Source organism: Dendrobates tinctorius, unplaced genomic scaffold (genome assembly GCF_039654945.1).
Source record: "Dendrobates tinctorius isolate UK_male_01 unplaced genomic scaffold, ASM3965494v1 ptg000084l, whole genome shotgun sequence".
Classification (NCBI taxonomy): Eukaryota; Metazoa; Chordata; class Amphibia; order Anura; family Dendrobatidae; genus Dendrobates; species Dendrobates tinctorius.
In genome coordinates, this window is record NW_027361752.1 from 42,349,168 (window position 1) to 42,421,256 (window position 72,089).

Genomic DNA, 72,089 nt, shown 5'->3' on the forward strand with positions numbered 1-72,089 from the left:
TGGTACCGCAGTCCACCCATTCCCTTAATAACCTTGGTCACTCTTCTCTGCACCCGCTTTAGGTCAACTATGTCCTTCTTATAAACTAGAGCCAAAAACTGTACACAGTATTCTTAGTATGGCCTCACTAATGACTTGAGATGAGCAATTCGTTTCCCACTGCCCCTGTCCGGTGTCCAGTCTGCACCTCAATGGAAGATGGTCCTCACTTCCGTGTCAGGTATCTTTTGAGTCACTAGGTACGATGTTGCAAAGTGGGTCAGGACATCGCATGACTTAGGGTGCTTGGAGGAGGATGCTGGGGGCAGAAGAGAAGACCAGCCGCCACAGATGGCCAGACCAGACGCCGGACAGGGACAGCAGAAGTTGAATTGCTCATCTCCACCACCCATACTTCCCAATGGCTTTTTAGAAATCCTAACGAGCTGAGAAAACATATATGAATGGAGACGTTTGTGACTCTCTGTTGATGTTCGACCACTTTGAGTATTGTGTACAATTTTTGGTGGACTGCAGTAACAAGACAGGTTCTCAAACTTGGAGTTATTCACTTTGGAGTCTTAGGGGCAAGCTTATTAAATTGTACAAATATAAGAGGGGACAATACAGAGATCTTTATAATTATCTATTGTGAGGTAGCGCAGTCATCTAAGTAGGGGATCACTCGCTTGGCAGCCACAAAACCAGATCCGGCATGGATTTCCCATCAAATCATTACAGTCCTTGTGGTTTATTCACCATCATAAACCATCACAGCAACAGACAGTTCACTTAACAGCATAGTCAGCATAGCGTCCATTACAGGGTTTCCCTCTGTTAGCAATGCCCTATAGTCACATAGGCTATGCAGTGTTCCATGTGCAGGCTTCCTAGCCCCAAGTTATCTCACCCACATCCGGGTAACCTCACGGTTCCTTTATCATGCAGCCGACATTCATTCCCTCCAGGGAACTAACAGGTGCTGGCAGCCATTACACACAGCCGCTCCACAGGCTGTTAGCCAGGAGGTGCTTCTCCTAGCGGGACCAACCGGATCCCAGCATTCACCACCTGTGACCTACCCTGGCCACATTATATGGTCTATAGCCACGCCCACCGGGTCACATGACTATGACCTCATCACAGGTCCTTCACACACTCACATAGCCTTTTAATACAGGCGTTTTCAGACCCACCCCTGGGTGGGTTTATAGGTAACCAGACCCTCCCATCTCTCTAGTTACCTGGAGACTTCTCCCTCACATATTAACTCAGCACCTCAGCAATGTCCTTGCTGATCACACATACACAAGTCTCCATCTCAAAGCCACCCACTTTGAGATACACAACGGCCACTCATTACTCTGCCATTCATCCTTTCCCCTGGGACCTCCACACAGCTCCCCCTAGCAGAAACAGTGGATACTACACCACACTATTTATACCTAGGCCTGCGACGGGGACATGGAGAGGTTTAATCATAACCACAGACGTTGATTCTTTACTGTAAGAGCCGTGAGACTATAGATTCTCTACTGTACGAGCAGTGAGATTATAGAACTCTGTGCCACCTGATATTGTAATGGTTGATCCACTACAAATGTTCAAGGAGGACCTGGATGCCATTATTGAACAATATACAGGTTAGGTTATGAGTACTAAATTTTGTGATGAGATATTGGTCCAGGGAACTAGTCTGACTGCCGCATGTGGATTTGGGAAGGAATTTTCCCACTAATATGGACTTACTGTAAGTCTACCGTCAACCTTAAACTTTATCAAACTATGTCAAGGATGGTCACTAGCTTTTGCTTTCTCTGTAGAGGTGGTCACAGGCATGTACAGCTTCCTTCCCTACAGTACACGTGACTGCCATAGGGGGTCAGGTGGGATCAGAGTCGCAGAGGTATCATGGAAGCCTCAGTCACTCCTAATCCGGCTGTGACAGGCTGTGACTTCCTCCTACCAGCAGGGGATGGCATTGTAAACATGACTAACAAATTTTATATTAATGACTTCCACATATGAGATTACTCTCGAATCGGGGATTGGTGCCAAGTTTCATCTTAGCGTAGCGTTGCCAACTGCCTAGGTAGGGCACGTGGCTTAAAATTATAGGAGTTCTTCAGATGCATGATGTGATAGAATTTGCTTTCCTTGAGGTAAGAGACATAAATATTCCATAATCCCTTAATTAAGCATAATAAACAGTAAAGCATGCCCTAGACTGCATGCTATGCCAACACGGTTATATCACAGCACGGAGAAATATGAGCAACCAGTGCAGCTGCGTGGGGGCAAACAGATCCGCTTCAGTGAGGACAGGTTCAGCGGAGCCCTCTGTGACATTGATAGGATAAATAGACAGGGGATCTCAAATATTAGCCATTAAACAATTCTCCTGCTATGTTCATTGACAGCAGTGTAGTCACCGGGAAGGGCAGAGTAAGGCCCTTGGCAACTGTCATGGAGGAGCCTGTCCTGAGCAATCACCACCCTTAACTCTGCAGTAGAGCTTTAGGCCTGCAGCCTACAAAAACACCAGGTCCCAGGTAGAGCGACAAGATAACAGCATCATGTCGGGACTTTGATGTCCTCCTTGTGTCTTGGTGTGATGACATCATTGTGTCGGTCGCTCTGGGACCTGCCGATGTCTGCCAATGGACTCACCGGGGTTCAGTGATTATGTTTATTTTTCATTTTAATATTGCTTGAGGGTCATGATACAGTGTGGGGGCCACTACAGGGGCTGTCATACATAGTGGGCCCTTGTGAGCAGGTTGCAGGATGCAGTAACAGACAGGAGGCAGAGCAATTGTTAACATTAATTTAACTTGAACAGGGGGATACTGCAGGCAGGGAGGAGAAGGAAGAGACAGGGGTATGGCAGATGATATTATTATTATTATTATTATTATTATTATTTATTTCTATAGTACCAATGATTCCATGGTGCTGTGCATGAGAAGGGGTAACATACAAAGTACAGATATCACTTACAGTAAACAAACTAACAATTACAGACTGATATAGAGGGGAGAGAGGACCCTGCCCTTTCGGGCTTACATGCTACAGGATGGTGGGGAAGGAGACAGTAGGTTGGGGGGTTGCAGCAGTTCCAGTGATGGTGAGGAGGTAGCTCCAGTAGTGGTGAGGAGGCAGCGGGGATCATTGCAGGCTGTAAGCTTTCTTGAATAGGTCGGTTTTCAGGTTCCGTCTGAAGGATCTGATTGTGGTTGATAGTAGGACGTATTGGGGCAAAGAATTCCAGAGGATGGGGGCTATTCGGGAGAAGTCTTGGAAGCGGTTGGGTGAGGAGCGAATAAGTGTGGAGGAGAGAAGGAGGTCTTGAGAGGACCGGAGATTACGTGAGGGAAGGTGTCGGGAGATTAGTTCAGAGACATATGGGGGAGACAGGTTATAGATGGCCTTGTAGGTCAGCATTAGTAATTTGAATTGGATACGCTGAGGGAATGGGAGCCAGTGAAGAGATTTGCAGAGGGGAGAAGCGGAGGAGTAGCGAGAAGAGAGATGAATTAGTCGGGCGGCAGAGGTAAGGATGGACTGGAGAGGTGTTAGCAGGGAGGCCACAGAAAATGATGTTGCAATAGTGGAGGCGGGAGATGATGAGGGCATGTACAAGCATTTTAGTAGAATGAGGGTTGAGGAAGGGATGGATTCTGGAAATATTTTTGAGCTGGAGGCGACAGGAGGTGGAGAGAGCTTGGATGTGCGGTTTGAAGGACAGGGCAGAGTCAAGGGTTACTCCGAGGCAGCGGACCTCTGGTACGGGGGAAAGTGTGATGTCGTCAATTGTTATAGATAAGTCGGATCTGTAAGATGGGGGAAAGATGATCAGTTCAGATTTGTCTACATTCAGTTTGAGGAAGCGAGAGGAGAAGGAGGATATGGCTGATAGACACTCCGGGATTCTGGACAGCAGAGAGGTGACGTCTGGGCCAGTGAGGTAGATCTGAATATCATCGGCATAAAGGTGATACTGGAATCCATGGGATTTTATAAGTTGACCCAGGCCAAGTGTATAGATTAAGAAGAGTAGGGGTCCTAGAACAGAGCCTTGGGGGACTCCAACAGAGAGGGTGGGATGAGGAGGTAGTGTGGGAGTGGGAGATGCTGAATGTGCGGTTGGAAAGGTAAGAGGAGATCCAGGATAGGGCGAGGTCTTTGATGCCAAAGGAGGATAGGATCTGTAGTAGTCAACTGTGTCAAAAGCAGAGGACAGGTCTAGAAGGAGGAGTATAGAGTATTGTCCGTTAGCTTTGGCTGCAAGCAGGTCGTTGGTAATTTTGGTCAGGGCTGATGGGGACGGAAACCAGATTGTACATTGTCAAACAGCAAGTTAGATGAGAGGTGGGAGGAAAGGTCAGCTTGGACATGCTGTTCCAGGAGTTTAGAAGCGAATGGGAGCAGCGATATTGGGCGATAGCTGGACATGGCTGTTGGGTCGAGAGTTGGCTTTTTAAGGATAGGCGTGAATGTGGCATGTTTGAAAGCAGAAGGGAAGGTACCGGACGTTAGTGATAGGTTGAAGATGTGGGTTAGGGATGGGATAAGAGTGGTGGCAAGGTTGGGGAGGAGGTGGGATGGGATGGGGTCGAGTGCACAAGTGGTGAGGTGTGATTTGGAGAGAAGATTAGCAAGCTCCCCTTCAGTGATTTTGGATAAAGAGGTTATGGGGTTTGGGTATTGGTCTGGTATACAAAGGGGTTGTGGTGGTTGAATAATAATGACTTGCTGTGTTTGGTCGATCTTGTTTTTGAAGTGTATGGTGAAGTCCTCAGCAGAGATTATGGAAGTTGGAGGGGGCAGTGGTGGGCGGAGGAGGGAGTTAAAAGTATTGAACAACTGTTTGGGGTTGTGGGATAAGGAAGATACAAGGGATGTAAAGTAGGCCTGTTTAGCAGAGGCTGATTTGAATGCAAGTGCTGCTTGTTTGAGTGCAGTGAAGTTGTCTTGGGAATGCGTTTTCTTCCAGCACCGTTCAGCAATTCTGGATGCTTGCCGAAGCTTTTTAGTGGTGTTATTGTGCCAGGGTTGTCTATTGATTCGTCGCACTCTGTTATGCATGACAGGGGCGACCGAGTCGATGGCTGATGCAAGAGTGGCATTGTAGAAACTAGTGGCAGTGTCTGTGTCATGGAGTGAAGATATGGAGGACAGTGGTAGGATAGTGTCAGAGAGTATGTGAGTGTCTAGATGTGCAAGGTTTCTGCGGGGGTGCGCATGTTGCTAACATGGGTGACAGGTGAGGAGGACAGTGATGAGAAAGTGAGTGGATGGTGGTCAGATAGAGGGAGAGGGGAGGTTGTGAAGTTATATAGGGAGCAGAGACGGGTGAAGACCAGGTCTAGTGTATGTCCGTCTGTGTGGGTGGCTGAGGAGTACCACTGAGTAAGTCCAAAAGATGAAGTGAGTGACAGAAGTTTTGAGGCTGCTGACTGGTGGGTGTCAATGGGGATGTTGAAGTCACCCATGATGAGCATAATAGATGTGCAGAGTGAGGTAACACAGATAATAAGTATAGCAACTGCTCATGAAGGGTTAACTTATCAGTCCGATGGCTTCCTGGCTGCAGAGTGCTAAGTTTCAACAGTGGCGCCAACGCTATAAGCGCGTGATGCAACATGTGTTCGGTGCAGCATCAAAACGACGCATGCGGATGCGTCAGCATACATCCACATGGCCTGCATACCCAATGTAAAAAATAGGTATGCAGGACGCATGCAGACGTAGGCAGAGCTGAAAGAAGAGGTGCTGCAGTGGACGGGGCTTAACGGAGGAAGAAAGAAGGAAGTAGGCTGCCATCTGCAGCCTTGCCGAACGCTAGTGTGAAGCTAGCCTTAGGCAGCACGTGCGCAGTATCTAATCTACTGACCCGGAGCGTTGGGTACCTTCTGCTGCGGGAGCCAATGGGCATATGGCAGTCCTCTGGTCACAGTCTCAGTAAGTAACAGCAGGGAATCTATAGCGTGGGCCTACGCTGTCATGGTGCTCAGAGAACGGAGCACCAAACTTCCCCTGCTGCACGCTGCATGTTCCCGCCAAGTCACCTAGCTTTTTTGCGCGCTCTGGCCTTTTTAGCTTAGTTACGCCCCCTGCTGTTGAGTGCAAAGGTCGGTCCGGATTTCTAAGCTTTCCCCCGGACAACAAAGGTCACAGCCCCAACAGTTCCGGACTGAGAGCAAGAGGGGTACCCCAGTCCGGTCCTTTTTCTTACACCCTCATACATAGTGGAGGCTACTAAGGGGGCCCTCAAACATAGTGAAGGCTACTACTGGGCCATCATAAAAAATGGTGGCTACTAAGGGGGCCCTCATACTGAGTAGGGCTATTTAGAGGACCGATATACATAGTAGGGGCTACTAAGAGTGCCCTCATACATAGTGGCTGCTACTATGGACACGGAGGACCCCATATAAAGTGGGGTCTGCTAAAATGGCCATCATACAGCATGGGAGTTACTAAGTGGGCCAATCCACAGTGGGGGGAGCAGCTAAGTGGGCACTCATACAGAGTGGGTGCTACTAAAGAGGCCATTGTATAGCATGGGAACTACTAAGGGGGCCCTCATGAATAGCAGGTGCTACTAAAGAAGCCATCATATAGTGTGGGGGCTACTAAGGGGGTCGTAATACAGCATGGGGGATACTAAAGGGGTCCTCATACAGAGTGAGGGCTACAAAGGAGGCCCTCATTCATAGTGTGGAATACTAAAGGGGCCATCATAGAGTGGAGGCTACTAAGTGGGTCCTCATACAGAGTAGGGGCTACTTAGAGGGCCCTAGTATATAGTGTAACCTACTAAGGAAGCCCGCGTGCAAAGTGGGGGCTACTATGGGGGCCCTCATATATAGTGGGGTCTACTAAGATGACAATCATACATCGTGGGGGCTACTAAAGAGGCCATGATACAGTGTGGGGGCTACTAAGTGGGCCCTCATACACAGTGGGGACTATTAAGGGGCCCTCATACAGTGTGGGTTTGCTAAGGGGGCCCTCTTATAGAGTAAGGACTATTAAGTGGGCCCTTATACAGAGTGCCTACTATTAAGAGATCCTCATACACATTGGAGGCTACTATGGGGTCCTTCATTCATAGTGGGGGATACTAACGGGGCACTTATACAAAGTGGCGGCTAATAAGGGGCCCTGTTATGATTGAGTCACCGTAGGAGGCAAAAACAGAAATGCTAGCTAAGTCCAGAAAACCAGAGAAGTTGGCAGCTATCGGATTGCAGACCCCTGAACCTATCAACACAACTAGCAGTAGTTGTGGGGGGTCCCTACAATGCCCTAGACCCCTCGATCACAGCCGGAGAATTAAATAGGCCTAAAGAAAGAAAGGGGAAATCTAAACTGCCCCAGAGCAGACCCCAAAGCAAAGGCAGCCCCCAACATATAATGACGGTGAAGCAAGATGAAAACACTAACACAGACAGAAAGATAGACTGAGCAAAGACGGGGCCCAAGCTAACTAGATAGAAAAGGACAGGAAGGCTGCTGTCTGCAATCCGTGAAAAACCCTATGAAAATAAGAGCCAACAGACTGACAGTGAAAAAGGCCCTGAAGACGCTAGGCTTCAAAAAAAGCTATGTCAGTACTCAGGAATATTCTGAAGACAAAGCAACAGGCAAAAGGAGATTCAGCTCACCCCAGCAGGGAATGGCAGAATCCAGAAAAGCAAGGGAAACAAAAACAAAACACAAATGCTAACAGGTAAAGCAAAAAACTTAGCTTTAGAGGAGCAGGAATCAGACTGGTGTCCTAGAAGTCCACAGAGAAATCACCCGCAGGGCAGAAGGGCGTCGGCAGCCTTATATCCAGTCCGTGACTCCACTCAGCCAGTCATCCTCATTAGGCTCAGGTGCCTGATAATCAGGCTCATTACCTTCCTTTACCAGAATAGGGAGTTCACCAGACCTCACTGACGAAGGGGAAAATGAACTCACAACAGGGCCCCTCATATATAGTGAGTACTACTAGGGGGGGCTCATACATAGTGGCGGCTACCAAGGGGGCCATCAGGGCCCTCATATATAGCAGAGTCTTATAAGGGGGCCATCATACAGCATGAGGGATACTAAGAGGGCCATGTTACAGTGTAGGGGCTACTAAGGTGGTCATCATTCCACATGGAGGCTCCTACAGGGGGACTTCATACATAGTGAGGCTACTAAGGGGGCCCTCATACAGAGAAGGGACTATTAAGGGATCTTCATACCTAGTGGAAGTTACTAAGGGGGCCATCATACTCTGTGTGCGTTACTAAGGGAGCTATGATACAGTGTTGGGGTGTCATCATATAGTGTGGAAGCTACTATGAGGCCATCATACCATGTTAGTAAAATCATACCGTGTGCTACTGTGGGACCATTATACAGTCTGGGGGCTACTTAGGAGCCATTATACAGTGTGAGGGCCATTAAGAGACCATCATAGAGTGTGGGGGGTTACAGTGAGGCTATCATAGAGTGTGGGGCTACTATGGGGCCTATCATACAGTGTGCGTAGTACTAGGGGGGCATCATACAGTTTGGGTTGCATAATACTTTTTTTTAGCAAAGCTGTGGGGTCATCATACTTTGTAGAGGAGAGTTGTGGGGACATCATACAGTCACCCATGCAGTTGGTGTACGTGGTTCGTGGACCCACTGTGCAACAGGACCTATCTTACCTAGGAGGGACGTAGCTAAGCACCTACCTGGTTTTCACTGGAGCTTCTGATGGTGGAGTCTGGCTTTAGCTGGAGGTAGCTGCCAGCTACCAGCCCTAGACAGTCCCTGATACTGCAGCTGCTGACCCCAATGGTCAGGTTTGCTGAACAGACTGGGCTCAGAGTCACAGACAGGGCTGGATTCTGATATTGGAACAAGCTCACACAGTACGGACTCTGGAACAATAACCAAAGGAGACAATGGTGTGAGTTAACGTACTGCCGAACGTTTTCAGGTTACAGGTAGCACCGCTGCAGCTTAAGGCTCAGGTACAGCAGGAAGCGCTATAAGGGTTCACGTGTTGTGCCGCCGATGTGGCTTCACAAGCAGGTACCGCAGGGAGCTGTGTCAGGGTTCACGTGCCGCCCGTACGACTTCAGGTTCAGGTTCCGCAGGGAGCGGTGTCAGGGTTCATGTTCCGGTGGTGTGGCTTCATAGATCTCAGGGACAGGCTACAGACAATATCACATGGGAAGCTACAAAAGGTCTGGGTTCAGGCCCTTATCACACAATGACCAGCGGACGGGTTCAGGACTTGGCGACACAAGGACCAGGGGTTCATGATCAGGGACTAGGAACTGGTAACTCACTAGCTGCATCAATACTAACAAGGTAGAATGTTTTTCAGGCAACTCCCTACTGGGGAGGGTTCCATTTATACAAGATGCCTCCCAGCTATTCGCTGGGGGGCAATTTCACAGTATGCTGGCTACCACTTTAAGAACAGGGGAGCGTACTAAGCACACCACTGGGAAGCCTGTGCAACATGCATGGGACTGGAAGCAGGAGACTGAGAGCTCACTGAGCATCCAGAGCAATTAGTATGTTGGCGTCCCTGCATGGAGGAGGAAGAGTAGTGTCATAACAACCGTGGTTTCAGCGGTTGCTGATGTGACCGTGCCCAGTGGGTGAGGGGCCTGCTGACGCCAACCCCTAATTCAGCTGAATGTGTGTCCTGAGATGCACATTGAGCTGAAGTGTATTACAGAGCACGGACAAGCGCCCCGCAATACATGCTGCTGTCCCATCAGAGGCCAGCAGCTGACATCAGCATGCACATAACTGGGGGGGGCACATGACAGTGACGTAATGTGCTCCGGTCGCTTGCACGCTGAAGTCCGCTGCCAGCTTCAGAAGATGGTTCCACGTGGCAGAAGAGTAGAGAGAAGGTGAGTAGGAGCGTTTATTGTTTTTTTGGCTATTTTTTCTCTGCATTTAACAAAAGCGGCACTGGCAAAATGAGGCGCATATACCAGGATGGGGGAAATATTCTAGGATGGAGAGACATATAGCAAGAGGGGGGCCATATACTAGGATGAGGCCGAATACTAGTGGGTCGCCCCTCACACCCAGGGCAGCGGGGTACTCGGTACCGGGCCAGTGTGAGGGGGATGTGTAACAGCAGCGGTGACACGGTCCGTGGCCCTGGGCGCCCAATATCAATGGCGGTGATGTTAATGGTGTTAAGGTTTAATTGAATGGTTCGTGACGCCACCCGTGGTGTTTGGCAAGGTAGATGGTAAGCCAGCGCTGCATGCTGATCGGCTGGAACTGATGGTATGGTGCAGCAAAGATGGTATAGCTCCCCACAGGTGGAGCTGTAATCCCAGGGCAGTGTAGGTGCAATGGATGAGGAGAGACGCAGAATGGTATAGATGCTGGTACCCAGATGTAGCGGTGCTGAAGGTGTTAACGGCGAATGAATGGAGGACACCAGGGCTTGCAGTTTCAAAGCTTTACTCACAGTTCGTGGTACCCACTGGTGCCCGCCTCCGTGCCGTGTCCTCCGGGGTAGAGACTCAATCAACCTCCCGGGCAAGTCAGGGTTCTCCTCTCCAACACTCCGCCAACATGTGCCTTTCCTGAACGACTCCTCTATTGCGCCTTTTAATGTGAAGAGCTCCAGTACCGTAGTTCTCTGGAAATCCACCTGTCAGTTGTTCCTAGAACCTTACTTGTATGACAGACAGCTGTAGCCTCTATCGGGGACTCCTCTCAGAGTCCTGGCTCGCAAATCGGCTGCTGTTGTGTCCCAAGTCTTAGATGCGAGTAGTGCATTTACAGCCAACTACTCCACCGGTGTCTGCTGCAGAACCATAAGTGTCCATACAACCCACAACTCCTCTCTGTTCTCCGACTCCTTCGTTCGGCACTGTTCCTTCTCTCTCTTATGGAAGCTGAGGTTGCAGGTCTACATCCTTCTCTTTCTCTTCTCTTTCCCGTGCCAGCTGGCTCAGATCACTGAGGCAGCTGCAGCACTCTCTTTCTAAACTGAACTCAAACTGAACTCAAAACTAAACTTCAGAACTGAACTCCTTCTCACCTGACCTCCTGCCAGACTGACCTCCTATTCTCTACTTTCCTCTTCTTTTATACTAACTCCACCCACCTCCCAGCACATCTCGTGTTACGAAGCAGGGTTCCACGATGGGTGATCTGCTATCCCCAGCCTGAAGCTGCTAGGCGAACCTACTGAACTATCCTGTGTGTGGGATGCAGGTGTTGGAGTGTGGAAAGGAGTTCCCGACTTACCTAGTTGGTGGGGCACTACACCTTAGGAGAAGGTGCAGTACCTCTGTGGCGACTGAGCCTCAGAGGCGCCACACTAGCATAGAGAGACATATACAAGGATGGGGGCCATATACAAGGATGGGTGTAATATACCAGGATAGAGTCATATACCAGATTGGGACACATATGCCAGAATGGAGCCATATACTTTGATGGGGGTTATTTACCAGGATGGGAGCCATATACTAGGATGGGCCCAGTATGAGGAACATATACCAGGATGGGGCATATACCAGGATGAGGCTGTATACCAGATTGGGGCACATATACCAGATTGAGGCACATATACCAGATTGAGGACATATACGAAGATGGGGGATATATACTAGAAGGGGGGGCATATACCAGGATGGGCCCAGGATTGAGAACATATACCAGGATGGGGAACATATAACAGGATGGAGGAACATATACCAGATGGTGGACATACAGTATATACCAGGAAGAGGACTATTATGGGGGCATATAAACCTAGAAATGGCGCAGGATGACTTTACTTCATAATGGGGAAGGGGGGAAATTCATATGTCCTTATAGAAATTAGAAAACTACAGGGGCCCATACATCTGACCAACATGTGGAGGAGGGACCAGGTCCAAATTTTGCACAGGGGCCCATTAGACTATAATTACACCACTGGGGAAGAGGGATCATGCAGAGGCGTTGACACTAATATAACATATACTGTGGGTAGGCAAGCTGTAGGGACATCATACTGTGTATAGGGATCTGTGGGACATCATACTATGTACAGGGATCTGTGGGGACATCATACTGTATACAAAGGAGCTGTGGACCCACCATACTATGTATAGTGGACCTGTGTGGACATCGTGCAATGTAGAGGGAAATATTTAATCATAAATGGAAATAAAGAATCTTCTCCCAATTAATATTAGAGAGAACAAATGGCCACCATACACAACACAATCCACTGTTCCAAAATCAATTATACCACATGCAAGGGAGAAATACTGCCACATAATGACTGGACAACATATTACCACCACCTAGAGACTGAATAATACCACATACTATACAAGTATATACCAATACCATACTATACACCACATAATGACCGAATAACACCACATACTATACAAGGGAGAATTATCACCACACTGTGCTCAGACCACATATTACCAGCATAAAGCAACCAAATAATTCCTCTTACAAGGGAGAACTACCGCCACACTGTGATCAAACCACATATTACCGACATAAACTGATCAAATAATTCCACATATAAGGCAGAACTACCGCCACACCAACACCAGACCACATATTATCACATACTATACAAGGGTGAAATACCACCATACCTTGACCAGACCAGATATTACCAGCATATAGTGACCAAATAATTCCACATACAAGGGCGAAATGCCTCCACACCATGACTGGACTACATAGTACCACCACATAGTGGCAGAATAATACCACCTACTGTAGAAGGAAAAAATAATGCCCCACCGAGACCAGAACATATATTACCAGCATACAGAGACCAAATAAATCCACATACAAGGGAGAAATACCGCAATACCGTGACCAGACCACATAGTGACCAAATAATACCACAAACAGAAATAAATACTAACAAACTAGGACCAGACCACATATTAGGACATAGTGTCTGAAAATTACAACACTGATCATTAATATAAACCACAATATTAACAAGACTGCTATTACAACTGGTTACATTATACACAGGAGCTCTGTGTATAGTATATAGTGTATAATGTAAGTGTACAGGTAACACACTGATTTACCAGTGACGTCTCTAGGTGAAGTCCTTCAACTTTGCTTTTCTTCTTCATATGGCACAGACCGCCATTACTTCTTCCAGCTATTGGACTCATCGCTGCAGAAAAAAAACACAGTTATCAATACCTGATCACTTCTAGAGCACATTCCCCACTTATTCCCTTTCTTGTACACTACGCCCTTTGAAGAAAAAAGTCGACATAGTGCTGTCCTTCACAGTAACAGGACCTCCCTTTTGTTCCTCCCATGAAAAACAGTATTCTAAAATGTAAATTATATTACAGCAGTAATGTTCCCAAATTGTCTCCTACAGTAATTATGTCCATTCACTTGCCACCATAAACTAGTAATGTAGGTTCCTCATTTTGGTCTCCATACAGTAATTAAGTCCCTCAACCCTGCCCCTTCAATTAAAAATGGCCCCATCTTGCATCCTTATGTCCCTGGTCCCTAGCGCCCATGTACCTGATCCCTGGCCCCCATGTCCTTGGTCCCTGGCAGCATATCCCTTGCCCCCATGTCCTTGGTGCCCATGTCCCTGGCCCCCATGTCCCTGATCCCACGTATCCCATGTATCCCATGTCCCAGGACCTTATGTCCCAGACCACCATATACCAGGTCCCTAACCCCTATGTCCCTGGCCCCCATGTCAATGGTCTGTGGCCTCCATGTCACTGACCCCCATGTCCCTGTTAAGTGGCCCCCATGTACCGCTGTCAAGTCTTAAAGCTACATTTAAGTGGCCTCATCTTAGTGGCTCTCCGATTCGGGTGATGCGATGTTCGATGTCACGGCAGATCAGAGCGTACTGGAGGCCCCCATCATTGTCATCTTTGAGCTCTTATACAACCCAATAACAAATCGTAAATTTCACTATATACAACAATACTGATGTTTTGCTTTATTGAGTACAAGTGATCAAAAGATCACAGATTCACGTCACTTTGGAGCACTTAAAATATAAAAAAGTGAAAAAAAGTTTAAAAAAATATAAAAAAAGAAAAGAAAACATAAGTTTAAATTTCCCAACACAAAAATAAAAATGTGTACAACATATATATTTTAAGCAAATATCCAAACTATCAAAATATAAAATCATTTAATAAACTGAGTAAAAAGATTTACTGCTGCTGCATCATCACAAAAAGTGCAATAAAATGTCATCAAAACATTGTACGAACCCCAAAACCTTCACAATAAAAACGACAGCTCACCACATAATAAACAACCCCTCTCACAGGTCCATCGACAGAAAAATTAAAAGTTCTGGGTCTCAGAAAATAGTGGCCCAAAAAATTTCAGCTATTTATAGCCATAGGGAAAAAAGTAAAAAATATCTGGCATTGACATAATTGTACTGACCTGAAGAATAATGCTGCCAGGTCATTTTCTTTGTACAATAAAAACAAAACCCCAAAAAACATGGCGCGATTGGGGTAGGTTTACTAGTTCTTTACTGGTAATCTGCTGCTAATACCGTGATTTTATCAAAACTACAGCAAGCAGCCCAGTAAGTGACAAATCACTGGTATCAGGGTCTCTGTCCCTCTAAAAACCTGGTGACAGATCCATTGAAAGTAATAATAAGTCCACACACCCTGGGCCTTATTGACATGGACAGATTATTACATTCAGGTGATCGTGCATGCACACGGGCTGTGCACGCGCGATCACTGCCTGGTGTCAGGTAATTCTGACAGCTGACACCTGGCACTAAGTGCCAGGAGTGGTCCCGCATCGCTACCGACTGGCACATTAACCCACTAAATGCTGCGATCAAACTCAATCGCAGCATTCCGGGAGTCGGCAAAGGGTCTGCCCTTTGATCAGAGAACCCACGGCAGAAAGCGGGGTTCCGATTGTTGACATGGTGACCCGATGTTATCATGACATCCGGGTCACCAGAGCTAGGAAATTTGCTTGATCATGCGCAGTGCATGATCGGCAACTTTCTCTGTCATTGCAGATTTAGCAAGCTATAAAAAAATCAAAAGATATTGCACCCCTAGAATAAATATTCGTATGAAAAAAATATAAACAATAAAAGTACACATATTAGGTATCCCGCGTCTGTAGCGACCCAACCTATATAACTGTTCCACTAGTTATCCCCTTTAGTGAATACCATAAAAAAAAAACAAGGCAAAAAACAATGCTTTATCATCATACCGCAGAACAAAAAGTGGAATAAAACGCGATCAAAAAGACGGATATAAATATACATGGTACCGCTGAAAATGTAATCTTATCTCGCAAAAAACAAGCCACCATACAGCTCCATCAGCAGAAAAGTAAAAAAGTTATAGCTCTCAGAATAAATCAATGCAATTTTTCAATGTATTTTTAGGACTATAAGACGCACCGAACTATAAGACGCACCCAGGTTTTAGAGGTGGAAATTAGGGAAAAAAATGCTTGAAGCAAAAAATGTGTTAAAATATTTAATAGCATAAATAACATACTATTATATGTGGTGTTATATATAATAGTATGTTATTATGTTGTAAGCTACGGGTAGAAGATGGTGCTGCGGGAACAGTATGGTGTCTGTAAAGTACTAAATGAAGACGCTGGAGGGTGAGTATAAGAATGTGGGCAGCTCGCCCTCTTCATTACCACACCACAGGTCCTCTAGGGAGCACTCAGAATCAGCACAGCCCGCTCTGTGCTGTCAGATATGCAACTGTGATCCCTCCCATGGCACCCTGCTCCTGCCGCCTCCTACTCCACTGGACACATGATCTCCCCAGCCGCTGCAGGAATCCGGTGGTGGGCAAGCCATGTGCGTCCGCTGTTTATGTGAAGGAATATTCATTTGCTGCTCCCCACCCACTGCTCAGCACTGACAGGTGGGCAGGGAAACAGCTAATGAATATTCCTTCACTTTAAGGTTTCCCCAGCACTGGATTCCTGCAGCGGCGACATTTTCCTGCCTCCTGGGAGTGCGATCCCACGCCGCCGCTGCCCCCTCCCCACATGTTACATTCGGACCATAAGACGCATCCAACAATTTCCTCCCAAATTTGAAGGAAAAACAGTGCATCTTACGGTGCAAAAAATACTGTAATTATTTCTTCTATAAAGTAGTTTTTATTGTGTAAGTGTCAAAACATAAAAAAAGATATAAATGAGGAATCGCTGTAATCATACTGACCTGAATAATAAAACTGTTTTATCAATTTTACCACACACGGAACGGCATAACCCCCTCCAAAAGAAATTCCTGAATTGCTGGTTTTTGTTCATACTGACCCCCAAAAATCAGAATAGAAAGCGATCAAGAAATGTCATGTCTTTGAAAATGGTACCAATAAAAACAACGACTCATCCTGCAAAAAACAAGACCTCACCTGACTCTATAGGACAAATATGGAAAAATTATGCCTCTCAAAATATGGTGATGCAAAAATCATTTTTTGCAATTAAAAGCGTCTTTTAGTGTGTGACAGCTGCCAAACATAAAAACGCGATATAAATCTGGTATTGCTGTAATCGCACTGACCAGAAGAATAAATTTGTCTAATCACTTATACTGCATGAGGAACCTCGTAAAAAATAAATAAAACCAATTCTTCACCAGTTGTTGATTTTTTCATTCTGCCTCCCAAAGATCGCAGTAAGGCTTGGAGTACATTTATCCTGCACTCTACACTGAGCGCTAACACCGGGGTTTCCGTGTAAATCTCTGAAATCTGTGATTAAGACAGAACCTCTGGTGGAAGATTCCCTATAATGAGGCAGATGGAGGCACTGTGGATGCCATGTGACCTGTGATCCGGCGGTGTCCGTCTTTTTAGGATTGCATAAAAGTGCCGTCAGCCACAGTTTGGTGCACTTCTGAAAAGAAGGACACCGCTGAACAGAGGCCAGATGGAGTCCAGAGTAGCTCTGCTGCCTCATTAGAGTGAATAGATCCCTCGGGAGTTTTATCTGAATCACGTCACTCAGAGATTTAGATAGAAATCTCAAAGTAAGTGCTCAACGTAGAGCACCGGATAAATGTGATCCCAAACATGATGTAAAATGTTCCCAATAAAAGCTTCAACTCAATCCACAAAAAAATCAAGTCCCCACTCAGGTCCGTCATTTTTTAGGCTATGTGCCCACATATGCCGAAAATTTCTACTGCAAAACCGGACTCCTTCCCAAAAAACTGGCGTTTTATTTCCCCTCGTTTTTTGTGCGTTTTCCGCGCAAAAAAACGCTCGTTTTTTATGCATTTTTTCCGCGCGTTTTCTGACTCATAGAAAATAGCAAAAATGCGGACTTTTCCGCAAAATTAATGAGCATCCTGCATTTTTTTACCGCAAAGCGTTTTTTTCTCGGAAAAGAACGCATCAATGTGCACAAAAAGTGCGGAATTCATTTAAAATGAATGGAATGCTTCTTGTATGCGTTTTTGAAGCATTTTGACCGGGACAAACGCTTCAAAAACGCTTACGTGGGCACACAGCCTTAATGGAAATATACAGGGCTTCCACATTACTGGTAACACAAAGGCTCTGGAAAAGCAAAATGGCTCCTCACCCATCAAAAGAAATTCAGCAAATTCTGCGCTCCCAAATCTAAATGCCCTCTCCCTTCTGATCCCCACAGGGTACCTAAACCACATATAGCGTCCATGTGTTTGGCATTTCTGAAGAGTTGAGAGCCTGCCTAACTTACCGGTGCATGTCTCCAGCATGTCAATATAGGGGTGCATGTCAATATGATCATTGCACCCCTAGATGAATTCATTGAGAGGTGTAGTTTGTAAAATGGGGTCACTTATGGGGGTTCTGCTGTTCTGGCACCTCATGGGCTCTCCCAGTGGGTTATGGTACCTGCAAACTATAACAGTAAAATCTGGCGCTCCTTGCCTTCTGAGCTTTGCACTGTGCCTGAAAAATATTTCCCAATTACATGTAGGATGCTTGCACGCTCAGGAAAAAAATGAACCTCGGTTTGTTATTAAAAAAGTCCAATCAGCTCTTAGAAAAATGTAAAACTTGGGGCTAAAACAACATTTTAGTGATAAAAATGTAATTTATTCTTTCTTCACCGCATGGTGGTATAAAACTCTGTGAGGCAAATGTGGTGTTAATATGATCACTGCACCCCTAGATGAATTCATTGGGGAGTTTAGATTGTAAAATGAGTTCACATATAGGGGGTTTCTGTTGTGCTGGCACTTCAGGGGCTCTGCCAATGTGACATGGCATCCTCAAACCATTCCAGCAAAATGTGAACTCCAATATAGCAGCTCTTCACTTCTGAGCTTAATCTGTGCCTCAAAAGTAGTATTCCCCTACATAAATGCAAAATTTGGGGACAAAATAACATTTTTGTGGAGAAAATGCGATTTTATTATTTTCACGGCTCAACGTTATAATCTTCTGTGAGCCCCCATTGGATTCAAGGTGCTCAACACATCTAAATACATTCCTTAAGGGGTCTAGTTTCCAAAATGGGGTCACTTGTGGGGGGTTTCCACTGTTTAGGCACATCAGGGGCTCTCCAAATGCGACATGATGTCCGCTAATGATTCCAGGAAATTTTATATTCAAAAAGTCAATTGACGCTCCTTCCATTCCGAGCTCTGCCGTGCACCCAAACAGTGGTTATCTCCCTCATTTGGGGTATCGGCATGCTCAGGATTAATTACACAAGAACTTTTGGGGTCCAATTTCTCCTGTTATCTTTGTGAAAATAAAAAAATTTGGATCTGAAGTAAATTTTTTGTGGAAAAACATTAAATGTTTATTTATTTCCACATTTCAAAAATTCCTGTGAAGCACCCGAAGCGTTATTAAACTTTGTAAATGTGGCTTTGAGCACCTTGAGGGGTGCAGTTTTAGAATGGTGTCACTTTTGGGTATTTTCTGTCATGTACACCCCTCAAATGACTTCAAATATGATGTGGTCCCTAAAAAAATGGTTTCGTACATTTTGCTGGAAAAATGAAAAATCGTTGGTCAACTTTTAACCCTTAAGACTTCCTAACAAAAAAAAATGTTGGTTCCAAAATTGTGCTGATGTGAAGTAAACATGTGGGAAATGTTATTTATTTACTATTTTGTGTGACATGTCTCAATGATTTAAGGGCATGAAAATTCAAAGTTTGAAAATTGCAAATTTTCAAAATTTTTGCCATGTTGCCAAATTTCCATTTTTCTACACAAATAGACGCAAGTCATATTGAAGAAATTTTACCACTAACGAGAAGTACGATATGTCACGAGAAAACAATGTCAGAATCACCGGAATCCATGGAAGCGTTCCAGAGTTATTACCTGATAAAGGGACAATAGTTAGAATTGTAAAAATTGTCCCGGTCATTAACGTGCAAACCACCTTCGGGAGTAAAAAAATAAAATGAAATGAAAATAACCACGCATGTAAATGTGGACAGAAAGGGTCAATTGATTATCAATGCAACAATGAAATGTCAGATATGGCATTAAACTACTAATTACCTTGCTGTCTATGAAAATGCATATCAAGCTTGTCACTGTGAAAGCTGTCACCTGGCGGGACCAGAATACGAGTTCAACAGGTTATTTAGGATTCTAAATTCAAGTGTCAAAAGCAAATCATAATAATGACTTACTACAGACACGATGTACTGGAGATGCACCACACATGTGTAACATATACTGTATACATGGAACGTATAATATATACAATACAACATACAGTATATAACATAATATATACACCTTACATAGGTAATATATACATTATAAATATGAGCATACATAAAATATCTGATATTAAAATCAAACTTGTCATCTATATTATTAACACTGATATCAAGAGAACCTAAACATGAACAAACTCCCAAAAGATAGAACATATACTGTATAACATATACAATAAATACTTCAAAAATAAGTAAATTATAGGACTCTGTGGGAAACAAATAATGCTAAATAGAGATGAGAGAATCGGTTTGAGGGCTCAACCTCACTTGCAAGAGACTCGCACGATTCTCGTGCGAGTCTCTCGCATGCAAACCCGGCACTGCCGCCGGTACTCGGACGGGAGCATGCGGCTGCATAGAAATACATATAGCCGCATACTCCGGTCTCAATTTTCAAAGATTACGGAGAGCGGTTCAAAAATTTCTTCTGCTGTCTCCTTCAGTACTCTGGGGTGTAATTCATCTGGACCTGGAGACTTGAATTCATTTAGTTTAGCTAAGTGTTTCCTCACTATCTTTCTGTCTATAGATATCCTGGATTCTTCTATTCCCTTAATAGGACAGTGAAGAACAGTTGATGCTACATTTCCTTTCTGAGAGAAAACAGATGCAAAATAGGAATTTAAACGTTCGGCCTTCTCAAAATCCTGTCTTACCATTTCATCATTTTCATCCTGTAAAAATCCTATAGCATCTTTGACTTTTCTATTACTTTTGACATATCCCCAAAATCCTTTATTATTGCTTTTGACGTCTCTTGCAAGCCTCAATTCATTGTCAGCTTTACATAATCTGATTTGTGCCCTGAAAGTTCTGCAGACAGCGCTATATTCTTCTTTAGATATGCCTCCCTCTTTCCATTTTATAAACATTTCTTTCTTCCTTTTTAGCATGTGCTTAAGTTCTGTGTTCATCCATCCTGGCTTCCTTAAATGCTTCCAATTCTTCCCTCTTTTCGGAATTGTTAACAATTGTGTTTTGAGAATTTCATTTTTCAAGATTTCCCATCCTTCCTGGACATTATTGTCCTTAAGGATGTCCAGCCATTGGATCCCTCCAATTCTCTTTCTGAGTCCCTTAAAATCTGCCTTTCAGAAATCTAACCTTGACGTCTGAGTCTTCACAGGTCTTCCTCCTCTAGGTATCCAAAATTCTAAAATAGCATGGTCGCTACCTCCTAGGGTCCCAGCCACTTTTTCCTCCTCAACCATTTCCTCCCTGTTTATGAGGATTAGATCCAAGGTAGCAGATCCCCTTGTTTTCTCCCCTAGTTTCTTCTTAACCATGACTCACTTCCTCCATCTTCACTCTGCTCCAGGGCTTCGGGCACCAAGTAGGTCTCTAATGTCATAATGCACATGGTGACATAATAACATACCCTGAGTAAGCTTTGGGGCGAAACACATCATGACGTCTGCTCAGAGCAGATTGAAAATGAAGGAGAAAGATAAGATAAGGTCCCATGGAGAAATAGAGAAGAGGCCAAAGGAATTGGTAAGGAGGATAGGATGGGGGCGGGAAGCTGTGGTGATGGGAAAGGGGAGTGGTGAGAGGAGTATATATTTTTTTTTTAATTGTTTCACCCTAGGTTTATCAGGCTCTGGGGTCTGATCAGGTGGGACCCTTTCTTGTCCAAATTCTGCTTCAACAATGGCGCTAATTATTTTTGCAGGATACTTTGGTCTCCCGAGTCCTAGTGCAAGCTCGCAAGGACCTGGATGTGACTGTTACCTCCACACTGTAATGGCTGCATTAACAGGTCTTTATCATTCAGTCTGTGTGTGCACTGCAATGCCAGGACTGGCTACAGGCCTCCTGATCCAAACTAGCAGCCCCATATTAAATCAGGTCACCCACTTCGTGCCCATTTGTTATTTATTAATGAAGATGAAGATGAAGAAGACAAAGAAGAACCTCTCCACAGTGCCTCATAATATATCTAAAGTGGAAAAAAAAATAAACCAATAAAAATAACCCATAGAGGTGGCAGATACTGCACTACACCATCAACATCAGGATTTATCCAGTTGTCCTCTATTCTGGCCATTTGGTTGATCCTGCAGCAGGAGGAAACAGGACCGATCAGGAATCCTCAGTATGGCATCGATCAGCCGATCACGTAACTCATTGGCATTCTGTTTCGTTGCATGGCATCTTTATAATTCAGGAAGTATGATGATGGATCTATTATTTTCAGGGAGCACAGCAGATGGCACTATTATTTTAAGAGGTAATACATACATGACTGTATATACAGTATCGTGCAAAAGTTTTAGGTGTGGAAAAAATGCTGCAAAGTAACAATACTTTAAAAAAACAGAAGTGTTCATTATTTTTATCAATTAACAAAATACAAAATACGAATGAACAAGAGTGATATTTAAACCAAATCAATAGTTGTTGTGGCCGCCCTTTGCTTTTAAAACAGCATTCATTCTTCTCTGTACACTTGTATTTACTCAGTTTTTGAAGGAACTCGGCAGGGAGTTTTTTTTCCAAATATCTTGGAGACCTAACCTCAGATGCTCTGTGGATGTCGACTTGTGCAAATCCTTCTATATGTAATCCCAGACAGACTGGATGGTGAAGGTGTAAGGGGATGAAGGAATGTGCTTCCCTTTGTTGCTCCCTCTTAACGGGTTCTGATATTGTTTGCTGTAATGTAACGTATAATTAATATTATTGTTATGGTACTGCTACACTTCTAGTGTATTACTACTCATATGGAAGGGTATTGCTACGACTGGTGTATTACCTTAGAAGTTATATCTATAATGTGTATATATGTTCTGCTATTTATTTATGTATACTGTCTTATATTTTGTTGATGCTATGTGCATAGGTTGTGCACTGTGGTTTATAGGGAGCGTGTAGTACCTTCATTTGGCCACAAGATGGGGGGGCATTTCAGTACACACAGATCTTAGATTAATAGACAAGTCAGGACATGTTTAGCGTCGGAGGGGCTTGCTGTACGTTAAGGTGCAGGATTTCCTGTATTGGATCAGTTGGGCTAGGGAGCTGGAGCAGCTCAGTCTAGGCCAGCGAGCCCCTCACCATCCAGGGGGCTAATGCCCTGGGGACAGCGCAGTGGCCCTGTAACATTTGAAGCTTAGGACCAGCCATCCAGGGCCAGTGGGAAGAAGACTGCAGCAGTGACATCAGTGAGAGCAGTGTGAAGGGTGGTCTGTGCCTCTACTCCGTGCCCAAGATGCCCGTCCTGTCATCCGGTCTCCCATTCCAGGTAGTGAGCCCCTGCATAGCAGTCCCGCGCCTCACTGTCAGTCCCCAGCCCACCAGATTCAGGAGGCGCAGTTGGCTCCCTGTCCCCCAGTCCTTGAATGGCCGGGTTTTGCCCCTCTCCTGTCATTGTGGCGACAGGAGGACACGACACCTGCGGCTGCACTGGTCACGTGCCGTTGAACTGTAAAAACAAAAAAAAAGGAGTTGTGTTTGTTGCACCATTGGAAAATGTATCGGGACTGTTCAGCGTCCCTGTGGGTAAAGGAGCCCTGAGCCACCAAAAAGTCTGGTGCAGCATGGCCAGTAAGGGCCACAGTTGATATGTGTTTTCCCCCATTAAACTGTTTATCCTTTCTGCTGGAAGGCAAGCGCTGCCTCTCAACTTTGGACTGTATCCGGATGGAGAAGAGGCTTGGTCTCAGTGCAAGGAGAGGCCGGTGCTCTAATTGTGGACACAGCAGAAAGGACGGGCAGGTCATTCACCATGTGGCAGAACTCATTTATTGGGCGCATTTTCTCACAGCCGGGGCAAGACGGCTAAGGGAACCACCAGTGAAAGTGAGTCTGGACAGGGAGGATGCTGACAGGCCGTGTGTCACGGTCTGACCCGGGTATGTGCTGTGCCACAGTAAGAGGAGTACAGGGAAAGTGGAAGATAGTTACTGCTTGAAACGTGATGTTAATGCTGTAACAGAACTGGATGTGCTGTATCCTGAAGTCAGTAAAGTTGTTCATTTGACATGGACTGTGTCTCAATTCTTGCAAATCTGCCTGGAGAGGGTCTCCTGCAGCAGAGGGAAGATCTTGAAGGAGCTGGACCTGAAGACACAGGTATACTGACATTATTTTCATGTAAGAGGAGGTCAGGGCACAGAGATGAATGAGTGTGCGGCCATGACTACAGCCCTGGCCCTGCCTTACAATGGATCAGGGCTCTGTGGGGGCCATATCATCACTTGACCAATTCTGGGAGGAATGGGAGTTGATTATGTGGCCACACTGACACTGCCGGGCGAAGCGCGCATACTAAGTGTCAATGCATGTGAGCACTCATTCCTTCTCCTTCTCTTCCCTCAGCATTGGTCATTCACTTCTGAGTAATCGTTTGTGCAGCAAGCTGCCACTGCGAACAGGAAAGTTTGGTAAGTGCACACCTGCACTGACACTGTTTGTGCTCTCTGTTCCTGCACTGTAGGGCTGGGGAGATTTATTTTTTTAAATGAAATGAAATTAGTGAATTCTTTACAGCAATCAAATCTCCAATATGTATGTACAAGTGGTTTCATTTTGATAGAGAATATGTGAGTATAATTCCTACCCCATCACAGTCTATGCACCACGGAGTTTTCTGCTACCTCCGCTCAAAATTGGTTATTGAATAGTCGTTTTTTTTGCTTGATGCTAATAATACACCTAACCGAAAAAGACATAAAATTAAAAAAACATCACAAAACAAAGACAGCTATATTTTCCAATACCGGATCATAATGCTAATGCACTACAAGATGCAGCAAATCTGTCATGTCCCATGATTTGGGAATCATACAGACAGTAATGCATTATTGTTGTGTTAATAGTTTGTGCTGTTTCTTTGCTATGCAATGTTTGCCCTCTTTAGAAGTTTGTCCTTCCTCTCTCTGTCTCTGATGTAGCTCTGTTGTTAGTAACCCCTTCCTTCTTCCTCATTCTTCTTCCTCATTCACCATCTATCAGCCATCTTAGAAGCTCATGTGTATGCAGTCCTTTTTCTGTAAAGTCTTCTCTACCTGCTGTGTGGATGCACATCTTCAAGAAATAAGCTGGAAAATAAACCTTCTTCTGGAATCTTCATACGTGCCTCCTACAGTCGAGTGAAAACACACTCGGACAGGACATCACACCGACAATTCAAGGAGAGGGCGGGTTCTAAGTAAAATGTAAGGATAAAGTATAGGGCGCCATTCACACAGATAAGTATAGAGAACAGTGTCTGGTTTACAGCCTATTGGTCACATCCATACTATTAGACCAGACCGGCTTCCCACAGGAAGAGGCACCCCAAGTACGCCCAGCCAAAACTAAAGGGCCTGGCTGCATTGAGAGCAAAAATTAAAAAATGTGCAACGAAAAAGATGTATGAAAAGTATGAGGAATTGTACAATATTTGGCCAACATATGCAATCTCACAACCCACATAAAGGCTCCTCATTGTATTGAAGATCCCTACATTAAAGCAGACAGTTAACAACAGGTCACAATGCTAATAATACACCTGTCATCCCATAAGTAGTAAAGGATGCTGCTTTCCATGTTCACCAGCACAATTAAGGCTGGTTTCACATTTGCATTTCATGCAGCAGCGTCGGCCTGCGCACGGCTGCCGCTAAGCCCTGCCCCCTTCCGCGCCTCCTCCGGTAGCTCCGCCTATGGGCGCATGACGCTGCATGCGACCTGCGTCCCCTATCTTTAGCATTGGGGATGCAGGCCGTGCGCAGATATGCGTTTGCCGGTGCATGCGCCCTTTTGACAGCGCGCCGAGCGCACCAAAATGCAAACACAGTGCGTTTGGCGAAGGTCGGCGCATCGTCAAAAGGGCGCATACGCCAGCAAACGCATATCTGCACACGGCCTGCGTCCCCAAGGCTAAAGATAGGGGACGCAGGTCGCATGCAACGTCATGCGCCCATAGGCGGAGCTACCAGAGGAGGTGCGGCAGGGGGCGGGGCTTAGCGGCGGCCGTGCGCAGGCCAACGCTGCTGCATGAAACGCAAATGTGAAACCAGCCTAACAGTCTTGCTTCATTTTCTGCACCCTACTTTGACAGTTGGTCATCATGACCACTGTCATTAACAATTTCACTGTGTCTGTGAACCTTATCATCTACCTGTGCCTAGGAAAGCTCAATGTCCTCATCCACATCCACCTTATGCTATTCCTTCTCCATTCCACATCCTTCTGCATGTAACATCAACCTTGAAGGTCTTCAAAAGGCCCAGTGTGGCCGTGATCATGCAAAATTTGCTCACCTCTCTCCATCCTTTGTTGCATTCTTATGAGTGTTTTGCTCAAGATAAATATGAAAAATTTGCTGACACATTCTTTAAAGGGCTTCAGTAGGTAACAAGTGTATTCCTCAGCTGCCAATCATGGTTATCAAAATGACCCAAGCTACAGGATGACTGCTGTACGCTGCTTGTACAGACGCTCCAACACACCGCACTTTTCAAAAAGGTTTAGGCAAGTGTGGAAAAAATTCTGCAAAGTAAGAATACTTCCAAAAATGGAAGTGTTAATAGTTTTATTTATTTAAATATATTATTTTTTTTCACAATATAAGAAGCACATTAACACAATACAACATTAATAAAGTTAGTAATAACAGTCAAACCAGAATTGGGTGGAAGGGGCTTCTGGAGTCAGATGCTTCTGACTAATTAAGGTTTCCACGCCTATTAATGAATCATGACTATCAGACAAGTTGCGCCCCTTCACTAATCTTACTCCAGTTGGGGACTAGAGTAATATTTGTGGCATAGGAATGCCACCGCTTGTCATGAATTTGATTATGGGGGGGGGGGGTGCTGTGACCTTATCCTGCCCCTGCTCTACCCACTTTGCTGGAGTTGGAAGAAAATGGAGTGAGAGCACACAAGTCACAAAATTTTAATGCAGCCTCCTTTTTGCATTGAAAATTTTGTTACTTTTCAAAACTTTTCACTCCAGAATTCTGGCCTAAAAGATATGATGAATCGGGATCGCTGAGTTAGACTATTGCTTTCTTTCATATTATGTCTATGGTAAGGATATTTTCTATTGTGTGCTATGAGCTTTATCGCAGATATTTTGCACACAGTTTGGGAAGGACTTTGTTAAAAATTTTAACTCAATCCCTTATTAGCGACCAATTGGGGTAGAGTTTATGCAGAATTACATAGATGAGATGTGAAGGGGAATTGCACAAATTAATACCTACCCCATAGCGATTAATTAGTGGCTGCAGCAGTATGGCTTTATACACATGGCACAATTTATCCCTAGACCCCTGAGGATGTATCATGTGTACCCACTTGTTTTATCAGTGCCACTATTGCTTTCTCCACAGAGACGTACAGTATCGGGCGTGACATCAGACTGTCAGGCTGGTATGTGCTAATACCTGGCAGGCCATAGGTATCATGCATCATGGTGAGACATGCAGATGGCAGCCACGGGGCACACTTTACAGGGCTGCAAGGCATGTGTGATCGGACGAGACTGCATGTGACTCCAACGAGACAGATAGCGGAGGGCGACAATCTGTACAGGAGATGCCGAATACAGAACATTTACACCAAGATAAACATCAGTTATTTCCAAATACCAGGAGACACTAGATATACACCTATGGGCAGATAGATAATACACATCTACACAGAGAATAATCTGATAAGTGAGATAATATATGATAGATGATAGATGATAGATAGATAGCTAAATAGATAATAGATATACAGTATAGATAGATAGATAGATAGAAGGATAGATAGATAGATAGATAGATAGATAGATAGATAGATAAAAGATATACAGGATAGATAGATAGATAGATAGATAATAGATATACAGTATAGATAGATAGATAGATAGAAGGATAGATAGATAGATAGATAGATAATAGATATACAGGATAGATAGATAGATAGATAGATAGAAGGATAGATAGAAGGATAGATAGATAGATAATAGATATACAGTATAGATAGATAGATAGATAGAAGGATAGATAGATAATAGATATACAGCATAGATAGATAGATAGATAGATATACAGTATAGATAGATAGATAGATAGAAGGATAGATAGATAATAGATATACAGCATAGATAAATAGATAGATAATAGATATACAGCATAGATAAATATATAGATAATAGATATACAGTATAGATAGATAGATAGATAGATATACAGTATAGATAGATATACAGTATAGATAAATAGATAGATAATAGATATACAGTATAGATAGATAGATATACAGTATAGATAGATAGAAGGATAGATAGATAGATATATAGATAGATAATAGATATACAGTATAGATAGATAGATAGATAGATAGATAGATAGATAGATAATAGATATACAGTATAGATAGATAGATAATAGATAGATAGATATACAGGATAGATAGATAGATAGATGATAGATAAATAAATAGATGATAGATAGATAATAGATAGATGATAGATAAATAAATAGATAGATGATAGATAGATAGATAATAGATAGATGATAGATAGATAGCTAGATAGATAATAGATAGATAAATAGATGATAGATAGAAAGATAATAGATATACAGTATAGATAGATAGAAGGATAGATAGATAGATAGATAGATAGATAATAGATATACAGTATAGATAGATAGATAGAAGGATAGATAGAAGAATAGATAGCTAGATAATAGATATGCAGTATAGATAGATAGATAGATAGATAGAAGGATAGATAGATAGATAGATAATAGATATACAGCATAGATAATAGATATACAGTATAGATAGATAGATAATAGATATACAGTATAGATAGAAGGATAGATAGATAGATAGATAGATAGATAGATAATGGATATACAGTATAGATAGATGGATAGATAGAAGGATAGATAGATAGATAGATAGATAGATAGATAGATAGACTAGATAGATAGATAGATAGATAGATAGATAGATAGATAGATAATGGATGGATAGGTAATAGATATACAGTATACAGTAGATAGAGAGAGAGATAACAGATAGCTAGACATGAGATAGATATATAGAACAGATGTCCTGTAGATATTTAATGTCACAATCCCCCTGCATATAATAAACTGGCACTCTTTAGTGCTGCTGCTCCAGTATCTGGAGCTTAGTTCTCTTAACGGGGCTCCATACACTGGACTGTGGAGAAATAGATCATCATGGTTTTTTAAGTTTTTTTTCTTTAAATGAGTGAAAGAGGGAAATTGTTCAAATAAAACTCTTCTGCGTGTGTTCTTTTGTGTTTATTTTTTTAACTTTTAACTTACTGGTTTAGCAATGGGGCTGTCTGACAGATGCCTCCCCATTATTAACCACTGGACTTGATGTCAGCGCCAGTTGCTGACATCAACCTCGAAACCATTACCCCAATTGCCACCTCACCAGGGCAATTGGGAAGAGCAGTGGGTAATCACCAGAATTAGCACATCTAATGGATGTGCCATTTCTGGGGTGGCTGAGGGCTGGTCTTATTAGGTTGGGAAGTGGCCGATATCCATGGACCTTCCCAGCCTATTAATATCAGCATGCAGCTGTCTGCTTTGCCTTTGCCAGCTATGAAAAATAGGGGGTCCCCTTGTCAGTTTTTTGGGATTCCCTCATTTTTAATAACTATTAAACGCTAAGCATAGCAATCCACACTGATATCAATAGGCTGGTACGGTCTTTAGATATTGGCCCCTTCCCAGCACAATAAGAGCAGGTCACAGCTATTTGCTTTCCCTTGGCTGGTTCTAAAAAATAGGAGAGATCCCATGTCATTTTTTTTAAACTATTTATTTATTTCTTTAACACAGTTATACAGACCAGGTCACATAATGCACCAGCCAATCGCAGACATGCTAATATTTGACATGCCAGTGATGGAGCCGGTAGTGCTCACAGCCTGAAAGGTTGTTGATTTCAACAACCTTTATTCAGCTTCCATTTAGGAGTTTGTAGTAAGGGTTCAGCACCAGATGGATGCTAGTGGTCCGGTATGAACCCCAAACTTTACCATTCAGGTTCACTCTCCCTATACATAACGCATATTTATCTATCTATTCCACATCTATCTCTAGTTAGATAGACAGATGATAGATATATAGATAAAACTAGATATATAGAAAAAAACTTCAAGTGAAAGGTGGATTTATTCAAACCTTTCACTTGAAGTTATTGGAGTGCTGCCTTCCTTTTTTCATGTGATAGATAGATATATAGATAATAAATAGATAGATAACAGCTAGATAGCTAGATAGATAATAGATTTATAGATAATAGATAGATAATAGATAATAGATAGATAGATGATAGATAGATAATAGATAGATGATAGGTAATAGATTTATAGATATATAGATATATAGATAATAGATAGATAATGGATAGATAATAGATAGATAGATGATAAGTAGATAATAGATAGATAGATATGAGATAGATATAGTAGATAGATCATTCTTGCATATATAACAATGTTTGTGGCGCGCTCGGTCTATTAGAGGTGGCGGTATGTCTTGTGTGTTCGGAGATGATTATCGCAGCCTTGATGATAATATGCGGCTGACATTATCACGCCCCGTGCAGTATCTGGAACATCACTGATTAGGAATGGTGTGACTGAAAATCTGCTAAATTTACCACAATTTCTGCATAATGACAGAATACATTAAAGCGAGATCTTTTCCTGATTTTTTTCCAGTCTATCTTTTAACCCCTTCATGACCCAGCCTATTTTGACCTTAATGACCTGGCCATTTTTTGCAATTCTGACCAGTGTCCCTTTATGAGGTAATAACTCAGGAACGCTTCAACGCATCCTAGCGATAATGAGAATGTTTTTTCGTGACATATTGGGCTTCATGTTAGTGGTAAATTTAAGTCGATAATTTTTGCGTTTATTTGTGAAAAAAACGGAAATTTGGCAAAAAATTTTAAAATTTCTCAATTTTCAAATTTTGAATTTTTATTCTGTTAAACCAGAGTGTTATGAGACACAAACTAGTTGCTAAATAACTTTTCCCACATGTCTACTTTACATCAGCACAATTTTGGAAACAACATTTTTTTTTGTTAGGAATTTACAAGGGTTAAAAGTTGACCAGCGATTTCTCATTTTTACCACAAAATTTACAAAACCATTTTTTTAGGGACCACCTCACATTTGAAGTTACTTTGAGGGGTCTGTATGGCAGAAAATACCCAAAAGTGACACCATTCTAAAAACTGCACCCCTCAAGCTACTCAAAACTACATTGAAGATTATTAACCCTTTAGGTGCTTCACAGGGACTAAACCAACATGGAAGGAAAAAATGGACATTTTAATTTTTCCAACTAAAATTTTGTTTTAGCATCAATTTCTTTCATTTTCACATGGGCAACAGGATAAAATGGATCCTAAAATTTGTTGGCCAATTTCTCCTGAGTACATTGATACCTCATATGTGGTCATAAACCACTGTTTGGGTGCACGGCAGGGCTCAGAAGGGAAGGAGCACCATTTGACTTTTTGAATGGAAAATATGCTGGAATATTTAGCGGTTGCCATGTCGCGTTTGGAGAGTCGCTGTGTGCCTAAACATTGGAGCTCCCCCACAAGTGACCCCATTTTGGAAACTAGACCCTCCAAGGAACTTATCTAGATGCATAGTGAGCACTTTGAACCCCCAGGTGCTTCACAAATTGATCCGTAAAAAAAAGTACTTTTTTTCACAAAAATTTTCTTTTAGCCTCAGTTTTTTCATTTTCACGTGGGTAACAGGATAAAATGGATGCTAAAATTTGTTGGGCAATTTCTCCTGAGTGCACCGATACCTCATATGTTGTGGTCATAAACCTCTTTTTGGGCGCATGGCAGGGCTCAGAATGGAAGGAGCGCCATTTGACTTTTTGAATGGAAAATGTGCTGGAATATTTAACGGTTGCCATGTCGCATTTGGAGAGTCCCTGTGTGCCTAAACATTGGAGCTCCCCCACAAGTGACCCCATTTTGGAAACTAGACCCCCTAAGGAACTTATCTAGATGCATAGTGAGCACTTCGACCCTCCAGGTGCTTCACAGAAGCTTATAACGCAGAGCCATGAAAATAAAAATTATTTTTTTTCCTCAAAAAAAGATTTTTTAGCCCGCTAAATTTTATTTTCACAATGGTAACAGGAGAAATTGGACCCCAAAAGTTGTTGTCCAGTTTGTCTTGAGTACGCTGGTACCCCCATATGTGGGGCTGAACCACTGTTTGGGCACACATCGGGGCTTGGAAGGGAAGTAGTGACGTTTTGAAATGCCGACTTGATGGAATGGTCTGCTACTGCAGCATCGGCCATGGCTGGATTGTAATATTTCATCAAATTTCATTGATGAAATATTACTATCGTTCTGATTGGCTGTTTCACTTTTAACAGCCAATCAGAGCGATCGTAGCCACGTGGGGGCTAAGCCACCCCCCCTGTGGTGAAGCACAAAGCCTCCTGTGTGTGCGGGTCGGGTGACCTTTCAGTGACCCCGGTCACTCGACCCGCAGGAGGGTGATTTATACCATGACGCCTACGGGGCGTCATGGGTCGTTTAGGCACGACTTTTCATGACACCTACGTAGGCGTCATGGGTTTGGAAGGGGTTAAAGGGGTACTCCTTAATATAATTGGTATTATAAAAATCACTCCTAGGGTTCGAGCACACGACCGATTATGTAGGAAAAGCGTCTTCTGTGGTTTTCACGGATAGCGCTCGCACCCGTTATTCTATGTCGCTGTGAACGTCGGATTTCCTCGTACGACCTCTATCTGTTGTTTTCAGACCTTTTTCCTAAGATGGAGAGAGAGCGGTCATGTGACCCTCCCCTGCTAATCATGAACCCTTTCTCTACAGACCACTGTTTTTCCACAACTGGGGGGTAAAGGTCCTAAGTCTGCAGCGCGCGTCGTGTTTACAGCTGTCAGACGCAGTGGAGGACCCTAAGGAAAAGGTGGAAGTGGTTTATGATAAATTATCACTGCTTCTGTAGTCTCACTTGCCATGTAAATGTAGTGAATAGAAGTGTCTGTAAAACCGATACATCTGTTGGGTCCAGCCATTACACCTGATGACTGCCCAAGAATGGCTTCCTGCAGCTACTCTGCGACTTGCTATTGCCATTAGTGGAGATTGTGGGGTGCTGATGGGTTGTCATGACAGCCGGACGTCTGTTGATGACCCCCATGTCGGTCGCTACGATCCCCCTGTGAACAGTGTTCGTCGTTCATAGGCGATTGCTATTTTAGCCTTGCATAGCACAAGCGATTGGACGATCCAAGCTTCAAGTCCCTTAAGGGGACTAACAAATACAGAAGAAAGTGAAAAAAAGAGATTTTAAAAATGTGAAAAAATAAATTAAAAAAACCCTACAAAGTTTAAATCACCCCAATTTTTGCCCCATGGGAAATAATGCAATAAAAAATACTCATATTTGGTATCGCTGTGTTCTAAAAAGTCTGATCTATCAAAACATAAAATAATCTAATGTGATTGGTAAACGGCGCAACGAGAAAAAAAATCAAATCGCCAGAATTAAGTTTTTTTGTGGCTGCAGCAACATTGCAATAAAATGCAATAATAGGAGATCAAAACATTGTAGCGACCCCAAAATGGTATCAGTAAAAACATCAGCTCAGGGAGCAAAGAATAAGCCCTCACCCAGCCCCAGATACCGAAAAATTAGAACGTTACAGGTCTCGGAATATGGGGACACAAGCAAATTTTTTTTTACAAATTTCTGAATTTTTTTTCACCACTTAAAAAAAAAACAACAACTATACATGTTTGTTATCTGCGCACTCGTACTGACCTGGAGAATCGTATTGTCAGGTCAGATTTACCATATAGTGAATATATTAAATAACAAACCCAAGCAACAATTATGGAATTGCACATTTTTGCAATTTTGCTGAACTTGGAATTTTTCAAAATTGATGGTGTCATTCAAAAGTACAACTCATGCAAAAATACAAGCCATTATTTGGCTATGTAGACTTAAAAATAGAGAAGTTATAACTCTCCGAAAAATGGGAGAAAAAAATGAAAATTAAAAAATGGAAATTGTCCATGGCGGAAAGGGGATAAAAGCTATATTATAAGCTTTACACATAATTTTTTCTATTGTTCACGTACGTAGCCCGAGATGAAACTAGTGCATGCTGCAATTTTTTCGGTCTGTTAAGCCATCTGAACATCCTTCTAAATAAAACTGCACCAAGTGCGGTCAGTTTTGTACAAAACTTGGACCGAAAATATGGATGTGTGAATGGGTGTCTAGCGTCTTCCAAGAGTTTTCATAGTGACCTTGGAACAAGTGCAGGAGTTTCCAATGACTCCCCTATATGCAGCCGGTTATATGTTTGATATTGTGCTGTGACTTCCCGCTGCGCTAGAAGCAGAGAGAGCTTCTGCATTCATATTCTAGAGTAAGAGAGTTCTATAACTTGGAGATGCCTTTCACAAAGATGATATCTATCCAGGGATGACTGAACAGAAACTATAAGGAGCACAGGATGAAAAGAAAACTCTGCGGAATGACAAATGTTTATCTTAGGACAAAATATGACAAATATTGTGCAGCTGATGACATGTCCATTAATTACAGCTAAGTCGTGTGGAACATGACTTAGCTGTAATTAGTGATTAGTTCTATCTTATCTCTAACACGTGTGGTTTCCTGGAAGAGTCTGGATTCTTACTTATTCTATTTATGTATGTATGAAGAATATTAGAGATATAATTTCATGTCAATCATTTGTATCCTATTTGGCATGGGATTATGAAAACCCCTTAAGAGCAGCTGTAAATGAACACCTACAGTAGGTGCAGCAGGGGGATCGAGTGTCCAAAGGTTCTCAGTGACAAATCTCACACCTTGAGCAGCTCAGCTCAGAACAAAAGGCTTGCTTGCCATGTAGATATCATGAGGTCTAAACTACTTTTTTGCGTCAGCTATGATTTCATAAGGAGAATAAGGATTTATCGTACGTCCTGGTCACACACTGGTTACATTTTCAGCTACTAGAAACCAGATAACCAGAATTTCCACCCTACGACCATCCAGAAAGGATTTATGATCTTTCTTAGGTTTTGGGAAATTTGGCTTCAAAGGGGAGAGGATTTAGATTCAACCCTGAGGATAGGAGGGGATGGACCCAAAGGGGATTAAAGCTAGTATAAAGCCATGTGGTCTCTCTCTCTGATGCATGTGGTCCACTTCGAAAGGGGGGTCATGTCAAGTAACCTGTTGTGAAGGACCTAGGACCCAGCTGATAGTCCATGCCCCCTGCGGTCCTGTGCACGCATGATCAAATATTACACTTGTAATTGAATTGATCCATGTGCTTACATCTGTTGTACTTCATCTGTATAGTGTGCCCTTAAGATGATTAAATATAATTTAACCTTGGGCTGCTCTTTTATCTCGATCAATGAATTCATAAGTTAATTTCTTGGTTTAATTTTCCATGCTACCGGGTCTGGTTTCTGGCCCAATATAGCCATGTTAATGGAACAGGCATGTATTGAAGAAGGTACTGGTGACAGTCCTACCGGGCTGACCAGGCGTTGTTCCACTGGCGCTAGTGAAAGGGGCCTCTCTGCCTGTCAGGGTTGTGGGCGAGTGTCGTGCCATTTCAGAGACTGTGTGGGCCACATCCTCTCACTCCCGGTGCCACCCTGGGCCCATGTGAACAGTGGGGTGTCTCTGTAAAACTGTACCAATCTGACCTTACATGTACCCAGGGGGTGCGGAACATCACGTTGGTGAAAGTGGGTAAACTGCATTACGTGATCCGTCTAATGTAATATTGACATCAGGCAGCGTGGCGAGGTGTGGACCCTTTACATGTATAGATGAATGTATTTGTGTATGTACGATGTATATGTTTGCATGTAATTCTAGACAGTATATATTTATGTATAGCACATTATTTGTAGGTATATATTTATGCACAGAATATATGAAGAATATGTATTTATATGAGTTGAAATAAATAGCATCAGTTTTTATACAGGATGGGCCATGTATATGGATACACCTAAATAAAATGGGAATGGTTGGTGATATCAACTTCCTGTTTGTGGCACATTAGTATATGGGAGGGGGGAAGCTTTTCAAGATGGGTAGTGACCATGGCGGCCATTTTGGATCCAAGTTTATTTTTTCCAATGGGAAGAGGGTCATGTGACACATCCAACTTATTGACAATTTCACAAGAAAAGCAATGGTGTGCTTGGGTTTAACGTTACTTTATTCTCTCATGAGTTATTTACAAGTTTATGACCACTTTTAAAATGTCTTCAAAGTGCTGCCCATTGTGTTGGATTGTCAATGCAACTCTTTTCTCTCACTCTTGACACATTGATAGCAACACAGTTTGATTTCACAGAAGTTTGATTTAGTTGGAGTTATATTCTGTTGTTTAAGTGTTCCCTTTATTTTTTTGAGCAGTGTATATGTTACACCGCTCCGTCATACTCACCCGGCCTCCGCTCCCACGCCGCAGCTGGCCTCCGCTCCCATGCCTCAGCCTCTCTCCACCCGACGGCCACGGCAATCACCTCTGACGGGCCCGCGGCCGACGTCATTTCTGCATGCAATGCGCATGCGCCATAGGCCGCGGCCACGCCTCCCTGATGCTTCTTGTGCTCCGGCTGTGCCCTGACCCGGAAGCACCTTTGGACCAATGGCAGACCAGACGGGGCTATATCAGGCCGCTTCGCCTGATCGTTGTGTTACCTTGCACTCTGGGCCCTGCTTCCTCCTGTGCTCTCTGCAGCCTCTCGGTTCCTTCTGCGGTGTTTCTTGCAACAGCCTCGCAGCCCTGTCTCCTGTGTTCCCTGCAGTATTCTCCGTCCTACTCCAGTCCTGCTCCAGTGTTCCTGTTCCTTCCTACTCCAGTCCTGTTCCTGTGTTCCAGTTCCAACCCACTCCAGTCCTGTTCCTGTGTTCCAGTTCCATCCTACTCCAGTCCTGTTCCTGTGTTCCTGTTCCTGTGTCCCAGTTCCGTTCTACTCCAGTCCTGCACCAGCGTTCCTGTTCCATCCTACTCCAGTCCAGCCTTCGGTGTTCCTGCTCCATCCAGCTATCCACACTCCTACAGTCCTACTCCAGTCCTGTCTCCTGTGTTCCGCTCCAGCCATCTCTCCATATTCCAGCCTTACAGTCTACACTTCAGTCCCGCACTCCTACTCCAGTCCATTCTGAGCCGCCCCTCTCGGTACCGGCTACCGTGGTACTTGAACCCCTGGGCCTGCTCCTAACGGTCCCTGTATAGGGGTCGGTTCCACCTGGGAGCTCGCCCGGGGCCCCTCGGTGCCACGGTCCAGAGGGTCCACTCCTGGAGATTCCGGCTCGTGACCACCCACGCTAACAGTGTATACACGAATATAAAATTTATATGTTTAAGATATGTCTATATTTAATATTTAGTATATATGTAAAGTCTGAAACACTTTAAAAAAATAAGAAATAATAATAAAAAATGAAAATAAGAATATTTGATATCATCACTTCTGAAAAAATCTAAAAAAAAAGTTAAACCACGTGTTAAATGCCAAAAAATAAAATGGAAATCCAGTATTGGTCATAATACTTGACCCAAATAAAATGCAATGAGAGGCACTCAAAACATTTTATGTAATCTGAAATGGTACCAATGCAAAATCCAGCTTGGCACGCAAAACATAAGCCCTTATACATCTCCATCAAAGGAAAAATAAAATGACATACCGTAATTAATTATTTTATTTATTTTAGTATCTTTCTTTAACTACTAAAATTTAGGGAAAAAAATCAGTGCAAGTTTGATATCACTGTAATCGTACTGACCTGAAAAATCATATTGCCAGGTCATTTTTATGGTACAATGAATGCCATGAAGCAAAACCCAAAACACTAATGGCAGAATTACATTGTTTTCATCTCACTTGGATTTTCTTTTCCTGTTTTTCAGTACATGATATGCCAAAATGAAAAATTTGATTTAAAACTGCAACTCGTCCTGAAAAAAGAAAACAAGCACTCATATGGCTATGTCAATGGGAATAAAAAAAAGTTATTGCTCTTAGAAGAAGGGGAGGAAAAAGTGAAGTCGTGAAATGATAAGTGGCGGGAAGGAGTCGATTGAAATGAAAGCGCTCTTTACATAACATGTGACGTTGGAATGTGCACCGAATCAGCATGTAGTAATACGTAAGCAAGCAGTAACAACTTCAGGTTTTTTTAGTCTGCTGCACAGCACATGAATGTCTACTGTATGTAGTAATTAGCAGCGATTATGTCACACTCCAGTAATTTATCCCATTGTTTGCCGCACGTGACTGGATTTATAAATTTGTCGGCTTCAGGCAAGTCTTCTAACACTGAAACACAACAGGGTGCCAGAACTTCAGCTCAACGTCTTCTCAGAAGGAACGTTCCCAGGTCTTTGGAGAAACATGTCTTGGTTCTTGATTCAGATCATTGGGATCATCTGCGGCTTTGTTGGCATGATACTCACCTGGGTCATTACCATCATGCCTCAGTGGAGGGTGTCTATCTTGGCCGAAAACAATGGCATAAATGGTCGCATCGATGGCGTCTGGATCAGCCGGTGGGATGGCTTGTGGTCAACCTGTGTTAATCAAGCTAGAGTGTCCATGCAGTGCGGCAACTATGGATCCCAGGTGTCCCTGACCATGGACTTAAAAGCTGGAAGGATCTTGATGAGCTTCGCTCTTGCAATGACATTTATTGCCTTCATCTGCTCACTTGTGAGCGTTCTGCTGAGCAAATGTTGTGAAGACGGCAAGGTGACCAGGCACTGCATGCGACTGACGTCTGGGATCCTCTACATTTTGAGCAGCATCCTCATTGTGATTCCTGTTATCTGGACCACCAGTAACATCCTCAGAAAAGCGTATGATTCTTCCGTATGTAGTGGAGCATTGAGGATAGAGATGGGAGAAGCCCTCTTCTTGGCATGGCCAACCATCGTCTTTATCCTCATCGGAGGAATTATATTATGCTGCCATTGCAAATGTAGATATTTGTGTGTATGCCAGGAGGACAAATGTGACTATAAACCACCCCCCATGGACAGAGAGATGGTCTGTTTGACAAGTGTACCAGAAGTGCGACCAATCTTCAGTCGTAGAAGCGAGTACATATAGACGTTGATGGTATTTTTCCTAGCGCAATGCACTTTATAAGGACTTTACAAGGGTCTGGACGGGATTTTGAAGTTTGAGAGTGTTCTGTCTAGGACTCTCATAATCCTTAATTTACAGTATTATGCAGTATTGAAAATTGTTGTTCTAATGGAGATCTACGTGAAGGCTGTGAATGTTGTTTGTGATGCATATTCAAAAATATTGGGGTATATCAGATATATTTCATTGACCTGCTTTTATTTTTTTAAGATAAAGCTAAAGTCCCCCATACACATTAGATTAATGTTGGCCAAGCCTGCGGGATCAGTCAACAGTCAAATGTGTATGGGGGCCTCCTGACACTCCTAACAGATGATGTCTGGGGAGAGAAAGATCCGGCCCTTGGAATATTAGGAGCCGATGCTTATGTTCTTCAGGGGATAAGCTGCCATCAGAGGAGTCTGGCTGTGGCTCTCTCATAGAAAATACAGGAGCGTTCCTCTGTGTGGAAGAGTCGGGAGAGATAGCTGTTGGCCAAATGTTCAGCCGACATCTATCTATTGTGCACATGGTCCTTTAGTTGCAATACCAGATAAACCCTGACAACAGCGCTGAATTAATTAGACCCTTTAGAGGTTGTGTTCATGGTTGTTATACTGTTAGCTATGATATGTTGACTGTAATTTACTGAATTTTATTTAGTGAGATATTGTAATCTTATTCATTCGGGGCAATTATAAAGGGTGTCTGCTTTAAAGCCTCTCTTTTTGTTAGATAGATGCCCTGTTGGTTGTCCTGCTATTGGGACCTCCTGTAACATTCAGTACACTTTGAGGGAATCTGGCAGCATGTGCTCAATTTCCCCACAGCGCCTCCGCAGGGAAAATTAAGTATTACACAGCATCCTTTGAAAACAATTAGCAGTACATACAATGTATGGACGGGCATTTTAGGTCCTTCAAAAAGAAAGATGCTCTTTCAGACTGTGATTTGGTGAACCCTATTCTCAATCCTTAAATTAGATAATTTGTTTTATGCTTTGACTTTTTTGTGCTATTTGCATGTTGGATGCTAATGTAAGATGACAGATTCACAGATCCCATGCACTGTAAATGTTAATTTTTCTTACTTTCTAAATGCTGTATGAAGAAAGCTTAACATATTTTATTTTGATGATTATTGTAGTAACTTATCTGCGTAGCACTATTGTCGGTTTAGTTTTTGACCAAATTAAAAAAAAAGTTTAACAAAACTATGAGTGAACTTTGCATTTTACTTAATTAGATCACATAGCTTAGATCTGATTTTGCTCATTATTATGTTCTTGTTTGAAGCCTTTATTTATACATAATAATTTAATAGCTTTTGTAGCACTTTATAGACAGGAGATAATAAGCAAAAATACAATCTAGCAACATTTAGAAGGTTAGAACATAAGGTAAAGCTTATGATTTTGTTTTGAGGAACATCAATCTGTTATGCAATCCACAGATACCCTCTGATTCATTCTCAACCATGGCAGGTGTTAGTCAACTGTCCTTATGTGAAATGTACAGTAATTTGTTTGGGAAGAAGTAAAGAGAGAAGAGAGAAGATACTGATTAAATATTAGAAAAAACTTTTTACATTGAGGGTGACCAATGAGAAGAACAGGCCTCCATGAGACGTGGTGAGTTCTCCTTCAATGGAAGTCTTCACACAGAGGCTGGACAGACAATAAGGATAGTATCACTAAAAAGGCCCACAGCTCTCCACTACAGAATATGATGTCCCCACACCTCCCCTCTACACAGTATGATGCCCTCACAGCTCACCTATACACAGTATAATGCCCTCAAGCGATATGATGCCCCCACAGTAATATCCACAAGTTATGATAGGCCCCACAATAGCCCGCACACCGTTTGATGACCCCAGCACTGTTTAGTAGCCCCTTAGTAGTCCCCACGTTGTATGACGGACCTTACAAAAGTTGTGGCTTGGGGACTTGCCCAAGTTTGTTGCAGGCTGGGGACTGTAGAAGTTTTTAGCATCCTGAGCCGCAAAGCTAAACACTTCTGATAAGAAATTCTTAGTTTCATCTATTTTGCAGAGAAATTACAAATATTTCTTCCTATTAACAGGATAGAACATTTGGTATCTTGCAAAAAAAACCTCTCTGCCGGATGTCAGACTTTTCAAAGAATGTTCTGGTAATCCGTTACGAGACATTAAATGTTTACTTTCCTGCCAACATCTTAGCTGGACCGGTCATACGCCCCAGGGAGGACATGAAAGGATCTCTCTTGACTATCAGTACAAAGCAATGGCCGAATAACAAGGTACCGGAGCGATAGATGATATGCCGCATCTATTTACGTTTAGATTGATGTCAACCAGCACTGAGGATCCGAGGCCTCAAAGGCTTCTGTGCTTGGAAGAGCAGTAAACAGGCGGTGGTCATCAACATCTCGCGAAATATTCTGCTATAAAGCCAAATGAACTAGAAGGAGCTTCCAGACAAATCCTGCATGTCGCATCCCTGCAATATGTCCGTCGTGAAGCTGCTGCTAAACAATGCGCTCGTTATTTTTACAAGGCCTTATAAAAAGAGTCATAATAAGGCTAATAACATTACTGGAATTGCAAAAATATATTTCAGGGATTGCCCTATTGTTCTGTCAAGAGTTGGATATTGAAGCACCTTCTAAATATTTTCTACAGATTATACCGGAGTTTCCTAGCTAGATAGGACCATACGTTTCTGATTGGTGATTGTCTGATTGGCCTCACTGCTCTACTCTGGGCAGAAAAAAAAGCGTTTTTGCAAACAAAAGAGTGTTTGTTGCAGATTTGCAGCTTTCAACAAAATCATCAGCATTCATACATTGTCGGATAATGAATAGAGAAGGGAGGACCACTGGATGTTCAGGTCCAGGGAGTTCGGCCGAACAGTTAAAAAAAATTCAGGTTTGGGTATCAGAACAGTACCCGGACCCCATTCACTCGAATGGGGGGGCCTGAGCAGTGGCGGATTAAGTGGACTATGGGCCCGGGGCTGTTCATAAAACCTGGGCCCCTGTACCCCCCTTCCCACCTGAGCGCTGCGGTCCCCATGCGGGAATTGACAGCCGTGGTTTGCTGCGGGTCCATACAGAAAACCCGCCACCATTCCACCACGTGTGGACATGGCCTAAAAAGACGTTGCACATAAGCTGTAGGCCTACGGCCAATACGCACAAAATCGCCCAACGTGATCCTGGCCATAGGGGATCCACTTTAATGTCCCCACTTTAATTTGAAGTCCCCTTACTTCATCCATTGCAGTCCCCTATCACCCACTCACTTCATCTGCAGTGCCGCTTCATCATTTGCAGCCCCTTATCCCCCCTTCCATTTCATCATGTGCAGTCCCCTTCCCCCCCAACTTCATGTGCAGCCCCACTCCCCCATCATCATGTGCAGTTAATTTTACCCCCACATCATGTGCAGTCCCCCTTACCCCCACTTCATGTGCAGTGCCCCTTACCCCCAATTCATCATGTGCAGTCCCCCTTACCCCCAATTCATCATGTGCAGTCCCACTTACCCCTTAATTCATCATGTGCAGTCCCACTTACCCCTTAATTCATCATGTGCAGTCCCCCTTATCCCCCACTTCATCATGTTCAGCCCCACTCACCCCCCCTTCATCATATGCAGCCCCACTCACCCCCCTTCATCATGTGCAGCCCCACTCACCGCCCTTCATCATGTGAAGCCCCCACTCATCATCCCCCCTTCATCCTGTGAAGCCCCCACTCATCCCCCCTTCATCCTGTGAAGCCCCCACTCATCCCTCCTTCATCCTGTACAACCCCAGTCACCCCCCTTCATCCTGTACAACCCCAGTCACCCCCATTCATCCTGTACAACCCCACTCAACCCCCTTCATCCTGTGTAGCCCCACTCACCCCCCTTCATCATATACAGCCCCCAGTCACACCCCCTTCATTGTGTACAGCCCCCACTCACCCCCTCCCCCATTTAATTCATTTTATAAATAAAAAAAATAAATAAAGTTCCCCATACTTACCTCACAGCCGGCTCGCTCCCCAGCAGCGCCTCTGCTTTCAGCATCCTCCGGGACATGTCGGCGCGTGCACGATGACGTCATCGCGCACGCCCGACATCTGACCCGGAAGTACAGCTGGAGGGAGCCGGAGCTGAGCAGCCGTCAAGGTGACGGCCGTGCACAGCTCCCGGCCCCGGCCTCATAGAATGTGACGCGGGCGGCTGTCTGCTGCCGGCGGCGTCACAGCACAGGGCACGGCCGGCACTGTACAGGTGCTGGGGGAGCGGCCCGGGGGGCATTTGCCTCTCTGACACCCGGCCCAGCCCGCCCCTGCCCCTGGGCCCCCAAAAAACCTTGGGCCCGGGGCATCCGCCCCATCCGCCCCTATTAAGATCCGCCACTGGGCCTGAGCATCCAGTGTTTGCCACGCTATCATGTGTACGACAGCGCGGCAAACAGCACTTCTGATCGGCGGTAAAATCATTACCGCTGGTCAGACAGTCGCGGTTTCCATGCTGACAAATGCCCGCCCCTGTGTTCGGAGGTAAAAAGTTTATCTCCAGGCACTGGCATCAGCTGATGGGACTAGTGCTCCCCTCAGCCTATGCCTACTGTTGCTAATAACAGTGAGAGCAGGTAGCGGCTCATTAGAGTACTGCTCAGCTGGCGCCTGCGGTCTAAATAAAATTTTTTTAAAAATGGCGTGTTCCCCTGTATTTTTGTTAACCAGCTAGACAAAACTGACAGCTGTAGGCTGCATCTCTCAGCTGGTTATCAACAATAGAGGGGTCTCCATGCTATTTTTTAAATTATTTAAGTAAATAATTTCAAATAACGGCATGGGGTGCCCACATTTTTAACAACCATCCTTGATAAAGCAGACGATTGGTGGCTGGTATTCTCAGGCTGGTATGGGGCCATGGATATTGGCCCCTGCCAGCCTAAAAATAGTAGCCTGCAGCTGCCCAGAAAAGGCACGTCTATTAGATGCACCAATTCTGGCGCTTTGCCCGGCTTTTCCCTCTTGCCCTGTAGCAGTGGCAAGTGGGGTTCATATTTGTGGGATTGATGTCACCTTTGTATTGTCTGGTGACATCAAGCCCACGGATTAGTAATGGAGAAGCGACTATAAGACACTTTTCCATTATTAATCCTATGGTTATATTGCATGACAGTGTAGCAAACACTGCTTCTGAACGGCGGTAAAATAATTTCAATCACTGCAATAAAAAGGCAAAACAATCCAAATATCGTATGTACACAAACAATTAAGCACCAAAAGAAAGCAATGGCAGAAGTACATTTTCTTAATTGTTTCACCACACTTAGCATTTTTTCCTTCATTTTATAGCACGTTACATGCTTAAGTGAATGGTGTCATTCAAATCTACAGAATGACACCATTCAGAGAAAAACAAGTAAAAAAAATAAAAATGCCTGACTCTTGAAAGAAGGGGCAGGAAAAACAAAGCAAAAAAAAATGAAAATTGGCATTGGTGGGAAGTAAATACTATAATTTGACATGAAAAATTCAATGATGATGCCCTTCCAGCCTCATGTACCTTCTCTGTGTCTGTGACATGCTTGCAATGGGTTAGCTGCCAATCTCATTTCAATAGCTGAACCAGCCCCCTTCTGTGTCACTGCATTAGCTGAGAAGGTGGCTGGCTTAGCACTTCACCGACATAGAGAGGGAACAGAGAACTTGGCACTTCCCATAGAGAGGGCACAGAGCACTTGGCACTTCCCAGACATAGAGGGAACAGAACACTTAGCACTTCATAGACATAGAGAGGGAACAGAGCACTTGGCACTTCCCAGACATAGAAAGAAAACAGAGCACTTGGCACTTCCCCGACATAGAGAGGGAACAGAGCACTTGGCAATTCCCTGACATAGAGAGGGCACAGAGCACTTGGCATTTCCCAGACATAGAGAAGGCACAGAGCACTTGGTACTTCCCCGACATAGAGGGAACAGAGCACTTGGCACTTCCCAGACATAGAAAGGGCACAGAGCACTTGGCACTTCCCAGACATAGAGAGGGAACAGAGCACTTGGCACTTCCCAGACATAGAGAGGGAACAGAGCACTTGGTACTTCCCAGACGTAGAGAGGGAACAGAGCACTTGGCACTTCCCCGACATAGAGAGGGAACAGAGCACTTGGCACTTCCTAGACATAGAGAGAGAAGAGAGCACTTTCCAGACATAGAGAGGGAGCAGAGCACTTTCTGACGAAGACTAGTCAGAAATGGAGGTGTTGGAAAGCAGAATCGTGGCCTTTCTATAATCGAACCGTCATGAAGTCATATTATTTTCATTTCCAAACACACTTAAAGGCATTTTTATCCATATGGATAACCCCTTGAAGTGTCATCATGTTCTGTTTTCTGTTTTGCTTGGCTCTTATACATCCATTTGGGAAAAAGACGATTGCCATATTAGATAATATACAGAAAGTAATCATGTAAAATAATAATTACACCCTGAATGTTTATGATAATACCGATGTTTATGCACAAAAACATTTTTTTTTTAGTTTTTAAAGTAACAGATGGGAGGAATATTTTGATATAACCAAATACCTGATTTACGTGCCTATACTCGTTACTGCTGCTTTCTCCGTGCCGCCGCCTCAGTGTCGCCACGTTATACCTCTCCTGAATCACACACACTGCAATTATCTCCCACTTGTATAATCTACAGCTCTGTGTCCAGGACAAAGAACACTTGTGTTGTCATTTAGATTAAGGTCTGAAATGATTGGAAAAGTGGATTTGTACAGGCAAAAACCTTTGAGAAACAGATGAAACAATAGGACCAGGAAGCTACAGAAAACAAATATCAGATATAGACAATAAAGTCATACGAGAGGTTTTTTTTATGGACAAGTTGTAGCTTTGAATGATTTCCATTCATTTTCCATGTAACGTAGTGAAAATTTGGGAAAAACTTCACGACAGGGCTATTTTCCGTTTTTTCCTCACCTTCTTCCAAGAGCCATAACTTTTTTTATTTTTCCGTCCACATAGACATATGAAGGCTTCTTTTTTGCTGGACCAGTTGTACTTTTGAATGACTCCATTCATTTTATCATGTGATGTACTGGAAAATAAGAAAAAAATTCTAAGTGAGTTGAAGTTGCAAGAAAACTGCAATTTTCCATTTTTTTTATTAATGTACTATGTTTACTATATGGTAAATCTGATCGACCAAACATGTATAGTTTTTTTTTTTATTATTTAAATGATGAAAAAAGATTTGGAAATTTGTAGTAAAACAAAAATAATAATTTTTGCGTTTGTTGCCATTTTCCGAGACCCGTTGTGTTTTCATTTTTCGGGACCTGGGGTTGAGTGAAAACTCATTTTTTGCGCCGTGAGCTGACTTTTTTTATACCATTTTGGGATAGATACAATGTGTTAATCGCCTCTTATTGCATTTTATTGCAATGTTGCAGCTGCCAAAAAAACGTAATTCTGGAGTTTCGATTATATTCTCTTTAAGCCGTTTACCGATCTGATTAATTTATTTTATATTTTGGGTGTTTCTGATTGCAGTGATACCAAATATGTGTATTTTTTTATTGTTTTATTTTTAACTGGGCAAAAGGGGGATGGTGTGAACTTTTGTGCTTTTTCAATTTTTTTTTCGTATTTTTTAAATCATTTGTTAAACATTTTTTTGCTGTATTAATAATCCCCTTCAGGGAAGCTGTGATCGTCTGATCGCTTGTGCAATGTATAGAGAAAAATTACGATCTCCTCTGAATGCCAACTAAAGATTAGATTTTAGTGGTTATAAAAAAAAAAAATCTGAACTTCGTAAAGAAAAAAAAAAATTGGTTTCTGTCGTCATATTCTGAGACTGTAACTGCAAAATTTTCATTGCTGGAGCTTTGTGAGAACTAGTTTTTTTTATTTTTTTCCCCCGTGGCTAGCTGATGTTTTTACTGGCACCATATTGGGTAAATATAACAATTTGACATCTTTTTATTACATTTTTGGTGGAAGGTACAGTGGAGAAAAAATAGCATTTCTGGCATTTCATTTTCTTTTCACTTCATGCCATTTATTGTATAGGTGAAACAGTTTTATATCTTTATAGATCGGACTTTTATGGATATGGTGATACCAAATATGTATCTTTTTATTTCTTTATTTTCGGACTGGGAAAATGAAGATGATTTAGACTTTTAGGTTTGTAGTTTTTTTAGTTTTTAAAATTACAATTTATTTTTTAGCCCCACTAAAGCACATATGTCAAACTCTGACTTGAGGTCCAAATCTGGCCCACAGGGTGAGTATGTTTGGCCAACGACACCTCATGGGTCACCCATATTTGGCCCATAACATCGGGAGGGCCTTCTGCCATTATACTGTAGGGAGCACTATGACTGGGGACTATTAAACAGTATGGATCACTATGTGGGGCCTATTATACTGTATGGAACACTATGTGGGGCCTATTATACTGTATGGAGCACTATGTGATGACTATTATTTTGTATGGAGGACTATGTGGGACCTATTATACTGTATGAAGCACTATGTGGGGCCTATAATACTGTATGGAGCACTATGTGGGGCCTATTATACTGTATGGAGCACTATGTGGAGCCTATTATACTGTATGGAGCACTATGTGTTCATTATTCTGTATGGAGCACTATGTGGGGCCCATTATACTGTATGAAGCACTATGTGGGGCCTATTATACTGTATGGAACACTATGTGGGGCCTATTATACTGTGTGGAGCACTATGTGTGGCCATTATTCTGTATGGAGCACTATGTGGAGCCTATTATTTTGTATGGAACACTATGTGGGGCCTATTATACTGTATGGAGCACTATGTGGGGCCTATAATACTGTATGGAGCACTATGTGGGGCCTATTATACTGTATGGAACACTATGTGGGGCCTATTATAGTGTATGGAGCACTATTTGTGGCCATTATTCTGTGTGGCGCAACATGTGGTGCCAATTATACTGTATGGAGCACTATGTGAGGCCTATTATGCTGAATGGACCATTATGTGAGTACTATTACACCATATGTAGCACTATGTGGGGCCTATTATACTGTATGGAGCACTATGTGTGGCCATTATTCTGTTTGGAGCACTATGTAGGGCCTATTATACTGTATGGAGCACTATGTGAGGTCTATTACACAGTATGGAGCACTATGTGGGGTCTATTATACTGTATGGAGCACTATGTGGGGCCATTATTCTGTATGGAGCACTATGTGGGACCTATTATACTGTATGAAACACTATGTGAGGCCTATTATACTGTATGGAGCACTATGTGAGGCCTATTACACTGCATGGACCACTATGTGGGACCTATTATTCTGTATGGAGCACTATGTGATGCCTATTACACTGTATGAAGCACTATGTGGGGCCTTTTATACTGTATGCAGCACTATGTGGGGCCTATTATACTGTATGGAACACTATGTTGGGCCTATTATACTGTATGGAGCACTATGTGGGGCTATTATTCTGTATGGAGCATTATGTGGAGCCTATTATACTGTATAGAGCACTATGTGGGGCCATTATTAATTATGGCGCACTATGTGGGACCTATTATACTTTATGAATCTCTATGTGAGGCCTATTACACTGTATGGAGCACTATGTGAGGCCTATTACACTGTATGAAGCACTATGTGGGGCCTTTTATACTGTATTTAGCACTATGTGGGGTCTTTTATACTGAATGGAGCACTATGTGGGGCCTATTATTCTGAATGGAGCACTATGTGGGGCCTATTATACTGTATGGAGAACTATGTGAGTCTGTTATTCTGTATGGAGCACTATGTGGGGCTATTATTTTGTATGGCGCACCATGTAGGGCCACTATACTGTATGGAGCACCATATGGGGCCATTATACTGTAGGAAGCATCATGTGGGGCCATTATACTGCATGCAGCAATATGATGTGCCCATTTTACTGTATGGAGAACTATCTGGGGCCATTATACTGCTTGGAGCACTTTTTGTGGCCATTATACTGTATGTAGCATAATGTGGGGCCCATTATAGCATATGGAGCAATTTTTGTGGCCATTATACTGTATGGAGTATTATGTGGGTGCCATTACAATGTATGAAGCACTTTTTGTGGCCATTATTCTGTATGGAGAACTATGTAGAGCCATTATACTGTATGGAGCACTATGTGGGGCCATTATACTGTATGGAGGGCTATGTGGGCCCATTATACTGTAAGGAACACTTTTTTGGCCATTACATTGTATGGAGCACTTTTTGGCCATTATACTGTAAGGAGGATTATACTGTATTATTATACTGTATGGAGGGCTGTGTGAGTATTACAGTTAGGGAATCATACTGTGATGGAGTCACCATACTTTGCTCGGTGGATTGAGGGGGAGGAGGGTACAGTAAGGTCACCATACCCTACATGTGCAGGGTACTGTGGACGAATTCACTGTAGGGCTGTCTTACTATGTTTTCAGGGCACTTTTGTTGGAATCATACTTTATTTGTATTATTTAGGGTTTTTTTATCCTTTGTTATTACTTACAGTATTTAAATTAGGCCATTGGGCCATATGCTTTTGTACAGCTCTTAACTAAAATATTAATTAATCTATTAATTAAAATGTACTTTGTTCTTGGGACAACCTCCTTAAGTTTGTTTCCATATGAAAAGATTAATCGCTATATTTGAGCATAAGGAAAAACTTCCTCAATTGTAGACATTTTTTTTTAATAAATATCAAGGTTGGCCCTCGTCTTTGGCCGAGTTTTTAACTTTGACGCTCTGTGTATTTGAGTTTGACATGCCTGCCCTAGAGCAAGTAATCCTGAAATTGATTGCACTATACACTGCAATACCAGAGACTGGGCTTCAAGGGAGCACAGTAATGGTGGCGATAGAGCCTTCTGTAGGTCTCTGGCTGTGTCTGCATTGGGGGGGATGGCGATGGTTCTCAAAACGGATGCCTCAAACGGTTGGGATAAATGCATTCAGGATCCGTGACACAGCCAAAGGTTTCAGCGGCATGGCTTCCAACTTGGATTTGCTGTTCATACCGTGTCCCATAGTTTCGCCTACAAAATTTTAGTTGTCTGACCAAGTTAAGGACCTCGTCCTAGGAAATTTCCCAGTCAGTGACTATGCACTACTGTACCTTATCTTAGAGGGATTGCCCCAGGAACAACATTTATCAACAAAGTGATAACTACAGTATATGATCACTGGGGTCCAACCGATCCCAAGAATGAGGATCCTTAATAAATGAAGCGGTACTGCTCATGCTCGATAGATAGCGCAATGGTCATGCATGCTCAATAATACTCCATTGATATGGAGCATACAGAACTCCCACTCTCATGAACTGTGGGGTCTCCTCAGTTAGATCCCTACTATTCATACATTTATCTCCTATACTGGATGGTCTTTACTTCTCCTCTCATAGACTCTATACAAGACAACTGTGCAGAAACTCTAGTGAGACGTGCATCAGATGCACATTTTTAGCCAATGGAAGAATAACCGTAAGCGGAGATCCTGAAAAATATTGGGATGTTGTACAACTGTTCAATATACAGAGAATAAGATTACTTGTGATAACTGGAATACCCCTTTAAGTCAATTAATGAAACATTAGAATGATATTGTAATACTTATTGAACTCTTGAAACATGCAGCCTGTCCAACCCTTAACTATATATATATACATACACACACACACATACAGTATTTGAATCATTATATTTATTTTTGTATCTTTGATGATACATTTACACATGGAGCATGTAGGGTCAGGTCATCTCTCTGTTTCCCCTCCCATCAAGGTAGAAAGCCTGCAGCAATGTTGGATTTCTCATCACACGACGACTGTTCCTGGCTTGGGATCGGGTAGTCAGGGCCAAGGAATTTTCATCTGGGAGTGCGGCACAGGACATTGTTAGTTAATATACACACACGTGGAAGAAATACATAACATACATTGTACATGACAAGAGTATTTCATTCACTTGTCTGGTATGTTAACAATGAGTCAACAGACAGAGGATGGTAATACGTGCTATCATTTGCTGTGTGCATACGTTTCTAAATAATTGCTTAAATATTTGCATGTGCAAGTTATCAATGGAACTGGACTCTTCATTTAGGGGTCTCTTCTGTAAACTGTCCAGGGGTGGCGTAAAACTGACCCAAGAACTATGGTTACATTCATCCGATAATTTTTGAAGTACGGTAAAAAGTTTTCCAAATTTTGGAATTTTTTAAATAATTTTTACAAAAATTTTTTCACATTTTGGAATCTTTTTATAATTTTTACAAATTTTTTTTTCAAATTTTGGAATCTTTATTATTTTTGTTATTATTTTTTTTAGTTCTTCTTTTCCCTTGAAGCAGTTTTGGATGAGTTTTTTTTCCAGCCCTTTGACTGGACAGCATCTAGTTTGGAGAAGATTCCATCAGAATCCACTTCAAACAAACGACATGCCTTTTCTTTTTTTTTCCCCGCACCAAGCGTTTTTCAAAACTTCTTTAAGAGAAAAATAAAGTGCCTAAAAAAAATCTTTATATGAATAGCAAGGTGGAATATAATTAAAAGGAGTTTTCCAAGCATTTCTGTGGAGGATTTTGGAGCTCAAAAATCCCCCTCCCCCCTCAAAATTCAATGTGAACATCTTAATGGTCCCCTGCAGTCCAACCAAAGACAACCCCATTTGGTGGTGGGTTTGGAGTGATGACGGGCTGGAGAAGTCACCTGGCCGGGGCAGCCAAATTTTCATTTTGCCCCGACAACCCCTTTAAGCTTTCTAGACTTTGGATGAAAAGCACAGTGATACCCCCCATCATCATTCCATTCCTAGCATACAATATATTTCCATAAAGCAGTTTAGAAGAGATGAGTATAAACCCATACGGGAGCATTAATGGTGTAAAAATAAGAATAATGTAGCACATCACTCACATCACTCACAGTCCACGGCCAATGCAAATCTTACATTTCCATATATATCTCCCTGTGATCAGATTAATTAAGAAACTTGAAGTTTAAATCCATATTATAGACCTTGTATTCTCTTTGTTGCATTTCACATTAACATTTTTACACGAGTGCTGCTATGGCAGCAAGTTACCGAACAAGATTTCTGCTAATAATTTACAAGACGAGTCTGAAAAATCAGCTCTCGCCAAGTCGTGTTTCGATTTCATGATGAGGCATGGAAAGAGCGGGGTGCGTTTTCTGTTTGATTCTTCTATATACAGAGCGAATATGTTAGAATGAAGAGCGAGCAAGATGGAAAGAAGCCGACACAAGCAAGAGATCGGCAAACAGAAGATGACCTGGAAATGCGCTCATTCTGTGTCTGGCGTTGATACAGTTCGCTCTGTTCGGCATTATGAATGAGTTACCTGGTTTGCCAATTCTACAGTATATTCCACTATATTTGCCAAAGAGAAGTTTTAGACTTAAGCATAAATTGTAGATTTACAATCTCCACAACTACAGGGTGGGCCAGCAGAATTGTGCTTTGGTTTTACTCAAAGAAATCATCCTCACACTCTTGGTCAGTAGGATTGCTGTACGTACAGTGGGTACGGAAAGTATTCAGACCCCTTTAAATTTTTAAACTGAAATATCACATGGTCATAAGTATTCAGACCCTTTGCTCAGACGCTCATATTTAAGTCACATGCTGTCCATTTCCTTGTGATCCTCCTTGAGATGGTTCTACTCCTTCATTGGAGTCCAGCTGTGTTTAATTAGCCTGATGGGACTTGATATGTAAAGTTGTACACCTGTCTATATCAGACCTCACAGCTCACAGTGCATGTCAGATCAAATGAGAATCATGAGGCCAAAGGAACTGGCCAAAGAGCTCAGAGACAGAATTGTGGCAAGCCTTGTGAGAGAGGTAAAGAAAAACCCCAAGATCACTGTGGCTGAGCTCCACAGATGTAGTAGGGAGATGGGAGAAAGCTCCACAAAGTCAACTATCACTGCAGCCCTCCACCAGTCAGGCCTTTATGGCAGAGTGGCGCTACGGAAGCCTCTCCTCCGTGCCAGACATATGAAAGCCCTCATAGAGTTTGCTAAAAAAACATATGAAGGACTCCCAGACTATGAGAAATAAGATTCTCTGGTCTGATGAGACGAACATAGAACTTTTTGGTGATAATTCTAAGCGGTATGTGTGGAGAAAACCAGGCACTGCTCATCACCTGCCCAATACATTCCCAACAGTGAAACATGGTGGTGGCAGCATAATGCTATGGGGATGTTTTTTAGCTGCAGGGATAGGATGACTGATTGCAATTGAAGAAAACAAGAATGTGGCCAATTACAGAGATATCCTGGATGAAAACCTCTTCCAGAGTGCTCTGGACCCCAGACTTGTCTGAAGGTTCACTGTTGTGAGTTCATTTTCCCCTTCACCATTGAGGTCTGATGAACTCCCTCTTCTGGTGAAGGAAGGTAGTGAGGCTGATTACCAAGCACCTGAGCAGGATGATGATGACTGGGTGACTGGAATTGCTGACTGGTTATAAGGCAGCCGACGCCCTTCTGCCTTGCTGGTGATTTCTCAGAGGGATTCTAGGAGACCAGTCTGATTCCTGCTCCTCAAAAGCTAAGTTTTCTGCTCTGCTTTTTGCATTTGTGTTTTGGTTTTGTTTTGCCTGTCTTCAGAAAATACCTGAGTACTGATATAGTCTTTTTGAAGCCTAGCGTCTTCAGGGTTTTTTTCCCTATCAGTCTGTTGGCTCTTGTTTTGATAGGGTTTTGGCGGATTGCAGACAGCAGCTTTTCTATCCTGTCCTATTTAGTTAGCTTGGGCCCCATCATTTGCTCAGCCTATCTTTCTATCTGTGTGAGTGTTTTTTCATCTTGCTTCACCGTCATTATATGTTGGGGGCTGCCTATTGCTTTGGGGTCTGCTCTGGGGCAGTTTAGATTTCCCTTTCTGTCTTTAGGCTATTTAGTTCTCCGGCTGTGATCAAGGGGTCTAGGGCACCGTTGGAACCCCCCACGGCTACTGCTAGTTGTTGTTGATAGGTTCAGGGGTCTGCAATCCGATAGCTGCCAACTTCTCTGGTTTTCTGGACTTAGCTAGTATTTCTGTTTTTGCCTCCTACGGTGACTCATTCATATCAATTCACCTTCCAACAAGAAAATAACCCTAAGCACACAGCTAAAATAACAAAGGAGTGGCTTCAGAACAACTCAGTGACCATTCTTGACTGGCTCAGCCACAGCCAATTCTGTTTTTCTTGAATGCTGCAGACTTTTTCCTGCACCACTGTTGGAAGAAAGTGTCTTCTAAATACTGACAGAAAATTTCAGAGTTGCGTTTTAGTCTATTTTCAACCTGAAAAGGTCCAGTTAGCTCATGTTTAATAATCCCAGCCCACAGCAGTGCCCACCTCCACCTTGCTGGTGACTGAGGGGAAGTAGTGGTCTGTGTGCTCATTACTGATCCAGCCATGGCCCATCAATCTGGTCTGTCAAATGTCTCTCTCATCCCATCAGTCCATAAAACCTTTGGACAATCTGTATCACATTTCTTGGCCCAGTCTTGATGTTTCCACTTCTGTGTCTTGCTCAGTGGTGGTCGGTTTCAACCTGCTCATCTCAGCTGTGTCTATGAGCACTGAACACCTTGTGCTTCTGTGTCTTGTTCAGTGTTGGTCGGGCTCAGCCTCCTCACCTCGACTATGTCTCTGAGTACTCAATACCTTGTACTTCTGTGTCTTGCTCAGTGGTGGTCAGGCTCAGCCTCCTCATCTTGGCCGTGTCTCTGAACATTTTGTACTTCTTGCCTTCAGGGAGGTTGCAGTTCTGTAATATGACAGCACTAGATGATAATGGCTCCCTGGTCACTTCATGTTTGTTTTTTCTCATATCCTTGGCAGTTATTGTTTTTGTCAACACACAGAAACAAAACTTTTGTTGGTTCTGTAAACATGCCCCAATATCTTAGCATTTTCTGGAGAACTGCATCCCCTGAAAGACTTTTACAAGTCAGTTAAGTCTCTTTTTTGACCAAACTAAACCCCTCAGGGAACGTATCTAGATGTGTGGTGAGCACATTGAACCTCCACAGTGCCTATATCTGTCTCACTATAGGGAATCTTCCACCGGGGGTTCCATCTGAATCAATTATTTCAGAGATTTGCACAGAAAACCTGGTGTAAGTGCTCAGCGCAGAGCACAGGATAAATGTGTGCCGAGCCTTACTGCGATCTTTGAGAGGCAGAATGAACAAATTAGCAGCAGGTGAAGAATTGGTTTTATATATTTTTATGCCATTCCTCATGTGGTATAAGTGATTTGGCGACTTTATTCTTCATGTTGGTTTGATTAGAGTGATTCCAGATTTATATCAGTTTTTGTGTTTGGCTGCAGTCACACACCAAAAGACACTTTTTATTGCAGAAACTAGCATCACCATATTTTGAGTTATAATTTTCCCATGTTTTGGCTGATAGAGTCATGTGAGGGCTTGTTTTTTTGCGGGACAAGTTCATGTTTTTATTGGTACCATTTTCAGACGCATTACTTTTTTTATTGCTTTCTTGTCTGGTTTTTGGGAGGCTGAATGAACAAAAAACAGCAATTCAGGAATTGTTTTCTTTTATGTTGTTCCGTGCATGGTAAAAGTGATAAGGCAGCTTTATTCTTCGCGTCAGTATGATTCCAGCTAAACCAGTTTATATTGTTTTATTTATGTTTTGGCGCTTTTACACAATAAAAGACAAAATAATTATTTTTGCATTGCTTTATTCTGAGAGCTATAGCTTTTTTATTTTTCTGCTGATGGACCTGTATGATGCCTTGTTTTTTGCAGGACAAAACGACATTTTCAGTGGTGCCATGATTATTTATAATTGTCTTTTTGATTTCGTTTTATTTCAGTTTTTGTTCAACAGTATGATGATAAAGTAGTATTTTTTTGCCTTTTTTTATGGTGTTCACTAAAGTGGGGTTAACTAGTTGGACAATTTTGTAGGTTGGGTCGTTTATAGATACAATATCTTTTGATTTTTTTTAATTATTTTTTTATTTTTAAAAAATATTTTTACATTTTTTTTTTACCTTGTCCCACTATGGTACTTTCATTTTTCCAGACTGATCGCTTGTATAGCATTGGGATGCAGAAGTATCCCTATGCTATGGAAACACTCACTGCTGCACTGACAGTCAAACTTGCTTCATCATGCGCTGAGCATGATCAAGCAACTTTGCTAGCTCTGATGTCCCAGATGTTGTCATGACAACATTGCGTCACTATGGCAACAATTGAGACCCCACAATGACGTTGTGGGGTCCCCGATCCAAGGTCAAAGGAGCTTTATTCCCTCTGCCTGCTCCCAATCACAGCATTTAGGGGGGGGTTAAAGTGCTGGGAGTGGTGCGGGACTGCTCCTGACACTGGCGTCTATGGCGCTCTCACAGCGTCTGTGCATGCAAAATCTCGTGGACATATCTCTACGTCTCAGGTCAGTAAGTATAAGGTCACAGGGACGTATGGATATGTCTAAGGTGATAAAGTGGTTAATTTCCCAGAGCAGCATGAAAGACTTTTAAGTCTCCTCATGCTGGTGTGCCAGACCTGGCATGTCACTCTCCATAATAAGAAACCCCCTTAGATCACAGTATCACACAGTGTATATAGACAGAACACCACAGCTCCATACAGTGGCCATTCTTAGGTACTGCAGCTCAGATCACATTCCATTTAAGGCTACGTTCCCATGATCCGGAACTCGCTGTGTCCACTGAACCATGCCGCATTCAGCATATTCCATTGGGTGGAATTTCTGTTGCGGAGACTCGCGTCTCTGCTAGAGAAATTGTCATGCTGTGGTCTTGAAAGGTGCGCCGCATGTCAGTGTCTGCGGGTGATCCACAGACGCAGATGCATGCATAGTGGACATGGGATTTCTAGAAATCCCATCCACTATGCTCTAGCATCTGGCTGCTGCGGGTTTCACGCTGCATAAATACACAACAGGGAAAGAGCACAAAAACTGACCATAAAGTCCAAAATAAATATAGTAATTACTTTATTGTACAATATTAATGGTAAAATACAGGTTACACACAAAAAGGTGTATAGTGCAAATTGTCACAAAAAAATCACAGAAAGGGGCGCACACCCAGGAAAAAATGTTTTTGATTAAATGTAATCGATCATAAATACACACAAAAATTCATTGAGTAAAATAACAATGAATTACAAAGTGATCAACACATGGTAAAAATATGAAAAATCTAAAAAATGTAAAGTGCATGCGTGTAATAGAAAATCCATGATAAAAAAAACAAGTTTCAAAAGGTTATATATAAAAATATGATGAAAAAGTGATAAATTATCATGAATTAATCAATGCAATAAAGTGTACAGTGCAAAAGAACGGGAACTGGGGATCCAATAAGTAATAATAATAGATCACAGTAATAAAAAATGGACTTACAAAAGTTAATATGGATCCCTGTCCTCTGGATGGCGTCCTCCCCTACGCGTGTTTCAGCATGCTGCCTTCGTCAGGGGATCAGCATCAAACCCGCAGCAATTCCTGATCATGGGCACATACTCTAAAAGGAGCTTAGCTGCAGTACTGAGAATGACCACTGTATGGCGCTGTGCTGTTCTGGCTTCATACTCTGTTTGCATCCTTCCGCCACCTGAGCTGAAAACTGCCCATCTATGAGGGCGTCGGACCCTCACCGATCTGATATTAGTAACCTATCTCATTTTTATTCATACATATTTTTAAGAACTTTTGATGATTTTTTTTTTCAAATTAGAAAAAAAAAAAATGTGTAAATCATCTGGTTTTCGATGTCGTCCCTGTGGCTCCCATTAGACTGCTACTTCTAGGTTTGTGGAGATCACTTCCCAGCAGTTATCGTAATATCATCTACGGCGCCGACATATTCTGCAGCACTTTACAATTTGGAGCGTGCATGTACAAGCAATATCAGACATTACAGAAGAATTCATCAAACCAAAGAGGAGCGAGGGCCCTGATCACAAGAGCTGACGATCTGCAGTAAGAGGAAACAGGGGGGACAAAGTATCATAAAGAGCAGAATATGGGCCCTACTCATCATAATGCACAGTTCCGTCTGTTTGGAAGGTGGTAGCGGCCGTCTTACCGCTGGGCCCATGTGCGGCTGCGCAGGATGTGCCAATGATATGCCCGCCCCTGTAAATAAAGTTATTCATGTAAAGTTGCACGAACCGATAAGCCTCTTATCCTGCATGTAGGGCTGTGCTTGGCCCCGGCTACATTTACTTCAAAGCAGAGGTAGGAAATCTCTGCACTCTGTGCTTTGGATGAACAGTGGAAGGAAGTGATGCTCCGAAGGTCGCAGGTGACCGTGACAGCTCAGCAACACAGCGGAAATTTTGAAATTTAGCAGCATATAAATTATGAAGTTTCTTCAATTCTCACAGGATTTGCAATGCTTTAATAATCTGTGAGCTGAGGAACCCCCTTTAACATGTTTTATTATTATTTTTTTCGGTTACAATGAGAAATAGTTTCTGTGTATAGGTAACACAGCATTCACCGTTCACAATAGGTGATGTTACAGCTCACCTCCTCCTCCTGTACAATGAATGTTAACACCTCTATATAAGGTAGATAACACAGGATCCATTATTCACAATAGGTGATGTCACAGCTCACCTCCTCCTCCTGTGTAGTGACTGATAACACCTCTATATACAGTAGATAACACAGGATCCACCATTTACAATAGGTGATGTCACAGCTCACCTCCTCCTGTACAATGATGAATAACACCTCTATATATAGTAGATAACACTGGATCCACCATTCACAGTAGATGATGTCACAGCTCACCTCCTCCTGTACAATTACTGATAACACCTCTATATACAGTAGATAACACAGGATCCATTATTCACAATAGGTGATGTCACAGCTCACCTCCTCCCCCTGTACAATGACTGATAACACCTCTATATACAGTAGATAACACAGGATCCATTATTCACAATAAGTGATGTCACAGCTCACCTCCTCCTCCTGTACAATGACTGATAACACCTCTATATACAGTAGATAACACAGGTTCCATTATTCACAATAGGTGATGTCACAGCTCACCTCCTCCCCCTGTACAATGACTGATAGCACCTCTATATAGAATAGATTAAACAGGATCCATATTGACAATCGGTGCGTCCTCCTCCTCTCTGCACATTGATCTCTGCGCAGGATATTAATCATAACCACAATATTGTGTCATTGATGGCAATGAATCACCTCCAGTCTATTGTTTCCTTTGATCCATGTAGCTGCAGAGAAGCCGATCTCTAACTACTATTAATAGAAGTTCAGATGACCGCCACAATAATCAGAAAAATAGAATGTAAAATCAAAAGATAACAACAGATCTGAAATTGGTTTTATTTAAAGAAAAACGTATGTAGTAGTATTGGAGAAAGTGCCGTGGACATAAATCATGTCTTGACAGCTGAGAAGTAAGCCAGAGACATCAGGGAATTTCTGCCATAAATTAAGAAGAATTTTAGTTCTAATTGAGATATAAATCACCAAGTAGCAATAAAATAGAAGGGAAAAGAGCATATGGTAAACCTATGAATGCCGCACCCAGAAATGTTCATTATCGCTCGCTGGGCCCCTGAAAATAAGATCTTATCAATGTAACATTGTGTGGTCAGGAAGGCCGGACTGGGAGCGCGATCATTACTAGAACTGGCCGTTACGGTAATTACACTACTGTAAATGGAAATGTGATCGATGTCCAACGGGACTTTACGTAAGAAAGAGGTCAGATGATGAAAAGGTTATTTTACGGAAGGGATATTCCAGGTTTGTATAAATAAAGTTTAATCACTGAGGATTCACTGAGATAAATGCACCAAAATTCTAGACAGTATGGGTATAGGGCAGGACACAGGGGAACCTAGTACACTGGACGTCGGTCGAATCCCTTGGTGTTGTCGATGGTGGTCGTGTTCGGAGCATGGCGCGCTGACACAGCGGTGGGCACATGGTTGTGAATGTGTGGGGTTGACGAAGGCCTTACTTTTCCCTCTCCTTCTCCTAGGCATCAACGTCAGAGGCAATGCAAGAGCAGGTCACCACTTCAGCCAACCACCCTTTCTAGCTGAGCAGTTTCATGACCTGTACGACCACTTTGGATGGCAGATTATTCAGCCCCTGGGGAAGATACTCTCTCTTCAAAATCCCAGACTATGTGGGTATAGGGCATTGTGCAGGAGAACCCAGTACTGGGGTCGTTAGTCGAATCCCTTGGTGTCGTCGGTGGTGGTCATGCCTGAACATTTCCCAATAATAATTTTCTATCCCATGGCTGAACTCTTTCTAGCTTTCTCTGGAGTCCAGGTAGATACAATTTGTGGGTCTTGGACTCCTGACCGGACTGGTGGCATAAGACGTAGTCGAAACTTCACCGCATGCTGAAGGGGGCATGGCTGATGACTCTTGGCCCACAACCGGCCCGATAGTCTGAGTACTCAGTTGCAGCCTTGCAAGATGCCTAGTATGCATGGCCATTTATGCTTTATTCCTATGCTATCATGGGGTAAAAAAAAGAAAAAATGATCTTCATCAAAATAGCGCCTGTACAGTAGCATCTAACGTGTTCCGGAGCGTAATGTCCAACTTTGGGGCACACGTTTAGTACTGGCAGGAAACACTGCATACGTTACTTTTTTGCCTTATACTGTATTTTATGTGTTTTCCCCATTTATTAGAATGGATCAAAAATGGCTGCAAGACAGCTGAAAGAATTGCTGCAGATTTGAAAAAAAAAATACTTTAAGGGTATGTTTCCACGGTCAGGAAACGCTGCGGATTGGACGCCTCATCAATGAACACATACGGCATCACCGTGCGTACAATCACATATGGAATCACCGCGCCTCCCTGCAGAAGGGGATTTTTTTTTCTTCAAGATTATATATATTATGTAAAATAGGGGGCGGGTCAAAAATGTTTTTATGGTGTCTTGGATCCTGAAAAACGCAGGAAAAAAATGCAGCAAAATACACAGCAAGATAAGCACCAAAAAAGTCAACAAAACCTATAGGGAATCTTGTGAGCTACGCCTCCAAAGTAAAGAACATAACATTTAGCACTAAATAAAAAGGTCCATATCTTCGGAACCTTATACCAGAAAAACTCAAGAGGAGCAGCAGGAATAAAATAGTAGCAAAAACTTTCGACCTGGTGACAGATCCTGTTTAACTCATGGGATCCTACCCATCATAGGAGACCATGATGTTCCCAATATATATTTATTTTATTTAGCATTGCATTATCCTTAAAAGTTTGATCTATAAAAAAAATATTTTAAATTCATAGTCAACTGAGCATCAAATTAAAAACTGCAGTTTTTAGGTTACAGTAGTTCTAATAAAAATGCAACAAAAAGCTATCAAAATGGTATCAACAAAAACCTCTGCCTGCCACCCAAAACACAAGCCTTTAGATAGGTTTTTTTTTTATTTTTACAAAGATCTGAATTTTTGAACCATTAATATACAGCTCTGGCAAAAATTAAGAGACCACTGCACAGTTATATAAAAAATCCGCTTCTCTACATGTCTGACAGCCATTCCATTCCAGTGTCAGTCGAATTCCAACCAGAGTACACCTTATTCTACTTAATGTGCTTCTGATTAGGTGATCACCTGAACCACATCAGAAAGTATAAAAAAAACCCTGCTGTGGTGTTCACAATCCTCTTGCAATAGGACAAGCTGGATGACAAAACAAGTGCTAGTAATATCCCAAAAGTAATAGAAATGAAAAAATAACTTTTAACCATGCCAATGGAGTTGAAAAGAAAAGTCTTGAGTGAGGAAAAGAAGTGCTCAATTCTGGCTTTACTAGCAGAGGGATACAGTGAGCGTCATGTTGCCTCCATCATTAAAATTTCTAAGACGGCAGTCCATTACAACAAGGTCAAGCAGCAGACATTGGGGACAACAAAGCTAGAGAGCAGCAGAGGGGGAAAACTACGCTCCACTGACCGGGATGACCGCCCTTTTATTTGAATGTCACTCAGCAACCGCAGGATGACATCAAGTGACCTATAAAAGGAATAGCAAATGGCAGCTGGGGTTAAGTGCACGGCAAGAACAGTTCGTAACAGACTGCTAGAGGCAGGGCTCAAGTCATGTAAAGGTAGAAAAAAGCCTTTCATCAATGAGAAGCAAAGGAGAGCCAGGCTGAAGTTTGCCAAAAAGCATAAGGATTGGACCATAGAGGACTGGAGTAAGGTAATATTCTCTTCTAAGTGTAATTTTCAGCCTTTCCCAACACCTGGTCTTCTAATGGTTTGACAGAGACCTGAAGAGGTGAACAAGGCACAGTGTCTTGCACCCACTGTGAAATTTGGTGGAGGATCGGTGATGATCTGGGGATGCTTCAGCAAAGCTGGAATTGGGCAGGTTGATCTTTGAGAAGGATGTATGAATCAAGCCACATACAAGGTTATCCTGGAAAAACAGTTGATTCCTTCTGCTCAGGCAATGTTCCCCAACTCTGAGGACTGGTTTTTCCAGCAGGACAATGCGCCATGCCACACAGCTAGATCAATCAATGTGTAGATGAAGGACCACCACATAAAATCCCTGTCATCATGGGCAGCCCAATCTCCAGACCTGAACCCCACTGAAAACCTCTGGAATGTAATCAAGAGGAAGATGGATAGTCACAAGCCATCAAACAAAGAAGAACTGCTTACATTTTTGTACCAGGCGTGGCATAAGGTCACCCAAGAGCAGCGTGAAAGACTGGTGGAAAGCAGTCAAGACGCATGAAAGCTGGGATTAAAAATCATGGTTATTCCACAAAATATTAATTTCTGAACTCTTCCTGAGTAAAAACATTAGTATTGTTGTTTCTAAATGATTATGAATTTGTGTTCTTAGCATTATTTGAGGTCTGCAAATTTTGACCATTTCTCATTTTCTGAAAATAAATACAAAATTTAGTGCTTGGAAATTCGGAGACATGTTGTCAGTAGTTTATAGAATAAAAGAACAATTTACATTTTACTCAAAAATATAAAGAGAAAAACAAGACAAACTGAAAATTTTGCAGTGGTCTCTTAATTTTTGCCAGAGCTGTATATACTGAATATACCAGAAATTTTTACTGGACAATGGACAGAGTAAAAACTAATTAAAAAAAAAAAGGACCGTGGTGGAATTGAGCTTTGTTTTCACCATTTCACCATTTGTGGAGTCTTCTTTTCTGTTTTTCTGTTCGCTTGTAGTAAACTAAATGGAGTAGATCAATGCAAGATCTCATCTTACAAAAATCAAGCCCGATAACGGTTTTGTTGATGGAGAAATAAAAAATGATGGTTCTTGAAAGAAGGATAGAAAATATCTATAGCTCAAAAATAAAAAAATAAAAATGCCCAGAGGGGAAGGGGTTAAATGTGACCACCAAATCTCCAGATAATCTTCAGATATTTATATGATCCATTGTCTCCGTAGAGGCGCTGTGACCCTGCATTTCAGTCCTTGGCATTTGCCTGGTGTAACAGATGAGTATGTAGTAATGGTTTTGTTATAGACTTTTGTATTCATTCTAAGATGTTGCCAGCAAATTGAATTGTAAAGTCCATTGTGAGAAGCAGTGATTCTTCCACCTTCCCGCAGCTCCATTGTATAGTACCAGCGTTTAACTGTGAGCCTCGCTGAGTTGCGATAACCTTTCCTAAATAGAGTACATGACCTTGTGCTTGACCTACTTACGATGGGTGGCATTGTTAGAGAAAAGGCATATCTAATGCTGCCGTATAAAGGATACATGCATACACTGTACGATGTTTAGAAACTTTTACAATTTTTTTTGTTTTTTTTGCTAAAATATATACAGGAAGCTAATCTCCATATAATCTTAATTAAAAATGTACAGACCCAACAATGCAGAGGAGCTGAAGGCTGCTATCAAAGCAACCTGGGCTTCCATAACCCCTCAGCAGTGCCACAGGCTGATCGCCTCCATGCCACGCCGCATTGATGCAGTAATTGCTGCGAAAGGAGCCCCGACCAAGTATTGAGTGCATTTACTGAACACACATTTCAGGAGGCCAAGATTTCTGATTTTAAAATCATTTTTCACGCTGATGTTATAAAGTATTCTAATTTACTGAGATAATGACTTTTGGGTTTTCATTGGCTGTAAGCCATAATCATCAACATTAACAGAAATAGATCACTCTGTGTTTAATGACTCTATAGAATATATGAGTTTCACTTTTTGTATTGAACTGAAATAAATTCACTTTTTGATGATATTCTAATTTTGTGAGATGCACCTGTATGTGTCTCCCTGCTTAGCGGACAATTGCGAGGGGCGTTCATTAAAGATTTCCTCTGACCCACTTCCTGTGGATGGGAAGCAGTGAAATTTGGTAGTTATTAGTCCTTCTCTACGTAAGTGCTACCTAGGGACACACTTCTCCCATCTCTTTAAGCAACTGTAAACACCTCACTTGTAGAAGTCGATAACTGATAAATTTGTTCCTGAAGACTTGGCGGAACAAAGAGAAGACTCACAGATCGTATAAAGGAGCATTTGGATAATATTAATAAGGGGTTCAAAGGTCACCCCCTATCTCGTCATTTTGTGGATACCCACAATCGATCCTGTCATGGTATCTCCTTCTGCGGCATTGAACTAGTCCACCCCAATCCAAGAGGTGGGGATTTTCTAAAACAGATGTCTAGAATTGAATCCAGATGGATTTTTCTTCTGGACAGTTTGGGCCCCAAAGGCCTAAACTATGAAATTGAACTTTATGCTTTTTAAATTATCCTCTATTAGGTACTTCCAATAAAGGTCAATTCCAATCTGGTCAAAATTGTAGAATTGGTACAGGGAATACATAGGGGTCCTCTATTCACCCTATTATTATTCACTATTTAATAAAACCCCCATTTTTAAATAGTGCTTTTTAAATATTGCATTTTATTTAATATTGTATTTCCTAACAAACACCTATTTTTATTGGTTATTAGGTGTTTCATTTTATACTTAAATTTATACTCAATTTTCTTTTTTCAATTATTTTCTTTTTAACATAATTTTAATATAAATGCAATAAAGTATATATATATAGTTTCAAATTATTTTCTATTTTTATACCCGCTCAGTCATCCTAATATGTGGTATGCACACTGCATTCAATTCTCCTCCGTGACATTTATTTTGTAACCTTGAGGTCCTGTAATCGCCTCCACAGAGTAGGCGTGTCATTATTTGAATGGTGTGGACGGAGCCAAACCGTGAGGCAGGGGGTTATAAGGACGGATTAGGGCCAATGCCTGTAACCTTGAAGAAGAGGGACCGTGTCCCTTGAAACGCGTCGTTCAGCACTGACCCATGCCACTATCCGTCCAGCATAGCAGCCAGCTACGTGACGTCACGCCCCCAGCTTCCTGCTTCCTGCAGTTTGCTAGCGGCGGTGCTTCGGCCGGAGCCCGCCGCAAACTTCTGCTTTTTCACGCCCTTGCACCTTATTCCCCGCATGCTAAACTGCCGTCAGCAATCAGCGGTACAGGGGGAACGCACTCCTTGGTGCCTTATGGTGGACCATCGTCTGTTAACTGAACGCAGTATTTTATTCAGCATCTACTTACAAGTAAGTGCCCAACCTATCGCTATCTATCAATAGCGGTGAGACATCAGTATTTAGAGTATCACCACGGTACAATTATTTTAGCACTGTTTTTAGGTTCTTTTGAGTTCAAGCGCAGTGAATTTTCATTCAGCATTTGTTTATCTGCACTTTATTTAGCAGGCTTTGCACAGTGCCTGTTTTCACTTGCAGCTACTCCAGCGGCTTTTTCTTACAGTGGAGCGCCAGTGTGTATTATATATATATATTTTAGTATTAATAACCTGCTGGGCGCCCGCGCTTAGCTGAACGCTGTGGGGTAAAAATGAACTTTATTCCTCCGCATGTGGGATAAAAATGAACTTTATTCCCCCGCAGTCACCGGGGTGGCACCGGTGCAGGATAAGTCATTGCAATGAGTATACAAAGCGGCATCTGTAACAGCATCCCCGTCCCAAATTGACAGCTGGCCCCAATGCAGAGCAAGTATCAGTCAGTGCAGGGGGGCACGGTTAGAGTAACTGCTCTGTATACTCAGAGGGGTGACTGAACCTGCGCTGGTGCTGCCCTCTTGACTCAAACCAGAAAGCTGCAGGGAGGAAAAAAGTTAATTTCCTCCCTGCAGCATTCAGCCACCAGGTGCAGGTGCCAGGCAGTTAGTAACTCTATTAACCAGCATCTTTTCCTGTTGACTAGTTCACTTCAAAGAAATACATAACCAGAAAATATAAATAGTTTCATATGCAGCGTATGACGTGCATGGCCTCCTCCTGAAAGAAGCCTAACCTCTTGTCAGGCCTTCCAGCGCAGTACTTTGTCCTGACCAAAGAGGACAGTTCAAGATCCAGCCATGGGCTCCTACATTAAAAAGAGAAGGAGACATATGTCGAAGAGTAAAATTAGCTGTTTGGAGAGTATATTTCCATTACTGAGGGATCAAGAACGCAGATTCCAATAACTGATCTGTGCAGAATTTCAAGACACTGTTCCAAGTAATCTTTCCTGGTGGTGTAACCAATATTAAGTATCAGTATGTGATGCTAAGATGAACAACTCAACGGTTACACAAGAAGCAGATAATTAAGCAAAATACATAACAGGAGGAGGAAGCGAAGCAGGCGATCCATGCCTGCCTTTGTAAATCGCAATATTTAATCAAACATATGTCACAACACAACGAAAGTTACCAGTATAACATGCGGCAAGTAAATCAGACATCACTCCCTGCAATGGACACATCAGATTAGTCACAGACAATTACTTGTCCACATGACTCACAACAACATAAAAGGAATACTAAACATGGAATAGACACAAGGAACAACGCCATCATTACCGCTTTACATTCCTGCTGGACTCATGTGGAAATTCTGCAGAACATGCTCTCCGGATATTTGCATCATAAGGTGACATAATGGAAATTTCAGTCAATTTACATCTATGCGGCATGTGCACATGGCCTTAATTACCTCCTTTCCATTGATCCTACTTTTCTTCTTAGGCCGGGGTCACGCTGGCGATTAAATCGGACGAATGCAATGCGATAAAAAATCGCATTGCATTCGTCCCAATGTTATTCTATGGGGCAGCTCACATCACGCGATTTTTGATCGGATCCGATCCTCGGACCGAGTCACCGATTTTCGGATCAGATTCGACAATGCAAGTCAATGGGGGCGAGAAAAAATTGGATTGCAAACGGACCCGATGTGTGAGTTGCGGTAAAATCGCACCAAAAGCCGGCAATTTTTTTTAAAAAATACAGTAATATCACAGTGACCGGTTAAATAAAGAAATGAATTAATAGATCTAGACACACACATATATATATATATATATATATATTATACATGTCATAGAGACACATTTATATATATATTTCTAATTCATACAGTTCTTCATTGCAGAATAGCCGCAGAAACATTTGCCGGCTTTTGTATAATCATTCTTCTGCCCGACATGAAATGACACATGGTTTACATATAGTTAACCATTTCATTTCATGTTTTTTTTTTTATGTCTATCACTATTAATTATATGAGGGCTTGTGGGTAAAATTTTGGAGTTGTAGGGGTTCATTTAAGGGGTTAATTCGTTGTATTAAATTGCGGGGACTCCCGCTGACGTCACTGAGGCTGCAGGGATTCCCCGCAAAGGCAAAAGAGACAGCTGTGAAATTATATTAATAACTTGGGAAGGTGTAGGGTGAGCAGATTCTCAGGATGCAGTGATGAGACACGAGACAGGGTATGAATTGTGAAATCAACTTTTATAACTTGGAGCCGCTGGGGCTATGCTGAACAAGTAAAAGGGGTACCACAATCTGTCCTCTCAGGGACTCAACAATATAAACAATACTTTTCTTATATTCAATATGATTAACCCGGCTAGTCCGGGTGTTGAAGGCCAAACTATGGGTCCTTATTCCCTATAGTTCACTTATCCTTCCAGACGTCGCTCGGGATCGCAGGTGCGGCCGCTTAGAGGTCGCTGATGCAGCTGCCTTGACGCCTCGATATCCCGGGATGATTTGGGCTCGACAGGCCCTGAAGAAACTGTGCTGGTGGGGCACAACAGGCTCTGAAGGATCTGTGCTGGTGGGGCACAACAGGCCCTGATGGATCTGTGCTGGTGGGGCACAACAGGCCCTGAAGACTCAGTGCTGGTGGGGCACAACAGGCCCTGAAGGATCTGTGCTGGTGGGGCACAACAGGCCCTGAAAACTCTGTGCTGGTGGGGCACAACAGGCCCTGAAGACTCTGTGCTGGTGGGGCACAACAGGCCCTGAAGAATCTGTGCTGGTGGGGCACAACAGGCCCTGAAGAATCTGTGCTGGTGGGGCACAACAGGCCCTGAAGAATTTGTGCTGGTGGGGCTTTCAGGACGTCTTTTACCGGCTCTCGTCTCACAGCGCAGTGATGACGCAGTTTCCTAAATGACGATCGGCCGGCTTCTGCTCAAAGTCCCTTTGTAGACGGGACGTGGGCCTCTATTGCCGCCTATGGCGAGGTGGCGTCCACTGAGGCCGGTAATGGCAGGGCCACAGCTGTGGAAGGAGACAGGGGGGCAGTGTCCAGGCCGCTGTAGCCGTTTTACGTGTCGTCACAGCGGCAACTTGAGGTAACGGACCTGTCTCAAAAGGGCGGGGGACAGCTGGCGTGGCTGTGTGTCTCTCTTGTCGATGAGTGCGTAGCTTTCTCCTCACAGACTCCTGACAGTGTCTCTTACACACACCACTCGTCACCCCGTCTCTCTCTAAGTCACTCGGCTTCTTGCCTCCTGTCACACTCTCTGCCAACTGAGCGCGCCACCTCCTCCTTTTTTTCTTCGCCCCGCCCCCTGTTGCCCTGACATCTCTAGTCGTGTCTCCCTTTGTTGTCCCCCCAGTGTTGTTCCTTCAGGAACCCTGATGGCGGTCCCCTGGGTTCTGGCCCAGTCACTGTCTGGGAGTCCTCCTCCCCACATTCCCCCACCCTGTAAGCTCGCCAGTCCTCGGGCGAAGGCCTTAGTCTATTGAGATTGGTCTGTAGGGGTTTCAATGTTCGTTGCCATATGAACTGATCTTGTTCATATCGTTCAGGGGGTTTGCCGGCTGTTGACCGCTCGGAGCGTCTCAGTTCAACTGGGGTGGAGTCTTCAGGGGTGGTGGAGATTGGTGGGCTGATTGGTGCAGGCGGGCTAATTGTGTCAGCTGGTTCATTACTGAGTGGAGGGCCTCTGGGTTCTGGAGGAAAATTTTCGTTGTCGTCCGGGTCCCAACATATGGATGATGGTTCAGATGTCGACGGGGCAGGCTCCAGTTGCTTCGGGTCAGTGGAAGTACACGGGCATAACATATTACGATGCACAATACAAGTGGGCAGTGTTTCATCCTCCTCGGGTCGTATTTCGTACACAGGTCCTTCCGGATGGATACGGCGTAAGACCCGATAAGGACTCTCTTCCCAACGCGGCTCTAGCTTGTTCTGGGGGCGTTGATCTAGTACAAGCACACGGTCCCCGCTTTGGAGGTTGAGATGGTGGGGTTGCATTTTTCCCTGGGTGCTCCCAGTCTCGGAGCTTGGTGTGTACAATTCGGTGAAGAGTTTGCAGCCGATGGCGATGATTTCAGACCCAAGACGACTCTCCGGTCCAGGGCTGAGGTTCTTCGGGGTCCAACTCCACCTCCGTGATCCCTTTACCCTCTCGTCCAAACAACAGGGAGTATGGGGTATAGCCAGTAACTCGATGTACCCGATTTTTATAGACCCATACTAATTCAGAAACATATTCGGGCCAACGGGCCTTCTTGTCACTCTCCAGAGTGTGTAACATCTGAATCAATGTCCAATTAAATCGTTCACAAGCCCCATTTACTTGCGGGTGATACGGTGTGGTCTGGGATTTGTCAATTCCATAGAGGTGATGTAGTTCTTCCATAACTTTTCCCAAAAAACATGCTCCCTGATCAGAATGTATTCGTTGAGGACAGCCGTATACTTGTATAAAGTTTCTACAAATTACGGAGGCAGCTGACTCTGCGGTCTGATCCCGAGTGGGGGTGACCACAGCGAACTTGGTGAAATGATCTACCATAACGAGACAGTGTTCGTATCCCTGAAATGCGGGCCCAATGGTCAGGTAATCCACCGTCAGGAGCTCAAGGGGCACTGAGGTCACAATAGTCTGTGTTGCGGCTCGCTGAGCGGGTGGTTTGGCCAATTCGCATAAGCGGCAGGTCCAGCAAATTTCGTCCACAACAGCTGGCAAGCGCGGGTGGTAAGCTTTCTGTTGCAGCCATTGCAAGGTCTTTTTTGTTCCGAAGTGGGCCCCTTTTTCCTGAGCCTCCCGAGCCAGTACGTGAAGCTGGGCTCCTGACGTAACCACCTGCCAAGCCGTCATTGAGGTTGTTTGTGATGTTATTTTACAGTACAATAGTCCCTTTCGGATAACAAATCTCTCCATTGCCCCAACATCAGCAACAGGTCTTGAGTCAAACTTTGTTGTTGAGAGTCAATGGGTAATTGGCCAGCGGCGACCCATGTCCTGAGAAGGCCAACCTCTTCATCTTCTTGTTATTGTTGTATCCACTTATCCCGGGATTGTTCTAACATGCCCCTTGGGGTGTCGGGGGAAGATATTTTTTTATTGTCAGTTGTGAGCACGGCAGCAGTGAGAGCGAACGGTATTTCCTCTCCTTTTAATTCTTCATCTCGATTCTGACCCGGAGTTGTATGTCGAATCCTGGAGAGGGCGTCTGCATGGACATTCTCGGCCCCTCTTTTGTAGATAATCTTATAATTGTACTTCGCCATCCGGGCCACCCATCTCTGTTCCAGAGCCCCCAATTTGGCGTTTTCTAAATGAGCCAGTGGGTTGTTGTCAGTTCGCACCACCACCTTGGAACCCGCTAGGTACTCTGCGAATCTCTTCATCATGGCCCACACCACTGCGAGGAGCTCGAGCTTGAAGGAGCTGTAATTGTCAGGGTTACGCTCGGAGTCATGGAGTGAATCATAGAATCATAGAATCGTAGAGTTGGAAGGGACCTCCTGGGCCATCTGGTCCAACCCCCTGCTCAAAGCAGGATTCGCTAAATCATCCCAGTCAGATGTCTGTCCAGCCTCTGTTTGAAGACTTCCATTGAAGGAGAACTCACCACTTCTCGTGGCAGCCTGTTCCACTCATTGATCACTCTAACTGTCAAAAAGTTTTTTCTAATATCTAATCTGTGTCTCCTCCCATTCAGTTTCATCCCATTGCTTCTAGTCTTTCCTTGTGCAAATGAGAATAAAGTTGATCCTTCTACAATGTGACAGCCCTTTAGATATTTGTAGACAGCTATTAAGTCTCCTCTCAGTCTTCTCTTTTGCAAACTAAACATTCCCAAATCCTGCAACCTTTCCTCATAAGACAGGGTTTGCAGACCGGTCACCATTCTGGTCGCTCTTTTCTGAACTTGCTCCAGTTTGTTGATGTCTTTTTTAAAATGTGGTGCCCAAAACTGGACACAATATTCCAGATGAGGTCTGACCAAAGAGGAGTAGAGGGAAATAATGACTTCACGTGATCTAGACTGTATGCTTCTGTTAATACATCCTAGAATTGCATTTGCCTTTTTTGCTTCTGCATCACACTGTTGACTCATATTCAGTCTGTGATCTATTAGTATACCCAAGTCTTTTTCACATGTGCTGTCACTTAGCCCTATTCCTCCCATTCTATATATGCTTTTTTCATTTTTATTGCCCAGATGTAGTACTTTGCATTTCTCCCTGTTAAAAACCATTCTGTTAGTTGCTGCCCACTTCTCCAGTTTATTTAAATCTTTTTGAATCCTCTCTCTCTCTTCTCTAGTATTAGCTATCCCTCCTAGCTTTGTGTCATCAGCAAATTTAATCAGTTTACCCTCAATTCCTTCATCTAAATCGTTGATAAAGATGTTGAACAATACAGGGCCCAGGACAGAGCCCTGTGGTACCCCACTTGAGACATTCTTCCAACTGGATG

The 72,089-nt window shown here is 43.0% G+C and overlaps 1 protein-coding gene across 1 annotated transcript; it reads left to right on the top strand.

Annotated features, from left to right (window-relative positions):
- Positions 1–38,059: 38,059 nt before the first annotated feature.
- Positions 38,060–39,128, top strand: LOC141097523 (claudin-8-like). The gene has a single exon (XM_073584742.1). It carries the CDS (start codon positions 38,191–38,193, stop codon positions 38,902–38,904), a length of 714 nt encoding a protein of 237 aa, XP_073440843.1. The 5' UTR covers positions 38,060–38,190; the 3' UTR covers positions 38,905–39,128.
- The last annotated feature ends 32,961 nt before the right edge of the window (positions 39,129–72,089 follow it).

Coding starts and splice junctions, on each gene's coding strand:
- LOC141097523 (XM_073584742.1), top strand. CDS start 38,191: ATGTCTTGGTTCTTGATTCAGATCATTGGGATCATCTGCGGCTTTGTT.